At 35.1% G+C, this 58,986-nt stretch overlaps 2 protein-coding genes and 1 long non-coding RNA gene across 3 annotated transcripts; 1 reads left to right on the forward strand and 2 right to left on the reverse strand.

The window, feature by feature from the left end:
- Window positions 1-3,786: 3,786 nt before the first annotated feature.
- Window positions 3,787-4,221, reverse strand: LOC110944461. Its single transcript, XM_022186125.1, has one exon. It carries the CDS (start codon window positions 4,219-4,221, stop codon window positions 3,787-3,789), a length of 435 nt encoding a protein of 144 aa, XP_022041817.1.
- A 15,960-nt stretch (window positions 4,222-20,181) lies between these two features.
- LOC110944460 lies at window positions 20,182-24,908 on the reverse strand. The gene is made up of 3 exons (XM_022186123.1): window positions 24,407-24,908; window positions 24,190-24,288; window positions 20,182-20,573 (listed from the first exon to the last, which is right to left on the reverse strand). The coding sequence occupies exons 1-3, from the start codon at window positions 24,906-24,908 to the stop codon at window positions 20,182-20,184; spliced, it is 993 nt and encodes a 330-aa protein (XP_022041815.1).
- Window positions 24,909-39,611: 14,703 nt separating this feature from the next.
- Window positions 39,612-41,196, forward strand: LOC110864871. Its single transcript, XR_002550138.2, has 3 exons — window positions 39,612-40,051; window positions 40,132-40,326; window positions 41,172-41,196. It is a non-coding gene; the product is annotated as an uncharacterized LOC110864871 (long non-coding RNA).
- The last annotated feature ends 17,790 nt before the right edge of the window (window positions 41,197-58,986 follow it).

The following is a 58,986-nucleotide window of genomic DNA, read 5'->3' on the forward strand; positions in this document are numbered from 1 at the left end:
AGAACTGCCTCAGTTTTCTCTATCCAGCGTAAAGCTGCAATGGGTCCTTCATTGCCCGAGAATTCTATTGGTTTGCAGGACCAGAATTCCTTGTAAGAACAACCATGTGGCATGGTTCTTCTTCTTTTGGGGACGGGCGCTTGAAGTATGGGTCCATTGTTCACGCTGTTTTCTGGTTCAGTTGGTCGCTTACTGCTATGCTTACTTTTATTATTCGCTTCCTGAACTGTTTGAATAATAAATGGCATCGCATCTATAATTCCCTGTGCCACAATATGCTGAACGGCACTATTATCCATTTGGTTTCCGTTGTTATTATTGTCCGAATTCTCATTAACCACGTTAATGTTACTCTGGTTATCGTTATTCAGATTTTCTTGATTTCCCGCGTCGGCCATCTGAATTTTAGACATTTACCAAATATTAATATCACAAATAATATTTATATATAGCCAATCACATGACACGCACTTTTTACCCAAAAGCGTCGAGCATTGCGACTTTTACTCTTTTTATATAGTATGCATCAATACACACCAGTACAGAAATAAAATTTACAGTACCGACTGAAATGTAAAACTACAATACTAATAGTATGCATCCGTAGTTTTTTTTTTTTAACACATACACACATATTATATTATTATTACTACTACCGTATTGTCATCACGTTTACTGATATGGATTCATCCAGAAATCCATATTACGCTCATCGTATTTCCATACGAGGCGTTCTCCCACCTGTCGCATACGATCACTGCTTTCTAAAATTTCCTCCCCAAAAGTCCTAAGTTCCTGGACATTTTCTGCACTCATTGGGGGTGCAGGTTCTAGGACTGGGTTTGGAAACTGAGGTACGGGTTCCTGATACGGAGGCATAGGGGCTTGGTACGGGTATGGATTCTCTAAAATTTCCCTAACGTATGCATCACTAATGTTGTAGGGATCTTGAGGATCTAACCCTGGATAAGTTCCTAAGTTGGGTATTGGCACACTTTCCTGTATTGGGTTTTGTTGCACGTAGTCCCTAACATCGTCCCACCAGGGGTCGTAATTGTTTGGGTCTAGAGGATCAGGTGCAGGTACCCTAGGTATTTCTTCCGGGTTGAAATCAGGCATTTCTATCTGGTCTTCTATTTCCATGGGTTGATCAGGATTTTGTGGTTGGGGTGCTAGCATTTGTTCCAGGTTTGGGTCAGCAGCAGTGGTTGCTAAAATATGGATATTAGCGATACCCCTATTGAGCATATCCTGATTATAAGCATCAGTTTCTCTTTTTGCTGCGGCTAACACTCGCTGTTCCTGCAACTTTTTCATTCTTTTCCTACGCTCGTGCGCTCCCCCACTGAACCATCCCCTCTTTTTCTGAGGAAATGGCTCTTCAGACTGAGCCTTAAACACAAAGATTCCTTCTTCTGTGTCAGCAGAATACCCTGAGAGGGCAGGCTGAGAAGAGGAGGTGCCTTCGCTTCTAGGCGAACCAGACAGTTGACGATAAGCGTCAGAAGGTCCTTGGTCACTCATACTGTAAACTAACAAATAGTCAGATAACACATAGCAAGAAATACAATTATACACGTATTTCCATAGTTTATTTCCTAACACTTTGATGTCAGCAGAACACTTCTGTGGCTGAATCAGTGGCATAGCTCTGATACCACCTTCTGTCACAGCCCCCGATCCCTATCTCCCGGGAACGGGCGGCCGTGAGCCAGTTTCGGTGGTATCACATTTATTTATCCAATTTGGCAGCGGAAATTTTCATCAGGACCGTAGTTAGGAAATATTTTAATCAGAGTAAACCACCATGTTTTATAACATTAAACATATGGGTAAAAACCCAAGTTTTCAATACACACGTTTCATAGGAATAAATCCTATTTATTTAATAAAAACATCCATTTTATTCTTAGGTAACTTTATTGCCACTTTTCCAAGCCTTCAGTGCTGTCCAGCTGGCTTCTATTTGGCTTTCACATTTTGTTACCTGAAACGCGTTTTAAAAACATTTTGTCAGTGGGAAATACTGGTGAGTGATTCCCAGTTTAATCAAGTTTAAGTAAAAACCAATTTGCAGTATTGAGGGCACATCCGCAATTACATTTGTATCCAAGACATCACAATTAACATCAGTGGTACGGTCATACTCAACTTATGGGATGTTACCACGCCAGTAACCAATTTTGTATACAAAACCCCAACATACCCACTATAATTGTATTCTTTACAAATACTCAAAAACTGCTTTGTATATATTTAGTTAAGTGAGGTTTTGTGAGAACAGTAAACAAAAAGGTTTACAAAAAGCGAATCAACTCACATTGCTGTCTTAGGTGATTCTTTAGGTTTCCTGGTGAATATCTATAATTTACACAAATGCACGTGTGTTAGTATAATAACCCATTTTAACATTAGTAATACCCTCCCCGAGACGGCATTCCAACGACTACGTCGGGCAGAACCACGACAGCCGTTACGGAACCCTAGATCAATCGGGCAGCGTATCTAATACGTCTCCAGGGGTTATAATACTTACATCGTAGCAGAACCTCGCTATTTTAGGGGATATTGAACTCGGGTATAATGCCCACTATTTAAAAGTGTAGAGAGACAGAAAGAAAATGAACGAAAGCAGACTGAAGGCCGTTGCCTTCTATTTATAGTGCTGTAATTGAGTCCCCTCGCGGCCCGCGTGAAATTTGGGCCGGGCTCACGCGGCCCGCGTCAACTCCGGGTCAAAGCGTAGCTTGGTCCGGTCACTATGTAGCCTCGACACGCATCGAACACGTGGCCGCTCCGGGCTGTGCCACAAATCAGGACGCTCGCGGCCCGCCTTCACTTACCCAAACATGTACGCGGCCCACATCAACTAAGGGTTTTGGCGATATCCTGGTACACACTCGCGCGGCCCGCTTTAACTTGAGGTGAGGCCCTACGCGGCCCGCCTCAACTTAATAATTATTGTTTTTATTTATTTTATATAGTATAATCTATCTTGGGACTCGGTTTTCACATACGGGGTGCATATAAAGACACATTGAGATATTTAAAATATATTAGGGTGTCGGAAATATTATGAGGATGTCTGTTTTACCGAGGGTTGTTATACATGATCCCCACTGAGTCGGGTTGCTGGTTCAAAGACAATGTGTAGAGGGCTTGGGCGATATCTGTTGGGGTTGGGGTGTAAGCCGCCACATGGGGCTGATCTGGTCGCGGCCCAAGAATGCATTGTCCGTTGTTGGGCTTAGGAACCGACGGGTATGGGCAAGGGGGAGAGGGGTAGGATTGTGAGGTGAGGTTTTGGGCCTGATTTAGTAAGGAGGCCCATTGATTATTGGTCCAGTTGTTAGGAAAAACAATGTATGGGTGTTGAGATTGGGCCGAGTAAGAAGGGGTTCGGTTACGGGTTTGGAAGGTAGAGCCTGACCTGCCGAGGCCACGGCCTCTGGTTCGGCCACGACCATGGGAAAAGTCATACCTTTTGTCAGCGGGGGAAGGGTTGGGTGGGGGGGTTGTTTGTTCGGGTTTGGGCATGGAGAGCGGTCGCGGCTTGAGAGGCAGAATGAAGAGCCTGATTTACCTTGGTGGTTTCATTCATGCAGAGCTGTGAACGGGCTTCAAAGAAGGAAGGGAGAGGCTTGGTATTTTGAAGGATGGTGGCAACGGTCTCGTATTGTTCGGTGAGGCCAGCGAGAGTTTGAAGGACAAGGTCTTGTTCATCGACAGGAGCATCAATATTGGCTAACTGATCGGAGAGAACTTTGAGTTCTTGATAATAGGCTGTCATGGAGGGAAGGTTTCCAACCTGGTGTTGGCAAATTTCTGTTTCAGATGGAGAGCACGGGTGGCTTTGTTATCTTGAAACAAGGATTCAATGGCTGTCCAAGCATCATAGGCAGTGGTTTTGGTTTTGATGACAGTTTTAAGCAGGTCCATGGAGATGGTTCCATAGATCCATTGAAGGACTATGGTATCCAATCGTTCCCAAGACGCAGTCGAACCGGAGTCGGCTGGTTGTTTATCTTTGTCAGTGGTTGTAGAAGAGGTAGAGGCTTTTGGACGTGGGGAGAGGTGATCGGAGACAAGGTATGCAGTGAAGTGGATACGAAACAATTCAGCCCAGGTGTTGTAGTCTGCGGCTTCGTTGTCAAGGGTAACAGGAATCAAGGCTTTGATGTTTGAAACGGTGACTGCTGGGTGGAGCTTGGAGTCGGCCATGGGTGGTGAGAAAAGTGGCGGCAGAAAAGAACAGGAAGAAGGTCGAAAAAAATTAGGGTTAGGAACGAGATATGGCTGATACCATGTAAGAGATTGATTCAAGATGCCTCTTCTATTCACAATAAAACAATATATAAAGATACAATCGAATCTCCTATCTTTGGAGATGATAATTACAATAAAGGATATAACAATAAGGGTGGAGATACAATAAGAAGTTTATTTGGCTAGGAAGGCTAGGAAGTGATCTTGACCATCCATTAAGTTAATCAAGGGCTAAGATTAAATCAGGGAAATTGAAAGGAAGAAAAGAGGCGCGTGAGTTTGTTCAAGGGCATTCTAGTCAATTCAAGCCAATAATTTCTCTCTCATCCAATTCCCCCAATTTTTAAACGTTAATAACTCTTTCATACAACATTATTTTTTTATAAAAATTGCACCAAAAAAACGGGCGTTTTTTTATCTTTAAAACGAGTATACTATTGCTATATTTAAAAAAAAATTAAAACTCAGTTGCGTAAAACGCAATAGAAAAACCACCAGTTACGTAAAACGCAATGAAAAAAAAAACCTAAAAAATGACATTTTCTAAAACGCAATGCACCAAAAACACAAAGAAATGACTTATTTGTAAAACGCAATGGCCAGAAAACACATAAAAATGTGTTTTACCTAAAACGCAATGCACCAAAAACACATAAAAAGGTGTTTTACCTAAAACGCAATGCACCAAAAACACAAAGAAATGTCTTATTTGTAAAACGCAATGGCCAGAAAACACTTAAAATGTCTGTTTTCTAAAACGCAATGGACTGAAAACACATAAAAAAGTGTTTTACCTAAAACGCAATGCACCAAAAACACAAAAAAATGTTTTATTTGTAAAACGCAATGGCCAGAAAACACTTAAAAATGACTCATTCTAAAACGCAATGGACTGAAAACACCTAAAAAATGTGTTTTACCTAAAACGCAATGACTAAAAGCACTTAAAAATCTGTTTTTTCTAAAACGCAATAGCCAGAAACTACATAAAACTCTCTTATTTCTAAAACGCAATGGACACATAAAACAGTCTGTCACTGTGAACTGTTTGAATTGTCTACGAATTACTGTCTTCGAGATGAGCCAATTTCTGGAAAAATTAATTTTTCTGATGCAATTCAACCCCAGCCAGGGGCTCTGCCCCTTGGACCCCGCTAGGGGCTGCCGCCCCCGGACCCCCGCCAAGATCGTAAAACGCAATGACTAAATAAAAAACCCAGATCGTGAAAATGAAATTAAAGAATTTCTTACATGGATAGAAGCCAATTTCTTCATCAATTGACGAAATTTGAATGATAGAAACACTTATCAACGCTCGAATCGAACGAATCGAGTGATTATCTCCAAAATCACCGGAAAAAACGAGATTTTTTTATGAAATTAAACTGGGTTTTCTTCAAAAAAAAGCTGAAGAACACGTTGATCGGGTTTTGAATCATTGATTGGTGATGAAAATCGCACTATAATGTAGTGATTATTGAGATAGAAAGTGAAGAAATGGTTGAAGATGGTGGGTTTTGAAAATTGTGGGTTTTGAAGTTACTGGGTTTTGAAAAAGGGAGAAGAAGGAGTTGGATTGACTAAAATACCCTTTTTCTTTATTTTAAATGTTGCCACGTGTCATAATTCTATGGCTTCCTATCCTTCCTAGCCAAAATTAACTTCCTATTTGATCTTTTCTCATAACAATAATACAAATCATTGCCGTAAATACTTCCATAGACTATTAGTACGCATTCGCATATAACTTTGGCAAACCATTTCCAAAAGTACAAAGACTAAAGACCATCATGAAGAAAGTGCAGAACATATTCCAGAACCTACATGGCATCTTGACCACATCTCCATATGTATACGTATAATTCTTAAGGACATGGTTCACCATTCTTGGACTTAGCTATAGTGTTATTTGATCATATCTAGATTTAGGACTGGTTTTGTCTTTGTGGATGACTAGTGGCATGGTTAATCTAATTTGATATACATGTGATTCTCGTAGCTTTTAATATATAACTAGTAAACTTCTCCCACGCGGTATAGCGGTGTCGAAACGTACATAAAAATAAACGTGAAAACGTCTTATATTTGACCTGACTTATTTCCTAAAAAGTTAAGTTGAAACGTAAGAAAATAGCGACTTATTTTCAAACATCATTTACGTCAAAACGTGGCTCAACTGAAAGCGTACATAAATATATGTACGAAACATATTATATTTGACTAGACAAAATTTACAGCGAAATGTAAACTAACTTGAATTTACACTGATACGTACATATATAAAAAATAAGCACTTAAAACTCAATAGGGTTAAAATAACATTTCATAAAGGAGCTAAAGTACAAAAAAAAAACAGATAAAAATCAAAATAAGAAAAGAAGTTATTGACGGGCGTTACACTAACACAACTTGTTTTTTAAGAATATTTATAATTATAATTATAATTTTATTTTTTTTAAATACTTTTATATTGAGAGTGTCATTTTTTTAGTTTTACCATAAAAATATTCGGAATATACTCTTTGTAAATTAAGTTATTCCATAAGCCGGCAGGTGGCAGCAAAGAAGATGGTTGATAGTGACAACACACGTACCTTCTCGTACATGTGCATGTGCATGTGTATGTCGTGCTCTCCGCTGATTGGTAGAACAAGAATCCCACCATACAAGTGGGGCATGTTTCCATATCATATATATTTTCATATTTATTAATTTCAAATACTTTTTTGAACGGAAAACGAATTCTCTAAATAGGTTACTGGTGAAATTCACTATATCGAGATACACTCGCATCTGAATCGGAGAAAACTCTCACCTAGGGCCGAAGCCCGTGAACACTCGCCGGAATGCACGACAGTGCGGTGAGATAAAATCCGCTCAGTTCAAGAATCGAACTAGCGATCTCAACATATTCGTCTAGTCTCCCATCATCACCAGGTACCGCAAAAAATAATAGGAGGACAGGAATCAAACTTGAGTCCCTTAAAACACCAAGACTCTCCCTTACCACTTCATCACCACCTCATTGGAGCTTTCAAATATTTATAATAAAAGTAATAACATATAAAATGTATAACTGGTAAAGGGAAAAACAGGGGATCTTATTTTAGGAGGAAGAAACACGTAGAGAGAGATCACGTGAGTCAGCATTGTCGGAAATGTATGAAGAATGGCCCCCAGCCGTTGATTCTATTTGTGGTGATCTTCCAAAACTCCAAATTTCATAATACCAAAGACTTTGACCGATGTGGGTCACTTTGATTTGAAATCACCTGCTTCACTACTATTACCAACCACCTCTTCCCCACATGATATTTGCAGAAACAAACATAAATAATATCAACATGCTTTGAAAATGTAAGAAAGCAACATAAAAAAACACCAAAATTTGGATGTTTTACTTGTTACGTTGCAAGTGTTACCGTTGGGTGAAAGGTGGAAAAAAGTGATCTCATATCAAGCATCCCTATATGACGTCAGGGGCAGAACCATAGTAGTATGAGCCGTAGCGTGGGTTACGGTTCAACCACGTATTCGTAGTGTTTCGGGTTTATATAAAGAATGCCTCTAAAAAAAATACGAGGATATCTCTAACCAAAAAATAAGATGCTTGATATTACTAAAATCTCATTTTTTTTATAAGCTCAAACATTTTCAACCCGAAATCTTGTAGAATAATTATGTCCGAATGATAAAATAAGCCCAAATTAACAATAATGAAATTGACAAGAGTCCCTAAATATAATTAAAAAAGTTAACCCAAGACGCTGAACGGTATTATAGTTGAATAAGTGATCTTGCTCGTCTTATGGTGGAAACTGGAACACATAGTTCTTGTCTTTTGGTTTATCAGGTAGTGAAGCTAACTCTAGTGAAGCTAACTCTGGTTCTACCGTCGCAACCGCAACCATTGAAATATATTTTTTTCTAAATTGAAGCATGTCAAGACGGATTTACGCAATCAAATGGAGCTGGAATATTTGAACAATGCTATGGTTTGTGCGGTCGAAAAATAAGCTTTTGATAAAGTAAAAGACGACGATTTGATGGAACGATTTCAAGCTATGAAAAAGCAAGAGGATACATCTATTAGGTATTTGTTTTACTTTATTTATTATTGTTTTTTTATAATTTCCCTGTAAATTTTTTTTCGGGATACCCCTAATTAATGAGTTAGTTCCGCCACTGTATGACGTGGTGGCTAATTGGATCTGACGTGGTGTGATAAAGCCCCTAGTGGCTTTATACCACACCCTCAAACCTTATGGTGGACTAGAGAGAGTGTGGAATAACGCCGCTTTTAAGGGTGCTATCATCCCTCCTACCAACACAGTGGCCATAGAGAGTGGGCCCCATGTGTCGAGAACCAATCAGATTTTTTTTCTTATCTTTTTTTATTTAATAGTTAAATGGACTCTATCTCACACCATGGTTGTTAAGGGTGACTGGTGAGGGGATATAAAGCCCCTATCTACGTAGCACATACGTGGCATCTTAAAGCCCGTAGAGGCATCTACTCCACATCATCAGTCTAACGGGTAAGAGCTGTTTAACGAACACTTCGAATTATGGTATTGGACAATACACAATTTTATTTTAAATTATATATGTAATACCCGGATTTTGGAAACTTAAATTAATATAATATAATATATATATATATATATATATATATATAGAGAGAGAGAGAGAGAGAGGCCGGTTAACGTACAATACAACTTATCCTACATTATATACGCGATATCCGCAGCCGTAGGATCTTCAATCCATCAAACTAATTTATATCATTAAATTAATGATATTAATATATTCAAATCTTATCGAAAAGGTTAAAATCGTCATTACGAGATCGTAATCTCTGTAACTGACCGAAGATAGTTCAAAATCGAACCCTGAATCAAATAAAACAACGTAAGATTCTTATTCATAACCTCCCTTCGTTCTTCTTGCTGTGATTTCATAACTGCTGATTTGGGAGTTCTGAACTACAATAACATCTATCGACCATCGATCGAAGAAGATGATCCAGGTTGATTACTATAAATATGTGAATTCTGTGTTTTCAAAGAAAGGTTTGGTAGACCATGCGAAATGCATTTTGAACATGCAAAAAACAAATGAAAAACAAAGAAAGGGTATTGATTTTTATAAACATGCGAAAAAGAGTTGAACATGCGAAAATAGGTCATGTTTTGATTATTATAACATGCGAACTATATGAAAGTATGGTTTGCACATGCGAAAATAAAAAAGTGATATTGTATGTGGTTTGTTATAATGTGCGAAGTCTGTTTCGAGCCACATGCGATTTTATAAAACATTGATGCTGATGATTTCATATAGCTATATCCAGTTGATTAAAGTGCACAATAAGAAATTATGAATTGATAATTAAAATAAATATAAATTTACTATTTTATATAAGAAAAAAATGAATTTAATACCGATGTGACTGTAATATGACTTGTAATGATCACTTTTAACATAAATACCCTGAACTTACCACTCTGCCTACATAATAAATTTACTATTTTAATGTATAATACCCAGACATAACAAACTTCCATATTAAGACACCAAACACAAACATAAACACACACAAGGAAAAAATACGAGATAACAACAAAAAAAATGCCTTTGAAGATTCTAAACAATTGAAGAACATTGCAATAAAAGAACTATTGTCAACTCGCACGTTGATAGAAATTAGCACTGATGTAAACTCTTCTCACTTGATTCTTGATGTGCAGGGAAGATTCTTTCAGAAATCAAGAAAAATCAAGACATGTGGGAGAGACTCCTGGAACAACCACCATCGAGCTTCAGAGATGCCGCATTGGAGCGCATCAAGGAACAATCTCGAGCCGATGACTTGGTCTTCTCTTTTCTGAATGATGCTCTGTCTACAGTTAAAGAGAAGATTGAGTTCGGCTCGACGGAACGTGACAAGATCTTTGCTTCAAGTAACTAGGTTTCTCTTAAACATTTAATCTTCTTTTGTTGTGTTAAACAATACCTTTATGTTCATTATGTTGTATTCTGCTTATTTCGTATACATATTTGAAACATCTTATGGTTCATTACTTAAATATATCGAACGGCTGAAGTATTACATATCGCATGTTGGTAACAATGCAATATAACATAAATCGCATGTCATAACATGGAAACACAACAAAATCGCATGTACATTACTCATAAACTCATGTATATGAAATCACATGTTTAGATATTAAAATCGCATGTTAGTATACTAAAACCACATGTATATTAAATCGCATGTTTATCGTGTAAATCGCATTTACAATTAAAAAATGGCATAATTCTTTAATCTTCATCATCTGAAAGCTCTTCCGAAACATCTTCTTCACTGCCATCATCACTCCTTCCTTTATAATCTTCGAACTCATCATCCTCTTCATCAACTTCGTCTTCGACTTCATTGACTTCGTGGCTGGGATTTTTTTCAATCTGGACTCCCTTCATCTTCTTTTGTTTTTTACCTTTTAGTATCTCGCAAGTCCGAATATCGTGACCTTTTTCATTGCATACACTACATGTCCTTGTCCTTGTCCTCTTCCCTTTGCGGCTGATCATTTGTTCCTTCTTTGATTTAATCCTTTTATGCGAGCCACGGCCTTTGTTTCTTATACCAGTTGGGACATGGACAGTAAGAGGTGCATTAGTTACTGGTTGTTGATAACTAATTAACTTTGAAAACCGGTCAACCTTTGGATCAAGCGGCTTAGTTATATGACTCTGGTCCACTTTTTCTTTAATCTCCTTTATTTGATCTGTGACTAAAACGAGTTGATCAAGGTCAGTAATCAAATTACTAACCAGATACTCCCCTGTATAGATGATTTCGCGAGCAATCTGTATAGCCTTGTATTGCTCATCCTTAGCATAGACCTTTACATCAAACGTGGAGTTTAATTCATTTGGAAACACATCTTTTGTCCATCTATTCATAACATATTTATTTGGTATTTCTTTAACTCCAAACATCTTGAAAAGAAATTAGATGTGTTTACATAGCAGCCCATACTGTTCGAAACGCAAACAGATACATTTTGCATTTACATCTTCTTCAAGTTTCTTGAAACACACATACAGAAACAAAAAAAAAACAAAGTAAAAAATTAAAATCACATGTGTTTGTGAACAAAATCGCATGTGTAAAAAAATGAGTTTCTTGAAAATAATTTAAATTCGCATGTGTTCGTCCAAATCGCATGTTATAAAATATATTATGTATTAAATTCGCATGGGTTATCAAAAATCGCATGTTTTAAAATATATTTTGTATTACCTCTAAAACCCTTTCTCCATGAGCTTTAAAGTGAACGCCTTGTACTTTTGTATTTTCCTTAATTAGAAAGCTTGTTCGTACTTCTATTTTTGGAAATCCTGTATTCTTGTATTTCGTTGTATCTTTGTAAATCCCGAGACTTGGATCATAATAAAATGCATTTACCTCTTACAATTTATACTTTATTCACTCATATATCCTCAAACGTTTGAATTCATTGGACATCGAATCCTTATTCGTAATTCATGTGAAAACGTGCTAAACTTGCAAATACATACGCATACGATACTTATTTATGTTACATATACTTAACCATACATGTCCATACTTGTCCTTATCTTGTTGATACTTAAAACCCCCTAATAGTATGCTTTATTACACAACGATTAATCATCTAATATGTGACATATACTTGTCACTTACAAATATGTTACATACTTATACATCACACTTTTTACCTAGTTAAATCATGTTTTATTCCATGTTATACCTTATTACAAGTTAGGGGAAACATTGTTACATATTATTGCATAACTTAAACAACAAAATTGCACATTATAATGTTTAAAAAGATAAATAAAAAACTATGGCAGCCCCTAATCAGCGCAAATCAGCTCTTCATGGCTGGGTGTTGTGGGCTTGTTTCAAGGTTTAACCGCTTCTAAACACTTCCAAAGCCCAACCCAATGAAACCCTAATCCCTTCCCTATATAATAAGCACTTCCCCACTCCTTATTCCACTTTTACAAGCCTCCAAACACTTCAAAAACCCTCCCAAACTTAGCTGAGTTTCAGCATCAACATCAGGAACTTTCAGCAACAAAAAGTGAGATTTAACTCACTTCCACTTCAATTTTCTTCTTGTTTCTTCTTCTACAAACACTTGGATAACCTCTAGGAAGGTTCTCACAAGTTTGCTTGGGCAAACTAAGGTGAAATCTCACCATTTTTTATGTCCAAAGTGCACCTAAATTCTGCTCATTTTTATCTTCATGTTTTGGAAGTGAACTCATGTTTTCTTCATGCATTCCTATGTCCTTATGCCACTAATCAAGACTATGATTATGTGTGCTTAAAAACAAGGTTGTAACATGCAAATCCAGAGGTTTTAAGCCTCAAAACTTTCTGTTTTAAAAGGGTTTTAACCACAAGTGATGAACACGTCTTGAACTTGAATATGTGTGATTATTTGGATAGCTTGGGTTATCATACTTACAAATGCACGCATCACTTGATGTTTTCTTCTTAGTTAGTTAGTTAGTATATTTCATTTTCGTAATAATCCATTCATGACTATCCTTGTTGTCTTATGACAACTTGTGCATTGGTGAATACAAAAGAGGTCTTAAAATGGAAGATTTATCTTCCTACCTCTATGCATGACTTCTATGATAATCTTGTTACACTTGATGGACTAAAACTTATAATAGAACATATAATATCTATAGTAATGGAACCTTTGATGGTAACCTAATGGTTATTTGTCAAAATACTAAGTTACACCATCTAAGAACTTAGTTCTCGTTATAATTCTAATGGGTACTTTAACCCATGAAAACATTCAAACCCCTATGGGTTTCAAAGTGTCAAAAACGAGTATTACGTGCTAGATGATTATTTTATCACATGTTTACTTTCCATATACTTTAAATTCCGAATTCCCAATCCTCCGTTATCATCCAAATACTCATACACCTATGTTTCTTTGTGTAGAAGGACTTGGTGTTTCATCCTCTAACAACCAACAACTCCTCGTGGATTAACAAGTGGAAGCTTGCAAAACCATGAGTATACTTAAAACCCCCTTTTCGTTTACCACCTTTAGGGTGTAACATGTTAAATTATGAAAACTTACACTTATACTTATTTCTAAAACGCACAAACATTCCTTATACATGCATGCATACTTGTTACTTGATACTTTAAACTTGGGGTTATACATTTTGTATTAGACTTATCATTAACTTCGTACGCGCCTATCCTTGACATATATAGCGCTATAGGATTAACGCACCACTTGTGAACGTTGGGTTATGTTAAGAGCTTATTGCGTTTCATCTTGGTTTGATTAGTTAGACACATGCCAATTTATTGCTTATCTTGTTTCGATTAGCATGCCATGTGGAATTGTTTAAACTTATTTTTACGCTATGTATGAAAACCTGTATACTCGCCTTTGCTTTTGCATTGAACTTTATTTTAAACATGTTACAGGTTGAAGATGATGATCGTATGAAATCTAGTAGGGATGACTAGAAACACGCCCAAGAAATTACTAGATTTGATTATTTATGTTATGTTGAACTTGTCGTTTTTTTCTTTTATTTGTTGAAATTTGAATTCCATGTATTGTAATGACAATTTGAATTATGAAACGAAAACAGTTTTGATTTAATTATTGTCACAATTAGCGTTATGTGTGATGAGCAATCTTTCTTCGTCCCATTCCGATGATTCCGCCATTGGTTGGGGTGTGACATAAAGTCTTTCAACGATATCCTTAACTGGTCACCCTCGATTTTGGTGTCCATTAGCAGGCATTCACTAATAGTTCCATACATCTCTGTCTGCTGGTCGAAGAATATAGACCTTGTGTATATCTTAGCAGCATCTGCTTCCAAAGTAGTTTTGTTCCAATCATCGGGCTCAGTATATCTTAAAATATGATCATTCTTTCTATGATTGAACCTTTGGACATCCATTGAACCGTCAAAATGGTTCATAAACTCTATAAGAGTGAGTTGTGAATTAGCCACCTGGCAAAAAAAATGGTTTTCACTCTCTGATCTTAGTTGTTCTCATAAGTCCAGACATTGGCTCGTGCCGGTAAAAAGCCGGAATCCACATGGATCTCATCACCAACACATCATCATCCCATTTATTTTGTGTAAGACCAAACTCAATCATTACCAACTTCCACTGTCTCTCAAATACTTTTGGCTCAATGGAATCAGTCCATACAATATCGCACATCTTCCTTTTAAAATCCTCATTGTTGCACAACTCGTGTCCAACCTACACCGATAAATGGTTTTCATATCAGCATGTAACGGATATATAGTGTAAAAAAATGCTATTGACACACAATATAGCATAATCTACCTTATCAGCCACCTTTTTCATTATGTGCCACATGCACATTCTGTGTCTGCTGGTGGTAAAAACACCCTCGATAGCCTGTTTCATCGCAGGGTCTTGGTCTATCACTACAACCTTTGGCTGACGTCCAAATGAATTTACAAATGAATTGAGAAGTCAGCCATAAGAGTCAATGTTCTTCGATGCTAACAACCCAGCTCCAAGGGTAATATTTCGACAAGGGTTGTCAATCCCAGTGAACAGAACAAACACCATCTTATACCTGAAATTCAATATAATTCATGATTTAGTAAACGTGCGAAATAGACAGTATAACATGCGAAATAGACAATATAACATGCGAAATATACAGTATAACATGCGTATATTCAACAACTAACTTTCATGTTTATTAACATGCGATATTCCCAGTTTAGAAAATCATATAACATGCGAAAATATTAAAAACATTAATGTAACACTTACTTGTTTGTTTTGAAAGTAGCATCAAATGATATCACATCCCCGATCTCCATAAAGTTACGCTTGCATAACTCATCGGCTCATAATAAACCAGTTAACCGTTTGTCCTCATCAACAAAATATTCAAAAGAAAAATCAACTAAATATTCTTTTTGTCAGTTAGTCTATTGATCACCATATCAGCGTCATATTCTACTATATAGTTATTAATTCGAGTTCTAAAGTTTTTTCAATCATCGACCGTGGCACCAACATTCTCAAAACCACTGTATCGTTTCCTCATTATATGAAAAGCTTTGACAGGGCCAAGGTTTAGAGTACCTAGTTCCCATATCATTTCCTCTAGGACTTCTGACAATTGCCTGTAAGCTGGCAGCATATGAATATCGTGTGGACATATAAACTTATGATTATGACCATCAACAAATTTCTTGATTGTATATGATCTACCATCCACCAAACAAATCATAAGTTGAGCTTTGCACCCAGTTCTAATGGTCCCTCTGTTCCTTGATTTGTATGGCTTTTTTGACTTCAAATAAGCGTCGTCAATAAACAATGGCTTATGTCCCTCTTTAGAGCAAACCACATACTTAGTTTTGATTATACCACCACTGTGTAATTCACCACCTTTGCGGGTAGAAAAACCATCTAACTTAGCATATGTTTGGTAAAACACGTATGCTTGTTCGAGAGAACTAAATTGCATTCCAACCACAGGTGTAGCCGGTGCTTCAACCTCCGGAATATAAAGCCTTTCATCTACATAATTAAATAGAAAGAGACAACACATGCGATTTATCGGACTTATAACATGCGATATATTGAAACTCCAAACTTTCGTTATATGAACGTGCGAATTGTTGGACTCGTAACATGCGAAATTGACATTTTGGTAATATGTTCTACACATGCGATTTATGATATCATAACATGCGAAATCAGCATTTAGGTTTAACTTCACATGCGAAACATTAGACTCATAACATGCGAACTTAAACACTTTGCTTCCATATCAATTATCCTCTAATAACAATGAATACCTTCCAAATAGTTAAAATCATACAAAAATCATTAAACGATTACACAAAAACATCTGACATTGAACAATTTCAACACCTGAATTAACAAACTTACCATTGGAACAATCATTTACACCACTTGTATTTGCATTTGCATTTGCAGAATTAGGATTTATAACTTCATCAATCGTAACTCTCTGATAAGCAGATAATTGAACGTGATCACCGACCGATCAGGCATCTTCAAATTCAACATCTATATTCCATCCAGTACTGCTCTGTGGATCCATTGAAAACAACAATCGATTCTAACCCTAACGCACAAAAACGAAACTGCAGTGTATTGTTTTGAGAATTATGAAAAATTGAAACTGATACGAATCATAATTACCGGGATAGTGGTGTAACAAATTTCTCGCGATCTGATTATTGAATGAATAGACTAATTTGCCCTTAGCTGATTGAATGAATTGTCTGATTTAACCTTATGAAAGGAAAATGAATCAGGGACACGTGTACGGCCATGGATATATCGTACGTAATGTAGGATAAGGGTATTTGTATCCTAAACTTCATATATGTATATATATATATATATATATACACATAGGGGAGGTTCATTTGAGAAAAATCTTCTTAAAAGAAGAAAAAATGAATTAATCTAGACCATATATTTTTTGATCAATGGTTCTGAATCAAGATATCATTTTTGTCAACTTTTAATTAATGTTTTAATTACTAAGGGTAGCATAGACATTTTGATATAGAATATTAATAAATATTTTGAAGAGTTACTCAATTTTTTTTAATGCAACCATAAATTTCTCCTTCACCATCATTAATGTATTGGCTCCTACACAAATTTTATTAGAAGTGACAAAATTATTTAAAAATTTTGTGTCCTACACATATTTTATTATCAGTCGCAAAATTATTTAAAAGTGTTTGAGTCATACACATTTTGTATCCTACACCAAATTATTGTTTTAATGGTGTAGGAAACGTTGAAAATGTAAGATCATGTGCAGGATTGTTTTTATTGTGTAAGGTGCACAACTATTTTATAAGGTAGTCTCTTTAAATGATTAGAGTTCATTAATTTGAATAACAAAAATAAATATTAGACTCATTAAATGATTTGTTCAAATTACCTTTGTATCCTTTATTCTTTTTATTCTTAATTTTTAATTCTTCTCATTTGAACTCTCCACTATATATATATATATATATATATATATATGTAGAGGATCCTGTAAAAAGTGGGACTTTTGTGAGAGGTGTGAGAAATAATTTGGGAATGACAAGTGTCCTTTATCCTAATTAATTCAAAAGGGTATATTAGTAATTTGACATTTTTATCATTTAATTGATTTCCAAGAATAACTGCCAAAAAAAAAACTGGCGATGAGTTATTTTAGGGTTTGAATCGAATTTTGAATTAGGAGAAATTTTAGGAAATATTATACATCTGATTGTTTTATATTCTTCATCATCTTTTAATCGCAACATCTTTTAATCATACATTGTTCATGGCGTGGTATTTTAAAAATTTAGAGACATTGACTATGATTCAAGTCATGGTGTTTTATCTGGAGACATTGTTCATAGCGTGGTGTTTTAAACATCTGGAGACATTGACTATGATTCAAGTCATGGTGTTTTATCTGACTTGAATTCCAGATAAAACACCATGACTTGAATCATAGTCAATGTCTCCAGATGTTTAAAACACCACGCCATGAACAATGTCTCCAGATAAAACACCATGACTTGAATCATAGTCATGGTGTTTTAAAATCTGGGAATGTTTTGTATTGAATCATAGTCATGTTTTGTATTGAACAATGTCTCCAGATAAAACACTATGATTCAAGTCATGGTGTTTTCTGGATTCCAGATAAAACACGATGACTTGAATCATAGTCAATTTATCCAGATGTTTTAAAACACCACGCCATGAATCTGATTACAGTTCTTCTAAACGTAAAACACCACGCCTTGAATCTTATATAAAACACAGAGGCTTCCGATTTAGATATTGATTATTAATTCCGATTTTTAAGGAAAAATGAGTGAATATAGGTGTTTTTGGTTGTGTAGGATACGGTTACCATATTTGAAACATTGAAAAAGACACTATTGCCATTCAATTTTACATAAGGTCCCTCTAATTAAAACACAATTTACATTTTTATACCCTATTGATCTCAACCATTAGATCAAATATCCAATGGTTTAAAACACTTGTTACCCTTCTTACATTTTAGACACTTTTTACCATATCCCTACCCTATATATATATATATATAGGGAAAGGTTCTATGCAGAACACAAAATATTGCGAGAACACACAGAACACAATGAATCACCTATTTTTTTAATCCTAAAAACCTAAAAAGTAAATGAAAATGTTGCAAATGTAAGATCTACTGTTTCTTACAATAGAATTCACAACAAAATATGAAAAATTTTCACTTTTTCTATAACCTACACATTTGTAGGTTATGTGTAGGTTAAATTACCAACATGTATGTAAGCTACGTGTAGGTAATAAAAATATGGTTTTTATGTATATATGATACACATATGAATGTAAGAAACATAAAATTTAAAAAACATGAAACTTAAATCCCAAAATTTAGTGTTTTAGAGTTGTTCTTTTTGTTCTCGCAATAGTTAGTGTTCTGTAATGATCCTCATCCTATATATATATATATATATATATATATATATATATATATATATATATATATATATATATAACACGTCATTTTCATAATAGAAAACGGTGTTATATATATATATATATATATATATATATATATATAACCACACGTCATTGTAAGAAAATGTTTAATTATGAAATTGTTAATATTAAATATGATTTAAGCATTCCAATGAAGTATTGATTTTCTATTACTGTTAGGGTGGAAGGGGCACCATGTGGTGACCCCTTCGGTGAGTTTTTCCCGATCAGTAAGGTGTCGCCACCCTCAAATCGATGAGTGGTGATTGCTTTGAACGGTGACTAGTCACCAAAGAAAGAGGGGGGAGAGAATGGGAAGAGAGAGTGGGTTTCAACCAATCACACATTTATTTAGTTTTTTAAAATTTTTATAGAAAAAATTGTTTGGGTGAAGCACCCCTAGTGATTAAGTCTAAAATGGGGAATGAAATGGAGAGGTGAGATGGCTTGATATTGTTGACTATGAAAAAAGTTTATCACTCCCCGTTTGGGGAGCACACCTTCCACCCTTACGCTAGGGGTGTGGTTAAAAGCCCCTAATGGCTTTATAGTGTCACGTTAGATTCACATCAGCGTCATGTCACATATGGGGCTTTAAAGCCCCTCCCTTTAGCTTGCATGTAATAGTTTAAAGCCCCCATCATTACCTAATTATTAGTTTTATTATATTTTGTATTTTTTAATTTATATGTCAATTTTATTTAAAACAAAATAAAAAAACAAAATTGCAATAAAATAAATAAACCGGGTACGTTTTGGGTTTGGGGTATGTTTTGGGTTTGGGGAAAAATGGCGGTGGGGAATAGTATCCAAAAACACTGGGAATCTGTGGCGTTGTCGGATAAGGGGAGGTTGGGGGTGGTAGGTGGCATCGGATAATACCCAACCTCACCCGTTCGCAGGTCTCTTCGGTATCGTTCTTCTTGCTCGTTAGCCAAATTACCCCAAAACGAATTGTTGGGACCCCACGGGTTTTGATTGTTGGGAAACATTGTATGAATATGATAAAGTTTGTAAAGTTTTTAGATGGAGAATAGATGGAGAATGGATGAATATTTGAGTAATGGGGTAGTATATTTTTTTTTGGTAAAGGGTTACCCCGGTGAATTTTATAATAACCAAATAAAAAACAAGTGAGAAGCAGAAATACTTCTCAATTCTCACGTATGACATGCCATACGAGAGTCAACACGCGCTCACAAAAAAAAAAGCGCTCCAACAAAGGAAACACCAAATAAAACAACTCCCTATGCTAACATATCAACAATACAGGCTCAGCCATTATCATCATCAGGAATCAATAATCCACGAGGAAGCATCCACTGTTGCAAAGCCCGCTCCGTCTGAGTAGAAGACTTGAACCGCATGGTGTGAAGCTTCATCTTGACCGTGCTACGTATCACCTCCACAAGTTGATTCTTACTTCTTTTACGATTAGTAAACAGTCTCCTATTTCTCTCTTCCCAAATAAAGTACGCCGAGGCACTCATCACCAACTTAGAAATAACATGATTAGTTGACTTATCATTCGCTATTCCTAGCAAGTACTCAAAAATATCGGTCCAATTATTCTGGATTGTATCCATTCCTGCTAAGCCTTTGACATCATTCCACACTTGAGCCGAGAACTCGCATTCAAAGAACAAATGGTTGTGTGAATCAGGACCTGAAATGCAAAGTGAGCAACATAACAGATTCAAGTTTGCGTTACCCGAAGAATTCCATCTGATCATAATGTATTGGGTTTTCAGCTTCTTTTGCACAATCAACCACATAAGAAAAGCATGTTTCGTAATGGGGTAGTATATTTATAATGTTAAAATTATAAATTAAAACTTAATTTTTTTTAATAAAGTCGATCGTTTGGCAATAGTCATATTTGACCAAAACCTTGAACAAACCGATAAAACGTTTGTTACTGGGCTGGCGAGACTTCAATAGCGCCCCCCTTTGGCGTGCAGGGGATGGGGTGGGGGCCTTATAAGGCGTTAACGACGATGATGTAGCCAGAGACGACATACCACACCCCCTAGCCTTATAGTAATACATCACTGTTAGACCACCTGTAGTGGGGCGGTTTTTTGGCATTATTTTCAACCCCCCCATTACATAGGGCGTTTTTGGGCATTATTTTTGAAAAAAATTGGATTGGCGTGTTTAAAAAAACGCCTAAAAGGGATTGTGGAAGGGTTGACTGACAAATGGGGAAACTTTTGCATTATTCAATTTAAAAAAAAAATTATTGTGTAATTAATGGAAGGGGCGTTTTTTGGGCATTATTCCCACTACGCCACTTTTGCAATAACCCCCAATAATGCCCCATGCTGACTGGACTTCCACGTGTCGCAAAACGCCCCATGATGGGGGCATTATTGAGCTAAACCACTACATATAGTCTTAGTTAGTTAGAGTGTTAAAGTTATGATATCGAAGCTGAGGCTCTTTTCAATAGAAAACTTAAACTAATTATGAGGAACTCAATGGAGATTTTTTGTTGTTCTCAAATATTTAATTTCCGTATTATATGTGTAATATATATACAAGGGGAAGGTTCAAATAAAAACCACTTTTATTGCGAAAACTTGAAAACTAACTTAAAAAAAACCTAAAAAACACACCAATTTTTTTTTTTACAATTTTTTATTAAAAATCGATAGTTTTTATATATAAAAAAAGTTTTTTTCAAAAAAAAAATTTGTAGTGCACATGTGTAATAATTCACATGTGTAGTACTATTACACATGTGCACTACAAAAAAAAATTTGAAAATTTTTTTTTTATATAATTTAAATAGCGAAAATTTGTATGCAAAAAAAATTGGTATTTTTTTAGGTTTTTTAGTTAGTTTTTGAGTTTTCACAATAATTAATGTTGTAGTGGTTTTCATTTGAACCTTCCCTAAAGGGGACAATTATATGGGAAGGCACATCTATACTATATAATAAAAGAAACCTGATTTTGGACACGTGTCATTCATTGAAGATGTCTACAATTGTAATTTCCTACCTTTTCATACTTAATATTATTATTTACCAAATAGACACTTTTTTATTTAGTTTACCCTTATCTCTTATTTTATGACAAAAAAATATCGATTATTCTATCTCTTATTTTCATATTGCATTTTTTTTTAAATTTAGTTTGTACTTATCTTTTCTATTCAAATAGAACAGAAGTAAAATTAGTAGGGTTCACATTTGTAATTAGTTTTTTTTTTTTTTTTTTACACTATCAATGATAATCTATTTTAGATATCGTTTATATGACATGTCTAAAAAGTCAGAAGACGTTTATGACTTTATATATTCACCGAAAACCATTTCTTTACTCCAATTTGAATTCGAAATAAGGTTGCATACCCATGGTGTCTCAAGAACCAAGGTGATTATCCAAAAGTAAAAATAAACAATCATATTGATGGACACATATTCAAATATTTGTATGATTACTTATATGATTTCTCTATTTTTGTTACACATAAATACATAATATTTTGAAATAGGATTAATTACATCAAATATAACATCTATCTACTATAAGACCAAGCGTAATGGGGCGTTTTTTTTAAAAAAAATTGCCCCAAAACGCCCTAAAACGCCCAACCCCCCACTACAGGGGGCGTTTTCCGGCGTGATTTTCGAAAAAAATTGGGTCCGGCGTTTTAAAAATAACGCTTAATCGTGTGGGGGCCACCATCTTTCGACCGTTGTTCAAACGGTAACTTTCTTTTTTTTTTTATTTTAAATAATTCCCACTATATATATTTAACTCACATTCACACCATTTTTTATACAAAACTTCACAAACTCTCCCACTTTCTTCCAACTTTTATAAAAAAAACCCACTTTCTTCTTATTTTTATACAACCATGCATCCTTTCCGCCCTCCTTTTGGTGTCCCCGCTAGACCCACTATATATTATTTTTTTATGTTTTTTTTTATTTTTTTCAGTTATTTTTCGGTTTTTTTTTATTTTCTGCTTTTTTTTTTACTTTCGGTTTTTTTTAAGTTTTTTTTTATTTTTTTTTTCAAGTAATGTAATTTTTTTTTTAAATTAATGAATGTTATTTTATGTTTTAAATTAAAAAAAATAATTGTGAAATGATTGTAAAATGATTGAATGGGGCATTATGGGGCATTATACCACTACACCACTTTTGCTATAATGCCCCCTTGCTGACTAGGACGCCACATGGCGCAAAACGCCCCATGGTGGGGGCATTATAGTGTTATACCACTACACATGGTCTAAGACCATGCGTAATGGTTAAACATTATAATGCCCCCACCATGGGGCGTTTTGCGCCATGTGGCAGCCCAGTCAGCAAGGGGCATTATACCATAAAATGGTGTAGTGGGGCATTATTCAAATAATGCCCATGCAATCATTTCCCAATTATTTTTTTTAAACTTTAAATACTTTATTAAATAAAAAAAATACAATACTAGAAATAAAAAACATAAAATCCGGTTAAATAAAAAAAAATACTACAAATAAAAAAATTAAAATCCGAATTTAAAAAAAAAAAACACTAGTCTTCATCTTCGCTTTCTTCACCCTCGTCCTCCGTTTCTTCCTCTCCCTCCGGTGGTACATACCGAACCGACCATGCGTGGTGTAGTAAATCAACCATTAACTGGGAATGGTACGGTTCGTAACGCAACTCTCGCGCATTATTCACTCTTTCTTCCATTGACGCCTGTGGATGCTCCTCTTGAACGGCTTCTGGCACATAATTCTGGCATATTGCCTTTCCTTCGTCTTCCAAAATCATGTTGTGCATGATTATACACGCGTACATAGCATCTCTCATTTTTTGCTTGCTCCATGCACGACAAGGATTTCTCAAATAATGCCAGCGTTGTTTAAGAACCCCAAAGCATCTCTCAATGTCTTTTCGTGAAGACTCTTGAACCTTTTTAAAATATGCTCTTTTTTCATCAATAGGATCACTATACGTCTTCACGAAAATCGAATACCTAGGATATATTCCGTCGCTCAAATAATACCCATGAGGGTAGGTTTCCATTTGCGTAAAACGACGCTTTAGGAGCTTTGCCAGAAATCCACTCCTCTAACAGCGGAGATTGTTCAAAAACATTAATATCATTGCATGACCCGACCACGCCAAAGTAAGCAGACCAAACCCAAAGGTCCTGTGAAGCAACCGCCTGAAGAATAATAGTGGGTCCTTTTTGGTCACCCCGTGTGTGTTGGCCTCGCCATGCAGTCGGGCAGTTATTCCAACGCCAATGCATGCAATCTATGCTCCCGATCATACCAGGCAAACCATGTTGAGCATTATGTACCTCGTAGATCTTTTGAAGGTCGTCCCATGTGGGCGTTCTAAGATAACGCGCACCGTACACATCAATTATACCTTTATAAAAAAAAATAGACACAAAAAAAATATATTATAGGAATTGTAAACATAGACAAAAAAAATGAAAAGTATACTCGATGTTAAAAAAATAAATTGTAAAGTATAGGAATTTTACCGCGACAAAAATGCTCCAAGCTATCTCTCGTTGTTTTCTCCCCCATTTTTAGATACTCGTCATTGATGTCGGTAGTGTTTCCATAAGCAAGGATTCGTAACGCCGAGGTACACTTTTGGATACCGGTAAATCCAAGTTCCCCTCTCGCATCCGCTTTTTGTTTAAAAAAATCGTAGTTGGCTTCCAAGTCGTGGACTATACGTAGAAATAACCGCTTACTCATTCGGAAACGACGTCTAAACATTTCGTTCGAATATGTCGGCTCCTCATCAAAATAATCTTTCATCAAACGATCGTGTGCCCCGCGTCGGTCTCGTTCAATATAACCTCTTTTACCTTTTTTTGCTTGGGGGCGACGACAATGCTCGGCATATCTCATCGCTAGTTTACAAGCACCCGTAACCGCCTCTTGCTCAACCTCCTCATCGGTTGAACCATCGCCATCCGCAAAAAACTCGTGGTAGCAACAGTTTAGCATGGAGGAAGAACTAGGAGAATCCATCAAGTTTTTATAAAATGCTTGTATTTTTTAGAGGGTTTTTGTGATTTTTTTGGTTGAAAATGATTGAGTGTATATATATATAGGGGGAAATGAAATTAAAAAAAAATAAAAATAAAAACTAGCCGTTTAAAAACTAGCCGTTGAGAGTTGGGATTGGGCATTCAACATTCTTCCAGCGTTTTAATAAACACGCCGGCCTCAATTTTTTTCAAAAAAAACGCCCGGAAACGCCCCATGTAGTGGGGATTCCGGCGTTTTACGGCGTTTTTTTTGAATTTTTTTTAAAAACAACGCCCCATTACGGGGGGACTAATAAAAGAAACCAAGTTTTGCGGGTATCCTCAAATTTATACTTATCTTATATTAACTAGATAATAAATAATAAATTAATATTAAATCTTATCATACTTTAATAAAATATTATCCTCACATCTAAATTGTTAATTTAATATATTTTTAAAAAATACCTATCTTTCCTACTTATATTTATATTAAATATAAATAATAAATTAATATTAAATGTTATCCTAATTTATTAAAAATATAAATTTTTAGTTATTTGATATACAAAATTATATTTATTCAACAAGTCTAAAATGCGGGGTTTTGGAAAATATAACTTTTTAATTTTTTACTATACAAAGTTACATTTATATAACCCGTGTAATACACGAATTTTTAAATATATAATTTTTTATCATTTGCTATGTAAAATTAGAGGTTTTTAAGGAAATAATGTTTTTATTATTTGGTAGATTTTTCGACCCAACTATACACGGGTTTTTTAAAGATATGATGTTTTTAGTATTTAATATACAAAATTACATTTATTTAATATGTGTAATATACATGATTTTTAAAGATATAACTATTTTTTAGATCTATTCAACACGTGTAAGATACGAGGTTTTTAAGGATGTAATTTTTTTTTTGTTATTTGGTAGATTTATTCAACTCGATTATACACGGTTTTTTTTTAAGATACGACGTTTTTAGTATTTAGTATACAAATTTACATTTATTTAATCTGTGTAATACACATGGTTTTTAAAGATATAACTTTTTTATTTTTTTATATATAAAATTACATTTATTTAACCTGTACAATATACGGGGTTCATAAAATATAACTTTTTATTATTTAATATATAAAATTACATTTATTCAACTCGTATAATACACGGGATTCTATAGAACATATAATAATCGTGTGTACATGGTGGTATCTTTGGGGTATAATTCGGGTCTTTCACTTGTTTATTAAAGGAAAATTTCCCCGAAAGTTTTAATTGTTAATAACTTAATACCCTTGCAAGAGCTAGCGGCCCTTTTAGGTAATTACATATGTAATGTAATTTATTGATTCCTTAAATCAATCATGATTATGATGTGATAAAAAATAATAAAATTGTACCGAGGGAATCCAAAAAACTACTGTTAAAATTTTATAAAATAAAAATAATAACTGGCCACTTATATTTTAATATGGTAAGTTATGATCGATGAGAAATATAAGAAATTATTGGCAGTTTGGATTTAACTATGAAAAGCAACACTGATTCCATACCCATTATCCAGATATACCAATATTATCAATATACTTTGTATTTCAAAGATTCAATCTTTGAATATGATCACTCATGTTATACATGTAATATTTTTTTTTTTCTAATAAACAAATATACATAGAGTTTGTCTTAAAGGCAAAACTGAAAAAAGCTAATTAAATTATTGTAGTTTATACATGTAAATCCAAAAGTTTAAAGTTTGTATGCCTACCCATGCTTGGCAAGTATAGTTATATATATGTAACACCAATTTACAAGTAGAAAATCATCAATTATCTTGAAAAAAACAAGTCGAAGACATAAAAGTGTAAATTTTATTATACAAGATCTGCCAGGATGAATGTTAATTCAACTTAATCAATTTGTAAAACTTTATAACCATAATAAAGTTTGTATGCAAGGAAAGAGAGATGACGTCATGGTAAATGTTAACAAATTCATCTTACACCCGTTTTATCTATCTTTAATTTATGGAAAACTTGTTTTGTTCCCGCCATTAGAAATACTTTTGCTATCAACGTCTTTGGAACATGTCAATGATCACCACTTCGATCTTCATTATGGAGAAAACAACGGTAACTTAACAATGTGTATGCTATCGATTTTAATGTTAACGTAGGTTGGGTTTATAAGCGGATCTGACTTTTAACATGTGGAAGAACCATGAAGGCTTTAGTAAAGAGTATTTCTTGTTTTGTTTTTGTTCATAGTCGTTGGAGATGGTCAAAAGATTACCCTCAATAAATTTTAACAATTTAAAATGCTTATTTTAAGCATCTTTGAAATTTCCTAGTTAACACAACTTAATTTCCGTTAAAAAATAACACAACTTAACTTGGTAAGTATTCCAAATACTTTGAAAACCTATAAAAGCAAAGAAAATAATTTTCCATTATGAATGTTTAGCCAAATATGCTTTGTCAATGAGGATTTGTGTATAGCACGTCATTTCTTTTATGAAAATCCTATCATGTTTTCGTCTGATCATTTATTTTCTACAAACTTAAAAATTATAGTTGGTTAAATTTTATGAACATTTTTTAAGATTTATAAAAAATAGTATATCTTTTTATAAAAAGTAATTTGGTGCTCTTTATAAATTGCAATTTGCAAGCAACTTCATGTCCTCATAAGATATATTTGTTGTGGGGTTTTTAGACTTTTAGCAGGCTTTGTCTTTTTAGATTAATGGTAAAAGGTGTTGGAAAAAGCTGTCTTTTTATAAACTGCGTGGATTCAAGTTATCTAATTGATAAAAAGGTGTAGATTTAAAAGTAAATAGATCGTGCATGAGTAGCCGCTTTAAAAATATTAATGCTTAAACTTGGATCTCCAAGAGGAAATGTTATCTATATATATTCTAAAGTTTAGTTATATGTTCTATTTTAAAACCAAAATTTATGGTTGTTTTAAATGCATCATTCTATAAAAATCCTATTAATTGCATTTAATTTATATTAAATAAATAAGAGATAAGATAAAAAATAAAATAAAATAATTATATATCAATAATCATTAAAATTAATATCATCAATAACACATTATACTAAATAATATATTATAGATAAAGGTAGATTAGTTTAAAGTTAACTTTGATCTTAATTTGTTTTAATAATTGGTTTAAAGATAATTATTCCAAACTTATGATTATTCTATAAAATGATCTTTGACAAGGTAACCAAAATTTAAATTTCGAAGTAACTAATATATTAAAAGTAGCTCAAATATAATTCGTAATAAAAACACAACAATATATTTTCAAAGAAAACATATAATAAAAAAAATAGGTAAAGGGATCCAAATGATATCAAATATTAAGAACTTATCCATGATATTAGTATCAGAATTTAATAGATTAAGATAAAATCTAAACCGAAAGATCATAAGTATCATAAAAATATCATTAAATTAAAGTTAAAAAGTAAAGAAAAGAATTATTATTATAATATTAAAATAATATTCTAAAGTTTAGTTATATGTTCTATTTTAAAACCAAAATTTATGGTTGTTTTAAATGCATCATTCTATAAAAATCCTATTAATTGCATTTAATTTATATTAAATAAATAAGAGATAAGGTAAAAAATAAAATAAAATAATTATATATCAATAATCATTAAAATTAATATCATCAATAACACATTATACTAAATAATATATTATAGATAAAGGTAGATTAGTTTAAAGTTAACTTTGATCTTAATTTGTTTTAATAATTGGTTTAAAGATAATTATTCCAAACTTATGATTATTCTATAAAATGATCTTTGACAAGGTAACCAAAATTTAAATTTCGAAGTAACTAATATATTAAAAGTAGCTCAAATATAATTCGTAATAAAAACACAACAATATATTTTCAAAGAAAACATATAATAAAAAAATAGGTAAAGGGATCCAAATGATATCAAATATTAAGAACTTATCCATGATATTAGTATCAGAATTTAATAGATTAAGATAAAATTTAAACCGAAAGATCATAAGTATCATAAAAATATCATTAAATTAAAGTTAAAAAGTAAAGAAAAGAATTATTATTATAATATTAAAATAATAAAAATATATAAAAAACTATATATATTATTAAAATATTAAAATTACTATTTGTACCGATACCAAACAAGACCGTACCGGTATTTTCGATACCAGTACCGGTTGACACCAAGCTTATCCCACCCCGTGATACTAAAAAATCATTAAATTAAAGTTAAACAGTAAAAAAAAGGAATTATTATTATAATATTAAAATAATAAAAGTATTAAAATAACTATATATATATATATATATATATATATTCTAATATATTGTTAACAAGATTTTGGCTAAATTAATTAGATTATTATAAATAATAATAATAATAATTTACAAATAAAACAACACAATTTGCAACAAAGCAATGCATGAAACACCATATTAACATATAGTACAGTACATTAATGCTAGAACCTAATCTATACTATATTATAAAGCATTTCATAAGGATACCAACCAAATTTAAGTAATTACAATCTTTTATACTTATGGTACAACAACTTAATGATGTTAGTAAGGGGTGAAATGGTCTTTCTACATTAATATTAAAAAATAAAAAAAAATAATTATCTTTATCTATATCTATCTATCTATATCTATACTATATTATAAAGCATTTCATAAGGATACCAACCAAATTTAAGTAATTACAATCTTTTATACTTATGGTACAACAACTTAATGATGTTAGTAAGGGGTGAAATGGTCTTTCTACATTAATATTAAAAAATAAAAAAATAATTAAATGAGAATATAATCACAATTAATTATAATAATACAATAATAAGTCCGGTTCTTAAATGCAATTAATAAACGAAACCTATTGGGATAAACCGCAAAAGCACTCCAAAGGTCCAATTTCAATCAATATGTAATAAATTTGACCGATTAAGGAATCTCCTATCATTGCTATAAATTCACCATTTCACTCAACATCAACTCCTTTGTCTACTATTGTGCGAGTTAGAGTCGAAAAGAAAGAGATAAGAAAGAGATAAGTTGATATGAAATTTATTTATCTTGGTGGAAATGTGTGTTCCTTTATACCCATTTCAACATTTATTCGAAAAAACTTTGGTTTGTTTCTTAAAATATTCAAATGGGATAACAGTTTTCTTTTACATAATCTATGAGTTTATATTGATGTTTTATTATGTTTTTGGTGATTTAGTGGTTTTTTTTTTCAAACTATGATTTTATATTACATATAAAGTATACACACAGGTTATTGGATACAAAAAGACAGACACTTCATACTTCATCAAGGTACCCTTGCATGACTATAGTATCTGGAACCATTTACCAATGTATTGTTTAATTGTTCATAAATTTATAGTCTTTTTCCTTTTTGCAGCTTCATGTATATGGAGGTGTAAAAGGGTGGGTACGAGAAAAGTTATTCATTTGGAGATAGACATTTATTTGGCCTATTGGTATTTCCTTTTTTAATTTCTACTTTACTATTTTTTTAAACATATGATGCTTTTGTGTGATTTAATTGATACTATATATAGGCAATATAGATGCAGAGGAAATATTTGAGGAGGTATTGTTTGACAGGATTGGCAGCAAACTTTAAGGGCTCGGATGTTTTCAACCCGCGCAAAAGATTTAAATTGATTGCGTTTATCTATACTATCGTATAAAGCATTTCACAAGGGTTCCAACCAAATTTAAATAATTGCAGCATATTATGCTTATAGTACAACAACTCAATGAAGTTAGTAAAGGGAATTAGTCTTTCTACATGAGTATAAATTGATAAATACAATTAAATTGATAACTTTATAAATTAAGTATTGTTAAATACTTGATAAAGAATTAAATCATTTGACTTAGTTGAACATCATCACCTTCCTCATATTTACATTGCTTTTCCATTTCAAGTTCTCCGTAACCGATTACTTGATTGAATTTTATAATTAAGTCATTATTATTTGGTTTAGTAATTGCTAAACATCATACAAATAAGGTTACAACCTTTTTTGCAATTTTATCAGATAGTTGATGAACATCATATGAAATAAAAATAAAAATAAATAATAATAATAATATTTAAATATAAAAAAACTTAATCAACGTTATTATGAATTTAATTATAACTATAAATGGTTTTAAAACTTAAAAGATGCTAACCAATTAGAAACGAAAATTACTAAAAGGTAATTTCATGGGGTATTATTATCTATAATACCTAATAATTGCAATAATAATGATTAAATAATGAACTTAATTACAGATGGTTTAAAACTCAAAAGAATGCTCTTTGCATCATACCTCAAGTCTCATGGAATAAGGTTCAAATGATAACCATTGCATAATTAGGAACCACTTTTTAGCCATTGGATCGTATTTTGATGGTTGAGACCTTTAAGTGCAATATCTATATCTCTAAGATGAAGATAATGTATGGTAATGAAGATTTGGAGCAGCAAGAGGTAAAAACAGCCCGAATTTTTCCTTTTATAAATTCGATTCGGTTCGTGAGTGTTAGTGTGTGTGTTTATATTAATTAGGGTTTCATCAAATGCAATGTGAGGGTTTCCAATCGGTGTTTATACAAATAATATAGAACCCAATTTTTATGTATGTGTATGTAGTGTGTAGTATGGGGTCTTGCTTACCTCATTCAAGGAATAACAATGAAAGACAGGGGTCATTGATTTCGAAAAACTCCGCCCCTTTGTTCGCCTTCTTCCTGATTTTAAGTTACGGTGAGTCAATTTCCTTTTTTCTGATTCTAATCGATTAAGAACTATACGTGATTAACCAACGAATTGTGGTAGATTTTATGTTTCTATTGCAGTATTTGGATTGAATTGACTGTTGCAATTTAATAATCGTCAGTTATAGTTCGTTTTTTGAATATAGAGAAACACTGACTTATTTAAGGTGCTTGATTTGGGTGAATAGTAGCAATATAAACTGCTATTGTAATTTGGTGTGATATTCAATTCAATATCAGCAACCTAATCAAATTGTTCCCTAAACATAGAGTAAATGTGTTCACCAGCAAGGTAATAATATGTACTAATTTTCAATTATAAAAGACTTCTAATAAGGAAATATAGCTATTAGGTTATATCAAGGTAAGCATAGTTTATAAAGAATATGTTGCAGAATAAAGTTAATACAACATTTTAGTAATAAATAATAAACTGCTTTCTTATCTATAAAAGGGAACAAAACCTGCAATTTGACTTTTAGATGTCAAAACTGAATTTATATGTATATGTGTATGTAGTATAATATATATATTTAACATCTTTTTTACACAATCTAAAACAATGAAAAAGAAAAAATAAAAAAATTTGAAAACTGTGACGTCTTTTGAAGAGGGTTGAGAAACCACACGTCCATAGAATTGAAGTTTTGTGAGACCACATGTGGTGGGGCGCAAACCTCTCTCAAAGCGTCTTAAAAACGCGGGGGAACACTGTACCCTCGGGCGTTTTGGGCCTTTTTTTGACTGGTAGTGCTACCACAAAGCGCCGAACGAGGAGTGGACTTTGGTTAAAATAACCATGGTCAAACGGCTAACTTTAAAAAAAACCGGTTTTTGTTTTAAAAATCTATACTATATTCGCACTTTCGTACCGTGTCACGCACTATCTATATTAGTCGTCGTTCCAGGAAAAAACAATAACTATTATGCATGTCGTGCATCGCACGGGTGTTCCCCCTAGTTAAATTAAAACTAATGTAGGTAAAATAAATACCAATTATACTTTTAATGTAAAGGGGAAATGTTATTAAACTCTTTTCTATTTTATCTTAATGGTTGTTTGGTAGCCTCTGAAGAAGGTAGAAGAATGTGACAATAAGAAGGTAGAAGAATGTGACATGTGATGATTTACCATTCAGATGTTACCTCTTAACCATTCAGACTTGAGGTTACCTCTTATTCATTCAGAGGTTTTAAACCATTAAGAGGTAGCATTTAAATGGTCATTAAGAGGCTACCAAACAGCCCCTTATGGGTTGTTTGGCAACATCTGAATGATTAAGTGTTGAACCAGTAAGAGGTCTGAACCATTAACAGCCTGTATAATGCTTAACTATTCAGAGGCAAATGTCTGACCAATTCAGATTAGAAGTCTTAACCATTCAGACTCTGTATAATGCTTACTCATTTAGAGGCAAATGTCTGAACTATTCAGACATCTGCTCGTGAAACAAAGAGTCTGAATCAGTAAGATGTCTGAACCTTTAATAGCCTCATTAAGAGGTAAACAAACAACCCCTTAGTTGTAGAAAAATTTTGTGTTGTTTAAGAGATGGAATTTTTATCTTAGCTGTAGAAAAATTTTGTGTTGTTTAAGAGATGGAATTTCTTATGTTCAAAGTAAGTAATTTACTTTTTAAACCTATAAACTAAGAGTTGAACTTTCGAAATCTATATACTATGAATTAGCAGCATGTTTATGTATTGTAGAGTTGTAACATTGGTTGTCTAGGTTGTATGTGCTTATTGGGTTGTAATATGTGTTGTGTTGGCCCTTATATAGGTATTTAATATATGTTTCTTTATGGTTTGCTTCATTTGGAAGCAACTCATTTTCTCTCTTTTGGCCGGGGTCCTTCGTCGCCACCAAGTCGTTGTCGTAGCGGCTCCTACGGAACCACCCTCTTCCGTCAAATTTGGGTAATGCACCGTAATGAGTGTCTATGTTTGACGACTTTGGTTGCTTTTCTCGAAGTATACTTACGATTTCCGTCGGTATCTTTAAAATTCCATTTGGAATCGTTGTTTTTTTTTTCTGCTCCGCTGTTGCTGTTTTGGGGCTTTGATGTTCTTGCATGCTCTTTATTCCAGTAGATTTTTTAGCAGTTTGTTTTTTGGATGTATCTGTGAAGATGAAACATCGGGTTTCATTCGAGCCTTCTTCGTATGGTAGATTATTTGTATGTTGATGTTTTGTTTTTGTTTCGAGGCTTTGATGTTCTTGCATGCTCTTTTTTCGACCAAATTTTTTTTTTTTTTTTTGCAGTTTGTTGTTTGGGATTTGCCTAAAAAGATGAAACTTAGTTGTTCATCCGAGGTTTATTTGGATGTTTGATTGTTTGTCGGTTTGGCCTTTTAAGAGTTAAGTTATGTCGATGAAGATGGAGTATTTGAGTTCATCTGAGGTTTTTTTTTACGGTTACGCTTTGATGTTCATTTGTTGGTTGATGTTGATGAGAATGATTATTTTCTGATTCATCGAAGACTTTTAGGGTCTGTGATAATTTCTATGAGGATAAACACCTGTCCTGGTTTGGCGCATGCTATTTTTGCTCCATGATGATGATTTGGTTTTTCATCCGAGAGTGTAGCTATGATAGTGCCTCGGTTTGGGCTTGGCACTTTTTGATGCAGCCAACCGAGGCTGGTGAGCTTGGTTTGTCTTTTGTTAAAATTGTGAGTAGATGCATTTGTATTGACTGACCTCAATTGTTTGTTCATGTGCTATCGATTAGCAAAATGCTTGTGCATATGTTCTTTCTACTGGATTTGGAAACTGTTGTGTTGTTTGTATATTGTTTAGTTCAGGCTTGGGTTTTTGTTGGCTGCCTAAGTTGAGTGGATATGTTGTCATTTTCTGGGTTGTTGTATTTGTATACTGTGAACGCGAAACATTTTCTTGTGTTCATTAGTTGGACATGCTTGCCGATTAGTTCATTTTTGTGGTAAATTATTCTTGGCTACTTGTGTTACATGGGTTTGCGGCCATTTATTGGTTAAGGCTAATATGTTGTTTCGACTGCTGGTTTGTACATTGGGCAGTTTGTACTTTATTGGGTTATGACTTGACCTTGTTGTGTTGTACTGTCCTTGTGTATTTAGCGTGTTTCTGTTTGCGGGATTGCTTTATTTTGATTGCCATGTTTTTGTGGCACTGAACGTTGGTTGTTGTCACTTTATGGTAACCTATACACCTCATCTATTGTGACAATATATATTGCAGTTTTGTCGTCGTTACATGCGCTGAAAATGTTGCTAAGTCATAGTATATAAATAAATGTTACGCATAAAAAGGTTATGATATTGAAGGGGTAAGGTCCCAAAAACCTTGCACAAGTGCTCGGGACCATAGCACAACTTCACCACCAATGAACCTCTTTCAAAGAACCTTGCGCGACAGCGCACTGGTTCTAAAGAAGAGAACTTAAAAGAAAGTAGTCTCCAACATCCGCGCGCCAAGTTAGAGATAACATATCCTTGCGCAAGCTCTCATACAACAGAACAGTTAGGATAAGGTCCTAACAACACCTCCGCGGGAATGTCATCCAGACTTGGATAAAAATAATTTTTCTTTTACAACAGAATTTACATGAAGCAGAGCCACATGGATTACAGCTGTAAACCTTCTAGAAGGCTTTATCGTGCATCACCATTCGGTTATAACCGAATGGCCACGTGGCATCATCCTGGGTGCTCCTCAAAGTCACGATGATGGCACCAAATTGAAGGAAGATCCACACTTGTCCACTTTCCACGTGGCATCTCCCCAACCGTTGATCGTGACCACGATCCGTGTGCACACACATCCGTTAGTGATTAACGGTGGAGGAAATAACCGCTCACGGAAATTACTTTCTGTTACGTCCTCCGTCAACAAACTTTCCCGCCCAAACTTCGGTTATAAATAAGGATAATTCAGGTACAAATTCTCAAGTTATATTCACTTCACTTTCAATACTTCTTCTTCTTCATCAAAAGCTGTACTTATTCTCACGCCGGAGGGTGGTCACGGAGAGAACCCCCATTCTCCCCGTGGCGAGTCTAACGGCTGTTCGTTTTGCAGTTATTGTTCGAAGAAGGAGATCATCCACACCCCGAATCAAACGAGAAGACCTAACCCTTTTATGCAGATTCAAACCCCTTGGTCCAATTGATTGCGATCTGTTGAACCAGTGTTTCTTCAGATATAAAATATCTTAGTTTACTAAACTATGATGGCTTAGTACAAGCAACCAGTTTACATAAGATTATATGAGCCTAATCTGTATGTATTATAAAATTCAACGCGTTAATGGTTGTCTAAAAGTCTTATTAGGTTTTTGTTCTTTGTGTTTTTTACTTTCCTTTTTATCATATGATGACAAGTAACATCAAACTAGCTAATGCTTAATATGATGTGTACGAACCTTAATTTATCTAATAACATCAATAGGTTTATATTATATTGACTTAAGGTAATCAAATAGTTAAATTAAATTCTAACTTATAAATCGATTCGTAGGTAAGAAAATGACAACCTCAAACGAGGAGCGTAACGTTTCCAAGCAACTTGGACGTATTCTTGAACAGGTAGTCGAGCTTGACCGTAGTATAAATGTAAAATTGGTTGAGCTAACTGAACGAATGTCAGGGATTCGTGAAAAGCAAGCTGAGCTGCAACTTGAAATCAACGTGCTTTATGTGAGTTACGCAGACGCTAATAACGATCACATGGGTTAGCATTTTTAGTTATTGTACGCTTTCGTAATCGTTGATTGTAATTATTAATGGCAACCAATGATATGTTTTTATGTTAGCATTATCTAGTTAAATCATGAGTTGTGGAGTCGAAAAGTAAGAAGACACTTCCTGCCTCTTTATACGACATGGCTTAGATCTATTTATAATCAAACAACAAAGTTATAGTTAGTTTTTCAATAGAGTAAAGTACAGTTTCAGTATTAGGGGTTTACACCCGCTCGCAGGTTCAGGCCCTATTTCAAAAAAATCCAACACTTCAGTCCCTAACGTTGTCAATTTGATTCAATCATGTCCCTGCGACAAACTTTTGTCAGTCAACTGTTAGTTGACTTGGGCATTTATGTCCTTTTACCTAGAAAACGAAGGGAATCATGTTAATTTTGTATTTAGAAACCCTTATAACAAATGTGATCCCTCTAAAAGCCTCCATTTGCACCTTTCAATCCTTCCTTCTTATCCTTCTTCTCTAAGAAGCCATAACCAACGCATGTTCAGTTTTTTTCTCATTTCCAAATTGACAACGTCGTTTGACCCGCTAACATTTCCGTTATAAACAGGTAATAAACTTTAACAAATTTTTCACACATTATCGTGCTTATTCCTCTTCCGTTCTAAGGGTTGAAATTCGAGTTTCCATGACAGGATACAAAAACATGGCCAAGATACCCGTTATCATTCTTATTCTTCTTCCGTTCCAGTTGTGTATGCGGTATTCTATCCCATTCAAATGTTGCAGTCATCAAAGTTTCAGAACTATACAAATCTCTTATAACCAGAAATTATATATAAACATACCTAACAGTCTAACAACTATAAAATGACATAGAGATGGAAAAAATGGATTCAACAATAAATATGAGATTGATCATCTGTTACCAAAGAATCAAATACTGCACTCTGTTACCTCAGCTACGACCTTAAGTGATGAAGAGGTATCAATTTTTAATAATTTCAAATTTAATATATATCAAGGTATAAATTTTATATGATTTTGTACTGATATGTTTCCGTGCAGCTTGCGGTACTTCTTCATCAAGAACTGAACAGTTCTCCTAGAGTTCCGCGGGTGCCACGTATGCGCCAAGCTGGCAGCTTGCCTCAATTGGCTTCTACTACACCTAGGAACAACATGTTAATGAAACGAACATCTTCTTCTGGAGCAAAGGAAAATGGCTTTGTAAGTTTTATTATTTACTTTAGATTTTCTTTTAAGGTGTCGGTGATCTAAATAAGGATTTATTTTAATATGTGTCAATAAAGAAAAACAAGGATTTATCAAATAATGGATATAGCAACTCTCGTGAGTTCGATGGACCAAAAAACATGTCGAACTCAAGGAGGGTTCATGAGTCGGAGAAGATGAAGATGATGGTGGCTGCCATTACATAGGATGTTGAAGATGAAGATGATGTTGGCTGCTCTAAAGTTGCAGGGTTTATAAAACAAGAGCCTCTTTTTCGAGTTGTACTTTTAGTCCCTAATGGGCATAAAGGTCTTTTAACATAAATGGTAATGTTATACTAACGACTATTTGGAGCAGGGATTTAATTGAATCAAATTGATAACGTTAGGGACTGAAGTATTGAATTTTTTAAAATAGGGACTGAAACTGCGAGAGGGTGTAAACCTCAGGAACTGAAAAAACAACTCTTTTCAATATTATTATTAATTCATCTACAACTACCTTAATTGCCTTAAACTTCCACCTTTTATCCTTTTGTTTTATTGTTTCTCTCTCTTTATCTTTGTTTATGCTGTCTAATTATTTTTTAGTATTTTTAATATAACTTCAAAGTATTTTAATATAACCCTTTTGTTTTAATATAATTTCTTAATGGTTAAATATGTATAACGCACTGTCGGCAATGATAGGAGATCTAGGGAAACCTAGGTTAGATTTTTTAGCCAAACGGGTTTTACTGGTAATTTCACCGTCGTGCCTACGGGCGGGTGGGTTACCGGGTTTTCCCCATAATTGGTGGTGGACTCGGGTTACTCTCGGAGTACTTCGTTTGTCCAGTGGGTGCCCCCAAAGTGCTCGGAATTGATTCTGTTGGTCGTTCAAAAAAAATATGTATATTCATTACCGTATTGTAAAACTGTTACTAAAGGATTTTTTTCTCAGTATAGATATATAAACTATAAGTAACACACGGCTTATACTAACTATTTTTTTATAAATAACTAGGTTTTTTCATAATCGTCGCGTTGCGGCGAACTTCTTTTGTTATTTACTCTGTATTTACATGTGTTTTAAAATCACTACGAGGGCGTTGCGCACGGAACCACTGACAAGAATAAAAAGAAAATATAGGAAAAAACACTAAAAGTTAACCAAAAGAAAATCAACCAAAAAAGTTGTATGGTAATGATGTTGTTCGTATGAAACCAGTGGTCAGAGATAAGCAAATGGTACATGGGTACCGGTACCGAATTTCCCGAACCGAAAGATCTTAAGTACAAATTCGGTACCAACTTTTGGCGCCTACCGGTTTTTACCTTCATATAACGGTACCGTAACCGGTATTTTGGGTATCGGTATCGGTTGGCACCGACCTCATCCGTACCCCTAAAACTAAAAAAAAGAAATCATTAAAAGTTGAAGAAAATCAACAAAAAAAGTTGCACGATACCGTTGTTGTTCGTACGGTACCCGTGATCAGAGATGAGCAAATGGTACCGGGTAGCAGTACCGAATTTCCCGAACTAAAAGATTCTCAAAATCATTTCGGTACCCGACTTTTGGCTTTTTCTGTACCAGGCTGGTGCCGATTTTTAACTTCATGTACCGATAACTGTACCAGGCTGGTGCAACTGTACCAGGCTGATGCAGGTTTTTACCTTCATATACAGATAACGAATCGAACGGTACATGTATTTTCGATACCAGTATCGGTTGACAGAAATCCTATCCACCTTAAGAAGTGAAGATATAATTAATATTATTATAATATTAGAATAATAAAGGTTAGAATAATAAAGGTATTAAAAATATATATATTATTATATATTAAAAACACTTAATTATTATTAATTAATTAATATATAGTAATAGTAATATTAGATTAATAAAGGTTAGAATAATAAAGGTACTAAATATATATATATATATATATATATATATATTATTATATATATCAATTTACATCGTCTACTTGCGCCAGAAATCTTTTCAACTTTTCGTTTCTGCCACTCAACTGTGTCTTCTTTGATTTCCCCCTCAACACATATCAGTTGCTATTTGGCTTCTTCATACCACTTTTTACACAGGTTCTTGAGAGATAATCTAGACAGAGGAAGGGAGAGAGGTGGTAGGCACGGTGGACGACCGACGGAGGGCAGCGGCTTACAACGCAGAAGACGGTCTTCATCGTTTTCCTCCGTCACTTGAAACCAGATCCGCCGGCTGTGGCTTCTAGAAGACATACTGCCGACAGCATCGGCGAACTGAGATAGCGATCCTTTGTCTTTGAGATCAAAACGATATGAGAGAGAGGGAAAGAGGGCAGGGGCGGAGACAAGGCGGCGATTAGGGTTCCGGCGCAAGCTATTACTTCCATCAATCGATTATCCGGTCAGTATCGCTTCTGAATTCGATTCTTAATTTCATGTTTTTGGTAAATTTTGGTTATTTTACGGTGTTTCTTTTACTAGATCTATGGTTGCATGTCCCTTCAATGGATAGATTGACTACTTGCACAGTCGTCGGAATGATCTTCTCTCTCCTCCAGTGGTTCCTCCTCTCCAAAGTCTCCCTCTCACTTGATAAACCAGAGTTTATGGAGTAGTTGATCGAGGAAGAAGAAGGTGTTAATGATCATACCGTTATTCAGAACACTGTCTCTAAAGGTAGTTTAGATCTTTGTGATTTGTAGAATAATATTATGATAATTTGTGTGCGTAATTATGATTTTATGAATTTATTTTTGTGATTTTGTATTTTTGTATTATTGTATTATATATGATGTTTTTAGGCTTAATTATTGGAATATTGTTTGTTTGTTGCTGGAGAAATCTATTCCTCTATCCATGAATTAGGTTCTATGGATTGAAAATCAGGTTGATACTTAATAGTTAATGATATTGTCTTTAAAAATTAGTTTCTATATTCAATACGTTGGTTTGAGATGAAGTTTATGTTTCCTTGAAATTTTGGGATTGATGTGGTGGTATTTGGATATATGATGATAGAACTTGCAACTCCGTTGACAGGATCAAGTTCTACAAGATATGAGTGATCAAGATCTTTATCAAGCACTTGGTGATTTATAATGAAACTCATTTTAAAACTTTGTTCTATCACCTGTAGTGTTGTTGATTGATGAAAGGCGATTGATTATGTCAGGTTTAATAAAAAAAATTATAATTGCGGCTTAGTGATATTCGGCTGCTAATTGTATAGGTTATGTGTTAAGTAGTAAGTCCTAGGGTGGGGCTTAATGAAATCAGTTTAACCCGGGTTGCGACCGAGCACTAGAGAGAAATGATTTTGCTGCACATGATAAATTTGGATGGAATAATTATGATCTGGTTTGTTGATTCTGTTTTATATAGGTTTTAATATATAATTAATATAATAAAATAATAAATTTGGATGGAATAATTAAGAATCTCATCAAACCTTAATTATATAAAAGTTAACTGACTTAAATGATTATTGTTGTTTAACCAATTATGTTGTCTTATATTGGAAGCCTATTTGGACAATCCATAAAAAAAGAAACAAGAGTAGTATGACTACGTGGACTACTTCATTCAAGTGGATTGCACCAAAGTATTGTGGCTGGAAGAAAGGCGCTCGAACTTGTTATTAACAAAGTATAAATTAGCAACATTTGTATGCATATAGGTATATACATCATGCTTTGGGAGGTTTTCAAAAAAAATTTCAATGTTTCACTTTTGTCCCAAAACTATTTGTTTTTCTACTTTTAACACCAAAAGTTTTCATCTCTTACAATTTTACCTTACAACTTTTGTACTTTCAACTTTGATCCCCACACTTTTCATATTTTGCAAATTTTTTGTTTTAAATTTTGCGAGTTAACACGGCGTAAAGTGTGTGTGGTTCAACGTTTTAACGCTTCGTACTAGATTTTGCGAGTTAACACGACTCAAAGTGCATGTGTGGTACAACGTTTTTACGTCGTCTATGTGACAACCCGACTTCTTGAGGTCAGTATTATTCTATTTTCCGACTCCTTTGTCGTATTTTCATATACTTGGAATCTTGTAAAATCATTGTGCTAGTAGAATATGTTGCAACTTGTAAATGATCCTTCGACCAAGACATCCTTCAACTAAAGATCTTTCGACCGAAGGATCCAACCTTCGAAGGATCACCATAACTTTCGGTTCAAACTCTATCCTTCGAGCAGAGATAGGATCCTTCGACTGGAATCCAGATCTTTCGGCCCGGTCTTTCTAATGGGCCTGGCCCATTCCTGTGATACGTTATATATACGTAAATGCATGTGGGTCGATTAGGTTAACTTCTAAAAACTCTAAGTTCCATTGTGTGTGTGTGTGAGCGACGGCATAGCAAGCAAAACCCCCTGCTCGAAAGTCTTATTCTGTAATCAAGATTCCGGTTAGTGAATCCTTACTATGTCGTTCATTGTTTGTGAATCTTGTCCATGTGTTAGTATGATCAACGAAATAGCAAATGAATGTGTAACGTAGGGATTTTTATTGTTAGATATTTCTGTTGAGAAATCGGTATGTTAATGAAACGGAAATGATTGTTATGATGTTAAATCGACTGCCATGGCATACGTTCTAGATAATAGTCATATGATAATATTCTGGCCGAATCGGATGTGATGATTGATTGTTGTTGATGATTCATAAATCGATTTCATGTTGTTAAGTCCATGTGGTTATTCAAGAATTTGAGGATATTGATTCATGTTAAATTGAATTAGGGTTCTTAGGGGATAGATGAAACCAGCCTTGTTTGATCCATATGTTACTAATTGGTTTGTCAATAATGTGTTACTTGAAAACTGTAACTAAGGAAACGGTTGAATGGGTCAATCGAGTTAATGGGGGATTGTAACAAATTCGGCGTAAATTATAGAAACAACATAACTGATATGACACATGAACCGAAAGATAACTGTTGAGGTCGAAGGATAACTAGCATAGTCGAAACATAACATTTAATTCGAAACATATCTGTCGTGATCGAAAGATAGGTGTACCGAAACATAACTGTGTTGACCGAAAGATGAGTATGTCGAAAGGTGACTAATGTGGCGAATGATAACTGTGAACCGAAGGATAACTGTTGGTCGAAAGATACCTGTGATTGAAAGATAGGTGTAACCGAAAGATATTAAGGAGTTATGAACATACATTGAATGATGAACTCTGTGCTTGATTAATTAGTAAACCATGCTTAGTGATGTATGTGAACAATTGTATTCGTGTACTAACTGATGATGAAATGAGAATTGATACGTGTTGTGCTCGTATGACAACTGACTGTTATGTGTAAATATCATAGGGCTTGGTAAATCACCGTGGTTAAACGAATAATTAAATTCTACCGAACAATCCCAGGTGAGTTCACTACATTCGAGCATGCGTCCCAGTGGTTGGGGACAGTCAGTGGGTATTCCATGGGGGATAAAGTTTTGGGTAAAAGAAACGGGTATATTGGTTAATGATCTCACCTATCATCTTTTGTAAGTCCCTCATCGGGTATTAGTTAGTAGCGCTACTTAGGTTTGGCACCCTCACCCCGTGCCTGTAGAGGACGGAGGTGAACTAATGACCCAGTCTGGCCCAGTACTAGATAGGAGTACGTGGGAAGGGCAGTCCGTGAGCCGTCCGTGTTTGGAAATGAGATATTAACAATATTACTTGCTTTGGGTATTAAACTGTATTACATACACCGGGTAACAAACGTTTTCTAAAACTGTGAACTCGCCAGCTTTGTCTGATACGTGTGTTACATGCTCGCAGGTCCTTAGGTACTTTGAAAGCAGGAACTTGCTGGCTGGAGGGCGTGAGTGGTCATGGTAGCTTGCTGGATTTATCATCAGACTTTTATATACTATGGTTGTTTGGGATAATACTTATATTACGTTGCATTAACGCTTCCGCTAAACTTATGGTTTTGAATAACTTATGTTGGGATTTCAGTATCTTTAAATAATGAAGTTTTATTTCAAACTTGTGTTTCAATGTAATTGGTGGCTCATTGCTAGTCGTCACACGTCTAGCAGGGACACTCCCTAGGTGGAAATTTTGGGGGTGTGACAGTTTGGTATCAGAGCCACTGGTTATAGCGAATTGGTTTTAAAAATGTTTTCTAAAACCAGACTATAACTGAACTGATACGACATACTGATACGACATTGACCATGACACTCAGCTCCAGGCAGCAAGGTTCGTCTCTTGTTTACTATTACATAGCATAGTTAGTGCATACTCATGATTAGTATCCCCTTCGAACGCACGCATGATATTACAATACGAATTACTATGCTACCTGTCTATACTACGTGTTTTTAAGAGTAGGACTCTTCTTGTGTTTACATGATCTATGTTGTGATATCGACGGTCGTACTGCATGGATTAGGGGAAACCTTCTAACATGAGTAGGGAGGAACTGAGATAAGCATGTAAATCAGGTTATTATTATGGGTGCACACATAATAGCAACGTGGGGTGCATGTGAGTCCCAGTAAATCTCGACTAGTGTGAAAAAGGAATCCCGCGTTGTTAGTCAATGTTGTGTTAGAACCTCAAAAACTGTGAATACTATAGCAATACTTGACATCTGTTTGAAATAGTCTGTTAATTTGTTACCTCTTTCCATACTTATAGAATCATGAACGGACGTGGTGGAGGTCGTCGTGGTGGACGCGGTGGACGTGGTGGAGGCCGTGGTGACGGACAAGGCGAAATTCATATGACTCAAGCTGAGCTAGAGGCATTACTCAATGCCCAGGTAGCTGCAGCCTTGGCAGCTTATCAGGCTGGTATGACATGTACCAGACATTCCTTTCCTTTGAGTCGTGAACTCAAATCTTACTTGTTGGTTTATTTTTCTCTCGTTAATAGGTCAGCCGGCGCCACAAAACCAGCCTCACCCACCGGTCTGCACTTTTAAAACTTTCATGGATTGCAAGCCAGACCTTCAGTGGCACTGAAGGGGCTGTGGGGCTTATACGCTGGTTCCAAAAGGCGGAGTCAGTGTTTGCGATATGTAACTGCCCAGCTGGGGATAGGGTAAAGTTTGCTGCAGGCACACTACTGGATGGTGCCTTGACTTGGTGGAATGCCCAGGTCCAACTGCTAGGGATTGAGGCGGCGAACGCCACTACGTGGGAGGATTTCAAAGAACTGATGAGAGAGGAATACTGTCCTCGAGATGAAATAGCGAAGTTAGAGAATGAGTACTATCATCTGACAATGGTGGGGTCTGAAATCGAGGCGTATGTGAAGCGGTCGTATGAGTTAGCTGATTTGTGTCCGAACTTGTCCCGGCCCATGCCACGAAGAATCGAGTTGTTCATTAAGGGGTTACCCCCACGAGTGAAGGGTTTGGTCACTGCCGCAAACCTCAACAACCTGACCCAGATCGTTCGTTTGGCGCATAAAATCACTGATCAGGAGGTGGAGAGCGGGGATCTACCACCGCGTATTTCTACTACCACTGCTACTACTACCGCTACTACAGCTACTACTCCTGCCATAGACAGCAAGCGTAAGTGGAACGATACCGACAAGGGGTCCAACTCAGCACAGCCTCAGAAGAAGGCAGATACTGGCAACACCCGCAGTTTCAGTCAGACGGCATCAGTGAATCAGAACTCGAGCAACAGATCAGGGCAGGGATCATATGCAGGGAAGCTACCCTTGTGCAACAAGTGTGATTTTCATCACAAGGGGCAGTGTACTCGGGTTTGTTATCGGTGTAATCGACCGGGGCACAAGGCCAAGGATTGTAGGGCCGCACTTCCAGCTCAGCAGCAGCCAGCGCAGCAAACGGGTAGGCAACAGCCTCAGCAAGCTCAGGGTACTCAGAGGGGGTGTTATCAGTGTGGGGCTGAGGGGCACTTCAAACGAGACTGCCCTCAGCTAAGACAGAACACAGGGGGTGGTAACGGGAACAACAATACAGGGAATAACGGGGGTAATGTTGCACGTGGGCGCGGGTTCGTGCTGGGAGCTGGGGAAGCGCGGAACGACGGCAACGTGGTTACTGGTACGTTTTCGGTAAACGGTGTTATTGCTTCTATTTTATTTGATTCTGGTGCCGACTGGAGTTACGTGTCTTTAGAGTTTAGTTCCCAGTTAGGATTAAGTCCTACACTCCTCGTAATGAAACACATAGTAGAAATTGCAAATGGTAAAACAATCGAAGCTACGCATGTTCTATTTGGGTGTAAAATCGATCTTCTGGGTCAAGTCTTCGACATTGACTTGATCCCTATTACTCTTGGAAGCTTCGACGTGATTGTTGGTATGGACTGGTTGTCCAAGTACCAAGCGGAGATTCTCTGTAAGGAGAAGATCATACGTGTTCCCCTTTCCAGTGGAGAATTTTTATCAGTTCAGGGTCATCGCAGCGGGACCCCAGTTAGTATTGTTTCGGCAATGAAGGCTCAGAAGTATTTGCGTAAGGGCTATCCTGCTATATTAGCTCTTGTTACCGATTCATCGTCTGATGAAAGGAAGATCGAGGATCTTCCAGTTGTTCGGGAATATCCTGATGTATTTCCTGAGGAACTCCCTGGGTTACCTCCACATCGTCAGGTGGAATTCCAGATTGATCTTGCCCCAGCGGCAGCCCCAGTTGCTCGTGCTCCTTATCGTCTAGCGCCAGGAGAACTGCAGGAACTATCGAATCAACTCCAAGAGCTGTTGGATAGGGGTTTCATCCGACCTAGCTCTTCCCCCTGGGGAGCTCCAGTCCTGTTTGTGAAAAAGAAGGACGGGTCCCTACGAATGTGTATAGATTATCGCGAGCTCAACAAGATGACGATCAAAAACCGTTATCCTTTGCCTCGTATTGACGACCTGTTTGACCAGTTACAAGGGTCGAGCTTTTACTCTAAGATCGACTTAAGGTCTGGTTACCATCAAGTGCGGGTCAGAGAGGAAGACGTTCCCAAAACCGCGTTTCGGACGCGATACGGTCACTATGAATTCTTGGTTATGCCATTCGGGTTAACCAACGCACCAGCGGTTTTCATGGACCTCATGAACCGCGTGTGCAAGCCATACCTTGACGACTTCGTTATCGTTTTTATTGACGACATTCTAATTTACTCCAAGAACAAGGAGGATCATGAGCGGCACCTACGCCTTATCTTAGAACTCCTGAGGAGGGAGCAGTTGTACGCAAAATTTTCTAAGTGTGATTTTTGGATACGGGAGGTACATTTTCTGGGGCATATAGTCAATGAGGTAGGCATACATGTGGATCCTGCCAAAGTTGACGCCATTAGAAATTGGGCGGCACCAAAGAACCCTTCGGAGGTGCGGCAATTTCTCGGTCTAGCAGGGTATTATCGCCGTTTCATTCAGAACTTCTCAAAGGTTACACAGCCACTCACCTCGTTAACACAGAAGAAAGTAGTTTACTCTTGGGGGACGAAACAGGAGGAGGCTTTCCAGCTTTTGAAACAAAGGTTATGCAGCGCACCCATCTTATCTCTACCGGATGGTACTGAGGATTTTGTAGTTTATTGTGATGCTTCGATTCAGGGTCTCGGTTGCGTGTTGATGCAACGCGAGAAAGTGATAGCTTACGCCTCTCGACAGTTGAAGGTTCACGAGAGGAACTACACGACACATGACTTGGAGTTAGGAGCAGTAGTGTTTGCGCTAAAGATCTGGAGGCACTATCTATACGGTACTAAATGCACTATCTACACCGACCACAAGAGCCTTCAGCATATCTTCGACCAAAGAGAATTGAATATGCGACAGCGTCGTTGGGTGGAATTGTTCAATGATTACGAGTGTGCCATCAAATATCACCCAGGTAAAGCTAACGTGGTAGCTGATGCACTCAGCCGCAAAGAGACAAAGCCTAAACGTGTTCGCGCACTACAACTCACTATTCATTCCAACCTTCCTGATAAGATTCGTACGGCCCAGACTGAGGCATTGAAAGAAGGGAACATCGAAGCTGAGGGTTTGCGCGGTATGGAAAAGCAGCTTGAGCAGAAATCTGATGGTATCTACTACATCATGGAAAGAATATGGGTTCCTCTGTTTGGTGATCTTAGAGAACTTGTGATGGATGAAGCACACAAGTCACGATATTCTATTCACCCGGGGTCAGACAAAATGTATCACGATCTTAAGGTTATGTATTGGTGGCCGAATATGAAAGCCCTCATCGCCACATACGTGAGTAAATGCTTAACTTGTGCTAGAGTTAAAGCAGAACACCAGAAGCCTTCGGGTCTACTACAGCAGCCAGAAATACCTAAGTGGAAATGGGAACAGATCGCTATGGATTTCGTTACTGGATTACCAAGAACTCAGGCTGGAAACGACACCATATGGGTGATTGTTGATCGACTCACGAAATCGGCACATTTTCTAGCAATCAAGGAAACAGATAAGTTTTCGCAGCTTGCAGCAGTATACCTTAAGGAGGTAGTTGCTCGGCACGGAGTGCCAACTTCTATCATCTCAGATCGAGATCCGCGCTTTACTTCTGAATTATGGCAGTCTATGCACAAATTGTTCGGTTCGAAACTTGATATGAGCACCGCTTATCACCCACAGACGGATGGTCAGAGTGAGCGCACTATTCAGACACTTGAAGACATGCTGCGGGCATGTGTGATCGATTTTGGGAAGGGATGGGAAAGACACCTGCCGTTAATAGAATTCTCCTACAACAACAGCTACCACACAAGTATTCAGGCAGCCCCGTTCGAGGCGTTGTATGGGCGGAAATGTCGTTCTCCTCTCTGCTGGGCAGAAGTAGGTGACAGTCAACTCACAGGTCCTGAATTCGTTCTGGAAGCTTCACAAAGCATAGCTCGGATCAGGGATCGTATGGCAGCAGCGCGTGATCGACAGAAAAGTTATGCTAACAAGCGTAGAAAGCCTTTGGAGTTCGAAGTTAATGATCGAGTCATGTTGAAAGTTTCACCGTGGAAGGGTGTTGTACGCTTTGGGAAGCGTGGCAAGCTCAACCCCCGTTACGTTGGGCCATTCAAAATTCTAGAGCGAATCGGCAAGGTCGCTTACAGGCTTGAGTTACCTGCGGAATTAGGCAATGTTCACGATGTGTTTCACGTTTCTCAGTTAAAGAAGTGTCTGGTTGATGAGACACTAGTCGTGCCGTTTCAAGAGCTCAAGTTGGATGACAAGCTGCAGTTTGTTGAAGAGCCTATTGAAATCATGGATCGGGAAGTCAAGGTGCGTAAGCACAGTCGAATTCCGATTGTTAGAGTTCGTTGGAATTCGAGGCGTGGACCGGAGTTCACGTGGGAACGCGAGGATCAGATGAAACTAAAGTACCCTCACCTCTTTCCCAAAGACAAGGCAGAGTCAAGCAAAGCTAGTGAATCTCGGGACGAGATTCCCCTTCAAGTTGGGGATGATGTAACACCTGAGGAAAATCCGCAACGATCTTGAATTGTCACTTCACTCTCTCGTACCTATTTGCTAAATTTCGGGACGAAATTTCTTTCAAGTTGGGGATGATGTGACAACCCGACTTCTTGAGGTCAGTATTATTCTATTTTCCGACTCCTTTGTCGTATTTTCATATACTTGGAATCTTGTAAAATCATTGTGCTAGTAGAATATGTTGCAACTTGTAAATGATCCTTCGACCAAGACATCCTTCAACTAAAGATCTTTCGACCGAAGGATCCAACCTTCGAAGGATCACCATAACTTTCGGTTCAAACTCTATCCTTCGAGCAGAGATAGGATCCTTCGACTGGAATCCAGATCTTTCGGCCCGGTCTTTCTAATGGGCCTGGCCCATTCCTGTGATACGTTATATATACGTAAATGCATGTGGGTCGATTAGGTTAACTTCTAAAAACTCTAAGTTCCATTGTGTGTGTGTGTGAGCGACGGCATAGCAAGCAAAACCCCCTGCTCGAAAGTCTTATTCTGTAATCAAGATTCCGGTTAGTGAATCCTTACTATGTCGTTCATTGTTTGTGAATCTTGTCCATGTGTTAGTATGATCAACGAAATAGCAAATGAATGTGTAACGTAGGGATTTTTATTGTTAGATATTTCTGTTGAGAAATCGGTATGTTAATGAAACGGAAATGATTGTTATGATGTTAAATCGACTGCCATGGCATACGTTCTAGATAATAGTCATATGATAATATTCTGGCCGAATCGGATGTGATGATTGATTGTTGTTGATGATTCATAAATCGATTTCATGTTGTTAAGTCCATGTGGTTATTCAAGAATTTGAGGATATTGATTCATGTTAAATTGAATTAGGGTTCTTAGGGGATAGATGAAACCAGCCTTGTTTGATCCATATGTTACTAATTGGTTTGTCAATAATGTGTTACTTGAAAACTGTAACTAAGGAAACGGTTGAATGGGTCAATCGAGTTAATGGGGGATTGTAACAAATTCGGCGTAAATTATAGAAACAACATAACTGATATGACACATGAACCGAAAGATAACTGTTGAGGTCGAAGGATAACTAGCATAGTCGAAACATAACATTTAATTCGAAACATATCTGTCGTGATCGAAAGATAGGTGTACCGAAACATAACTGTGTTGACCGAAAGATGAGTATGTCGAAAGGTGACTAATGTGGCGAATGATAACTGTGAACCGAAGGATAACTGTTGGTCGAAAGATACCTGTGATTGAAAGATAGGTGTAACCGAAAGATATTAAGGAGTTATGAACATACATTGAATGATGAACTCTGTGCTTGATTAATTAGTAAACCATGCTTAGTGATGTATGTGAACAATTGTATTCGTGTACTAACTGATGATGAAATGAGAATTGATACGTGTTGTGCTCGTATGACAACTGACTGTTATGTGTAAATATCATAGGGCTTGGTAAATCACCGTGGTTAAACGAATAATTAAATTCTACCGAGCAATCCCAGGTGAGTTCACTACATTCGAGCATGCGTCCCAGTGGTTGGGGACAGTCAGTGGGTATTCCATGGGGGATAAAGTTTTGGGTAAAAGAAACGGGTATATTGGTTAATGATCTCACCTATCATCTTTTGTAAGTCCCTCATCGGGTATTAGTTAGTAGCGCTACTTAGGTTTGGCACCCTCACCCCGTGCCTGTAGAGGACGGAGGTGAACTAATGACCCAGTCTGGCCCAGTACTAGATAGGAGTACGTGGGAAGGGCAGTCCGTGAGCCGTCCGTGTTTGGAAATGAGATATTAACAATATTACTTGCTTTGGGTATTAAACTGTATTACATACACCGGGTAACAAACGTTTTCTAAAACTGTGAACTCGCCAGCTTTGTCTGATACGTGTGTTACATGCTCGCAGGTCCTTAGGTACTTTGAAAGCAGGAACTTGCTGGCTGGAGGGCGTGAGTGGTCATGGTAGCTTGCTGGATTTATCATCAGACTTTTATATACTATGGTTGTTTGGGATAATACTTATATTACGTTGCATTAACGCTTCCGCTAAACTTATGGTTTTGAATAACTTATGTTGGGATTTCAGTATCTTTAAATAATGAAGTTTTATTTCAAACTTGTGTTTCAATGTAATTGGTGGCTCATTGCTAGTCGTCACACGTCTAGCAGGGACACTCCCTAGGTGGAAATTTTGGGGGTGTGACAGTCTATCTTTTCCCCGTTTGACAGGTTCGTTACAACGCGTGGGGTCCTAAATCGATTTAATTATTATTTTCTATGTTTGATGTTGCAGTTTAATTTCTTCCCATTAACACACTGTAACTTCAGTATTGATTGTCGCTGACGGTGGTGTGACAATGATGCTATTCGCCATGACTTTACGCCCCGCCGCATTGCGGCGGGTAGTAAATCTAGTTATATATTAAAACACTATTCATTTTATTTGGTTTATTAATATATAGTAGTACTAATAGTAATAATAATAATAATCATTTGGTTTATTAATATATAGTAATATTAGAATAATAAAGGTTAGAATAATAAAGGTATTAAAAAATATACATATATTATTATATATTAAAAACACTATTCATTTCTTTTTGTTTATTAATATATATATATATATATATATTAATATTAATATATAGTAATAATAATAGTAATAGTAATACTAATTGTTAAAGAGTTAGAAAACTTGATACTACTAAATATTGATTATTTTGCAACCAATTTCGTCTATCATTTAACTAGGTTATAACCTGTGTATTACACGGATTGAGTAAATAAATTTATATACTAAATAATAAAACATTATATCTTTAAAAACTTCCTTTATTGCACGGGTTGAATAAATATAATTTTATATATTAAATAATAAAAAGTTATATATATAAGAACCATATTGTACGGGTTAAATTAATGTAATTTTATATACCAAATAAAAAATTATATCTTTAAAACCACATGTATTACACGGGTTGAATAAATGTAATATTGTTTACCAAATAATAAAATAATACATCTTTAAAAAACCTCCTTTATTACACGATTTAAATAAATGTAATTTTATATACAAAGTTAGCAAATATAATTTTGTATGGTGAAAATAAAAATATTTAATATATTAATACAAAGTTTGGTTTTCGTGATAAATAATTTGTTTTATTTAAAATGTTTTAAATTAACAATTTACAATTTCGGATAATATTTTATTAGAAAAATAGAAGAATGGTATTCGAAATTTAAAGTAGGATAAAATTTAATATTAGCTCATTATTCATTTATTTATTTAATTAATATAAGATAAGTTTGGAAGTGAGGCGAGAAAATCACAAAATAAATACCTACAATGAACGACATGTGTCACACATTAATGTTTTATTATATAGTATAGTATAGATAAAAATTTAGATTGATATAAATAGATTATTTTATTGTAGCAAAATTTGTTAACGAAGTCTCAATAAATTTAACCCATTATTTAAAACTCTGTAAATGTATAAATGATAAATAATATTAGTTAGAGTAAGTTACGATTTTGGCCCCTGTGGTTATATCACTTTTATCCTTTTAGTCTAAAAAAGAATTTTTTAACATCTGAGCCCTCAACATCTTTTTTTCTAACCCCATAACACTAACCCCATCCATTAAATGTTAGGGGCCAAAAGGGTTAAAAAAGACGTTAGGGGCCAAAAAAATTAGAAAAAAAAGACGGTGGCTCAGATGTTAAAAATTCTTTTTGGGCTAAAAGAGTAAAAGTGATATAACCACAGGGGCCAAAATCGTAGTTTACTCCATTAGTTAAATAAATAATATTATAAATGTGAAGGAGATTAAACTAAATAATAATTATCCATAAGAAATTATACTAAATAATATTTAGTAGGAAAATTATCTATAATTAATTAGAAAAGATTAAACTAAAATAATATTTATCTGTAAAACATGGCCTAATATGATCACAAGTGTCCCCAAAATGGTTCCTATTATTTTATAGTATAGATTTACGCCGAATATACTTTGTGTCCAAATATAGCGATTGGAATACATGTCTCAAGATTAACGATTGCTTTAGCGACAGATTTTCGACCATTTCTTAATTTCTTTGGGTAAATATCGCGACGATTATTATTTTTATTATTTTTAAATAAGAAGTAACGTTAACACCTAATTTTTATATAGTTTTATAAAATAGTTTACATCCATTTTTAGGGCCAAATTTATTTTTACTTTTCCAATTATAAATTGCAATGTTTTAAAAACCGGTATTTTATTCGTATTGGGTTAGACATAGAAATAGTTCAACCAGTTAAACCTTGTATCGGGTGGTTCAGTCGTGTTGACTAATTAACTCTATAAATCCATAGAATATAATTTCAACTCAAAAAATAATCCAAAACTACATCATTCCATAATTAAAAAATATTCCAAAAGTTAATCTATAATCAAAAAATTATCCGAAAGTTCATGATTAAATACCTATTATATAGCAATTAGCAAACGCTATAACAATTAACAACATGAATAATTGAAGAAAAGTTAAAAGAAGGCAAAATTGGATGATCGGTTGAAAAACTTAATTTGAAAAACCCAATGATTTTTTATCTTTGAGTGAGGAAGAAGTTTGATCGATGTGGGTTGTCAATTGTAGGCGTAAGTTATACACTTGGATGATCGATTGAAAAACTTAATTTTAACCTTTGGCCTGGTGTGAATTGGTACCGATATACCGGTTTAAACCGGTATAACTCAATTTACCGGCGGTACAACTTCTTAGCCGTTTCTTTAGTGTACCAGTATGATTCATGCCGGCCAAACATCCGGCCGGTTTAAACCGGTTTTTAAAACATTGATAAATTGCTTTTGTTTTATGAGCACATTATTTTTGATAGCTACTATTCCAACCGTTTCATTTTTGGCGCTATGTATGGGACCGATTTTGTTGGTAAAAAGTTTTGGTCGTTTTCTACCTCTCTTTATATAGTAGTGATTGATATGGCTAGTCAAAGAAGAAAATAATAGTTCCTAGCTAGAAATGGTGAGGCATAACGTAAAAACTAAAAGATCAAGTATGTTTCGATGTCAACGAAGCATATCTATACTATATTATAATGCATGTGGGAGTGGTATTTTAAAATATCCAAAAAATAAGAACTTTTCTCTCATTTATTTATAGAAAGACCCCTAAAGCGACAAATTTTCAACCATTTTTTAATTTCGTTGGGTAAATATCGCGATGATTATTATTTTTATTATTTTTTAAATAAGAAGTAACACTAACACCTAATTTTTATATAGTTTTATAAAATAGTTTACATCCGTTTTTTAGGGCCAAATTTATTTTTACTTTTCCAATTATAAATTGCAATGTTTTAAAAACCGGTATTTTAATCGTATTGGGTTAGACACGGAAATAGTTCAACCGCTTGAACCGGGTTGTATCGGGTGGTTCAGTCGTGTTGACTAGTTAACTCTATAAATCCATAAAATATAATTTCAACTCAAAAAATAATCAAAAACTACATCATTCCATAATTAAAAAAATATTCCAAAAGTTAATCTATAATAAAAAAATTATCCAAAAGTTCATGATTAAGTACCTATTATATAGCAATTAGCAAACGCTATAACAATTAACAACATGAATAATTGAACAAAAGTCAAAAGAAGGTAAACTTGGTTGATTGGTTGAAAAACTTAATTTGAAAAACCCAATGATTTATTATCTTTGAGTGAGGAAGAAGTTTGATCGAAGTGGGTTGTCAATTGTGGGCGTTAAGTTATACACTTGGATGATCGGTTGAAAAACTTAATTTTGACCTTTGGCCTGGTGTGAATTGGTACCGATATATTGATTTAAATCGGTATAACTTAATTTACCGGCGGTACAACTTCTTAGCCGTTTCCTTAGTGTACCGGTATGATTCGTGCCGGCCAAACATCCGGCATTCAGCCGATTTAAACCGGTTTTTAAAACATTGATAAATTGCTTTTGTTTTATGAGCACATTATTTTTGGTAGCTACTATTGCAACCGTTACATTTTTGGCGCTATGTATGGGACCGATTTTGTTGGTAAAAAGTTTTGGTCGTTTTCTGCCTCTCTTTATATAGTAGTGATTGATATGGCTAGTCAAAGAAGAAAATAATAGTTCCTAGCTAGAAATGGTGAGGCATAACGTAAAAACGAAAAGATCAAGTATGTTTCGATGTCAACGAAGCATATCTATACTATATTATAATGCATGAGGGAGTGATATTTTAAAATATCCAAAAAAATAAGAATTTTTCTCTCATTTATTTATAGAAAGACCCCTAAAATGAGGGTAGTTTGGTCTTTTAAACATTATTTATTTTTTAACCCCTAAACTTATTACGCTTAAATTACTGAGATTTTAACAAAATTATAGATAATTAGTTACAATTCACTCATCCACAGCAAACTTATTATTTTTTAGGTATTCTTGACATATCTTATAAATTATATTGTTTTAAAAAAATCCAAAGATAGCATGACGACCTACACATTTTTGTTGACGTTTCGGTAGTTGTCTCGTTCAATATTGATGCACGAATTAAAAGGTACAAGTCGATAATGCTTTAATGTACAAGTAAGTAATACTTGTGATCTAATGCGGCTAATCTACAAAGATGGGCTCCATCTATGCAAACAAAAACAAAAAGAATTAAAAGTACCGTAACATAAAATGAAGATATTATGTGTCACTTTTTATTTTATTAAAACTGCCTAATATCTATACTTATATATATCTTATAAAAACTTAAAACTTATCACAACAAACTTCCTAAATAAAGGGGTGACAAATCTAAAATTAAACCCTACTGCACTTCTATAGTTACTACTATAAATACATAGCAGAACACCCATATATCTATTGCTAAATAAAGTTATAAAACGGATCCAGTTCTGAATTCAATTGTTGCGAAAAACCAAGCATGCGAGAATGAAAATTCTAAGGTCAGTTATGTTATATCACGGCAGTGAATAATTGTTTTCTTTTATTTACTTTTATGTGAATGTTAACTTATTTGATTTTTCAGATTCAGTTGCATGATGAACATGCCATTTTAAACAATCCAGTTGTCGAGCAAGCTTCTAAGGTATTGATTTTGCTGGTTTTTAAGTATTATTTTTGCATATATCTTTCATATTAACATGTTCGTTATGTTATTATATGTGTTTTATTGCAGGATGCTGGTGATAAAAGTGTTCATATTATTTCTTATGGTGCAATGTTTAGTCTATACAAGTCTAATCTTCAACGTGAATTTAGTGAAGAGGTAATTTTAAGGTTTATTTAAACTTATATTAACTTTTGTATTCAATTTTTATCCTTTTAAGGATCAGAAGTTTGAGACTCTATAAATGGAAATGGAGTGAGGTTATTAATTTAAACGATATTGAGGACAATGACAAAGAAGAGGAATTAGAAGATACTGCTGATTCAAGCACAAACCAGAAAACCCGATTAAAAATACCTCGAGTGTTAATTCAGAAGCGGAACATTTCATGCAGTCTAAAATGAAATCTAGCAAGTGTTTTTATGTTTTTTTTTTTCATTTTCAGTTGTTATGTTTGATCTAGACGTATGAATAAAGTTTATTTTATATTTGAACTTTATTTTTGGTGTTAATATATGTCACACCCCGATTTCCACGTGTCTCACCGGTGGGCCCGGTGGGGGATTACCGTGACGATGTTGGCAACAATATAGTCAAACCACACAATTATATAATGCACAGCGGAAGCATAAGATAAATATATATTTCAACCTCTGGTGATAATATCAATGTATTACAGAAGTTGAATATCCACAGTGGATCGTAAATAACATAAAGTATTGTTCCATCAGATACTGCAATCAAGCTTGCGAGACTTATCACGACGCTAGGGAGCTAATACCAGCCAATTTACGTTTAGGTACCTGCACTTAATCTTTTGGGGAAAATACGTCAGTTTACACTGGTAAATACATTCAACTGACACATTTGAAAATGTTTATTAAAATTGATTTGAATGCACAAGGCACAAACTCTTTTATAACTTGGGAAAATTCATAATGATCTTGTGAACGTTTTACATGTTCTTTTATGCGTTCAGTAGCCCGGGTCGTGCCGGGTTAAAGATTTATAGACACACCACGTTGCGTAAAACCGTAGTATAAAAACCAACGGCTACGTCTTTTAATTTTAATGTCGACACTTTATACCGGGTGTACGCCTACACCGGGATGTCGATGGTCGTGGCCATTTCGTAAAATGATGCCAAGGATATCCGGGACAACGGTCATTAAACCCCCCAAAGGCTTATAAGCAACAAAACTGTTTAAATGAGCCGATCATATTTAATCAATTAACCACCTAAGCGATGGAATTATATAATGCTCAATCAAGCGGTATTAATATACCGTAACCCAAGCCCATATAGGGGAAATAAGTTAAAGTATTTACCTTTGCAAGTATAAATCCTTAATTTAGATCAAGTCACCGATAGCTTTTACTGGGGCTCCTAATCTGGAACGAAGGTTTTAATTAACCTCTTAGAATCCTAACGGTCCTTATATTAGCCGTAGCTTAAACCGGTTGATTCCGATACATAGATATGGTTAATTCGCACGAAAAGGCGAAAACCGAGAATGGAGTATGATTTGGACCCAACAAGTTCAAAGACTTGTTTTATATGGTTTTATAGTTCATACTCTGGATTTTGGGGTTCAAATAATATAATTTGACCCATATCGGCTATTGCACGAAAACTAGTTCCATGAGCCGTACCGTGTGCGCAAATAGGCGAAACGGTTAACCATAAGTGTCCTACGCTTATTTCCTAAGTCAATATGCCGTAAAGGTATTTCGGTATCAGTAGGATACCTTCCGTAATGCCCGTAACGAGTTTAAGTTTATATTATGCCCCGTAGGGGCTTTTCGGTCATTTTAAAGACTTTAAAAGGGCTTTTCGAGTTCTACAGGAAATCTGAGTTTCCCGAACAGCTTATAAAGCTTAAAATACTTTATTTATTATTTAAAACCAGTGGTAACTGGAATCGGGTCAAAAGACCTTGTAGAACTCATGTTTTGGCCGAAAAGGGCATATTCGGTATTTACCGAACCGTAGCCATAACCGCAGGTTATGAGCAAGGTAAAAATTATTAAAAATCTTTAAGATTCCCAAAATATTATTTTACCACAGTGGGTAAAAGTTTTGGTGACGAAAACTTGGGTTAGATGGGTGTTATGCTAATTGCGCCGTTAATTACAAAACTTTCTTAAAAGTGCGCCTTTTAGCATAACTCTCATTCTAGACCTCGGATTGACGTGAAACTTTAAGGACATGCTTATAATTTAATAAGCAAGGTTTTGGTCCGTTCACGTGTCCGTAATACTCGTTTTAATTTTAAAAGGCCGTTACGGTCAACTTTTAGGCGAATGACGGAATTGCGCAAAAGACTCGGATAACTCATGAGCCGACCACAGAGGTTTATACCAACATGTGACCTGGTCCTAAGAGAGTCCTAAGGTATATTTATACCTCACTAAAACGGGTCAGAACTGAAGTCAAAGCAAAAGTCAAACTTTTGCGACATTTGGTTCCGAACCGGTTCAATATAGTAAATGATCGATTCCAACGAGCGCAAACAGGTTTATATACCTATTATCATGTTTTATGATTGTCAAAACAGGTTCCATAACATATACATTACAGATTATGCATAAATCGCTAAAATAGCTTTCTGTTGACTTTTTAACCGCACGTTTGACTCGATATTTGACATAGTTAAAGTGGTGATCAGAGGGAACCCTTTTAGAGGTTTATTACCCACATAAATACCAACTTATAACTACTTTTGATTCGTCATAAGACTGAACCATCACAGAGTTATTTTATTGT

The sequence above is a fragment of the Helianthus annuus genome, chromosome 6, assembly GCF_002127325.2.
Source record: "Helianthus annuus cultivar XRQ/B chromosome 6, HanXRQr2.0-SUNRISE, whole genome shotgun sequence".
Lineage (NCBI taxonomy): Eukaryota > Viridiplantae > Streptophyta > Magnoliopsida > Asterales > Asteraceae > Helianthus > Helianthus annuus.

What these genes read in the sequence shown, in the direction of transcription:
- LOC110944460 (XM_022186123.1), bottom strand. Translation starts at nt 24,908, where the DNA reads ATGGATTCTCCTAGTTCTTCCTCCATGCTAAACTGTTGCTACCACGAG. An exon ending in CTTGGAGCATTTTTGTCGCG is followed by an intron (nt 24,289 to 24,406) that starts GTAAAATTCCTA and finishes TTTTTTATAAAG; the next exon opens with GTATAATTGATGTGTACGGT. An exon ending in TGCTCAACATGGTTTGCCTG is followed by an intron (nt 20,574 to 24,189) that starts GTATGATCGGGA and finishes TTTGCATTTCAG; the next exon opens with GTCCTGATTCACACAACCAT.
- LOC110944461 (XM_022186125.1), bottom strand. Translation starts at nt 4,221, where the DNA reads ATGGCCGACTCCAAGCTCCACCCAGCAGTCACCGTTTCAAACATCAAA.